The sequence below is a fragment of the Zingiber officinale genome, chromosome 11A (assembly GCF_018446385.1).
Source record: "Zingiber officinale cultivar Zhangliang chromosome 11A, Zo_v1.1, whole genome shotgun sequence".
Classification (NCBI taxonomy): Eukaryota; Viridiplantae; Streptophyta; class Magnoliopsida; order Zingiberales; family Zingiberaceae; genus Zingiber; species Zingiber officinale.
The window spans coordinates 24,973,605-25,027,743 of record NC_056006.1 but is presented as its reverse complement, the minus strand read 5'-3'; the positions used below and the strand labels follow the sequence as shown (position 1 = coordinate 25,027,743).

Below are 54,139 nucleotides of genomic sequence, written 5' to 3'. Positions count from 1 at the left end.
ATATTTCATGCTCAAATTTAGTTGGATTCTCTATGTTACTACTATATATTGGATGTTGAGCTTGCATCATTAAAATTGCCTGACCAATCGATATCAACTTTGGTTCTAAATCTCGTTTGGAAACTTTGGTTCTAAATCTCGTCTGGAAACTTTGTTGAGATGTTCATCTTTGTTAAAGCAGTTGTATTTTTTGCTTAGAGTAAATTACATTTCATCGATACTTGTGTCACATGTTTTGCCATTTGACCACTTGTTGCAAGACTTTCTACATCACTTTGCCTGCTTTTAAGATCTCTACTGTCATTTTCATACCGCTCGTTTCTTTTCACGTAATTATTTTATGGATTTTTATGTTTGTTTTTCTAAATTTTTCTCAACCCGTTTAAAAATTTGCTTATAAAGTTTTAGAGAACTTTGAATCACTTCAAATTAAAACTAACGTACCTATAAATTTCTTTAATGTATTCATATCCTCAAATCTGAATTCGATAGCAGAAATTGAGAACGGTAAATTTTTAAACTTACAAATGTTTAAGCAAATTTATCTTAAGCTCGTTATAAGGCTTAGGAGAATGATATTTACTGACCAACACTATCAATAGATTCATAAGATTCTCCTAGTTTGAAAAATATTAAAATTTTAAATTTCTAAATGATGTAGGTCTATTTTTATCTATAAAATTGTTCGATAGATTTAAAGAATTCTGAATCAATTCAAACAAAATTGAGATATTCATGGAAGTCTCCTTAACGTATCAATGCCCTGTTTGAGAATAGTTAATTTCTAAACGGGCTAAGAAAAATTTAAAGATGTACTTAATCATTGTGTTTTTGAAATTATGAAAGTTGAGTTCGGACAATGGATAATATTGAAAGTCCCTCTTGTGGTTTAGTAAGAGCATTCGTAATACCGCGTTAAAACCGTGTTATAATGGCCCTATAGATTTAACACGGCGTTACAGATGATCCCTTCTTTGTTCATCGCTTGAACGTGTTCAAGCCTTCATGGGGTGGGTCAGGGTTGGCCCACCCCATGGGTATATATATAATTTTTTACTTTTATTTATTAAAAAATTTATAAAGTTTAAAATTAAAAAGGTAATAAAATGGTTAATTTTTTAACGACTATTTTTTAACGGCTAGTTCAAAATTTCATCTATAAATATCCATCAATATGTACACATATTTTCATTCTATTAAAAAAATAATAATAATTTAAATATTTTAAAACATATTTAAAATATATTTATTTAATATGATATAATTTTAAGATGGTTGAGTGGATTGTGGGAGCCATAAATAATGAGTGTTAATGTTAAAAGGGATGTCGATGAAAGAAGGATATTGTTATAATGAGTATGTAGATGCCCTAAGTAAATTGACACTTAATCTTTATGAGGTCAGCACGACCTACCTCATGCCTAGGGGGAACAATATCCAGAAGATTGATTATTGCTTGACTTCAGAGTCAAGTACAATTGCAAATTTAGATGACGATGGAAATTTTGTGTTCTAAAGCGACATCTCTAAATGCTGTGGGTCCTTTTGTTCCGTGTAAGTCTGACAACTCAAATTCTTACCTCAACTCATCCATAAATAGTTGTTTTTTTAAAAAAAATTTTATGTTAAGCATTGGTTGAGCTAAATCCTCCAATCAAGTTATTATCATTATCATTATTATTATTATTGAAAAAGAAAGGATCAAGAGTGATTGACCAGGATAGACCTTTACCTGGAAATTAAATGAGAATTTAGAAAGTTCAAAGTTGATATGGAGAAGCCAAACAGCTGATCATGATTCATCAACTTGTTCTTGACTGACTGACTAAACTCCAAAAGAATTGACCTTGAGCAATGGTGAGAACAATCACTATATTTGAAGAAGTCAACCCCAGAGGTCTGAGAAATTTGTTGTCTACTGGTCGAGCAAGGCCTTCCTCTACAAATCTTCTTCACATCGATTGGTTCGGAAGGATTTGTGACAGAAATCTGGTTCTTCAGAGGGAGAGATGGCTGCTGAAATCATGGAGCTTCTTTAGTGGTTCAGTTAAATGTCTGTAAGCATCTCTAACCTCTCATTCCTCATCTTGCCCTTTTCGACTTTTCCAATGGCCATGCTTCATCTTGTAAACTCAATTTCTGGTTTAGTTAACTTCTTTCCCCTCCTCAAGATCTTTCTTTAGCTGATAGGAATTTCTTATGCTTGTTAAGTTTTCATGAATTCGACGAATTCGAAGATAATCAAGCCTCGGGTTCCCTTCAGCATCATCAGAGAAGCAATAATAGCTGCTTCTGATTACACAGAGCAACAAAATTCCATGGAGGTTGTGGAACCACAGACCCAAGACAGCAGCTCACAAGGAAGAACAGATTTCCTATTGTCTTTCTCGACCAAAGTCGAAATTGCGAAGGAGCTCGTGGCAAGATGCAGCAGCCGAGATCAGTCGGCCCCTGGCAACGAGCTCCAAAGCACCATCAGACAACTAGAGGAAGTGATCAAAAGCATGGCAGAAGACTTCAGCAATGTCTCACTTTCAGATTTTGAGATCAACTACCCTCTGGATACTTCACAAAGTGATGTGGAGCCACAAAGTGCATCTCAGGGAGAAAATGGTTACGAAAGTTTCGTCAAGGGGATGTACGATCGAATGGGAAGAAACGATATCGAAGAAGACTCGAATGTTCTCCCTCGACTGGCTGACATTCTGCAACCAGCATACCAAGGATTCTTGTGTCCACTGACAAAGAAGATCATGGACGATCCAGTTACCATAGAAACTGGCATAACTTATGAAAAAGAGGCCATTTTGGAGTGGTTTTCGAACAATGTAGTCTGCCCGACAACAAGGATGGAGATCAGAAGTGTGGGTTTCAGCAGCAATTTGGCACTGAAGCACTCCATCAAAGAGTGGAAGGACAGGAACGAGGCGACGAGGATAAGGATCGCGAGAAGCGCTTTGTCACTAGCCGATTCAGAGGCCATGTTGCTGGATGCAATCAAGGAGCTGCAAGTGCTGAGCCAACTGAGAAGGTGCAACAGGGAGCACATGCACAATGCTGGAATTACAGAGCAAGTTACTCATTTTCTTCAGCACGAAAGCACGAATGTGCGGTGCGAGGTGATGCAGCTTCTGCGCTTGCTGGTGGAGGATGAAGCCGGGAAGGTTTGAATTCTCATCTTGCAGGTCCAGTTAGGCTGCAGTTCTTTCTGATCATGGATTTGAATTGTCAGGTCATTGTAGCAAACACAAGAGTAAGAGCCCTCACAAGGACAATCAAGATGATATCCAGCTACAACTCCTCCGAGAGGCATGCAGCTGTTTCATTCCTCCTAGAGCTCTCCAAATCCGAAATGTTCTTGGACAGGATCGGGGGAACCCCCGGCGGTATCTTGATCCTGATCACCATGAAATACAACAAGGAAGCCGATCCTTTCTCGGCGGCCAAAGCAGAAGAAACTCTCAAGAACTTGGAGAAGTCGCCGATGAACATCAGATACATGGCAGAGAATGGCTTTGTGGAACCCCTTTTGAACCACCTCAATGATGGTATCCATTCAATCCTTCAACATGTATCTTCGAATAATAATTTAGATTATTGTTTATCATGATAAATGCAGATTCGGAAGAGGTGCAGATGGAGATGGTGAGCTACCTCGGAGGAATTCTTCTTGAAGATGAGATGAAGACTTATGTTGCAGAGAGAGCCTCCGCCACCCTGATTCAGATGATCAACGGCGGCAACACGAGCATCAGAAGGGAAGCGCTGAGAGCGCTGGTGCAGATCTCAGCTCACCCTCCCAACTGCAAGATTCTGGTAGCCGCAGGCATCATGCAGGCCGTGGTCGAAGAGATCCTTCCGCGCAGAATCAACAGCGAGCCGCTGGATTCCCCGGAGGAGGCAGCGGCGATCCTCGCGAACATGCTCGAATCTGACGCAGAAGGTTCGTCGGAGATGAAACTGAGCGAGACCGGGCACACCGTCGTCTCGCATTACTTCATATACAGCATCGCCCAATTGATCAAGAGCTCCATGCCGGAAAAAGCTAGTGCGAACCTTGTGAGGATCTTGCTTTCCCTCGCCAAGCTGCCATACGCGATGGCCACTGTACTTTCGGTGGTCATGGAGATCGGCGCGATCCCAACCATCGTTGAATTCCTCAACTCTGAGCTGGAGGAGCTTGCCGTGGTCGCTGCAAAGCTGCTCATCGTACTCTCGCCTCACGTCGGCCACGCCATAGCGAACGGTGTCTGCAAGACGATCGGCCAACCGGAGGGCCTGATCGTGGGCTACAGCGCCCAGCGGATAACCGAGAGGCAAGCGGTGTCGGCGAACCTACTCGCCAAGCTGCCGCCCCAGAGCACGCCGCTCAACCTGGTCCTCCTCCTCCAAGACACTGTGCCGGTGATTCTTGCAAGGATAGAAGAACTGCAAAGGGGCGAAGTGAGAGGCGGCGGCGGCGGCGGCGGCGGCGGCAGCGGCAGGATCACGGGGCATTACCTGGAAGGCCTAGTGGGAATCCTCGTGAAGTTCGCCGGCAGCTTGTTTGTCCAGGAGATTCTCAAGTTGGCCCTGTCGAGGAACTTGACGTCGGTGTTCGCCGATTTGCTGGTGAGGGCGGGGGGAAGCAGCGAAGTGCAGAGGCTGGCAGCGGTGGGGCTCGGGAAACTCTCCTCGCAGTCCGTGTATCTCTCGAAGCCGCCTGCGGAGGCGAGGAGGAGGTCCACAAGGCCAGTCACCTTCTTCTCCAAATCCACCTCAAGCAAAGAGGAAAAGTCGGCATCGATTTGCCCGGCGCACAGGGGAGTCTGCTCCGCGACCACCACGTTTTGCCTGCTGGAGTCCGGGGCGGCGGAGAGGCTGCTGGTCTGCCTGGAGAACGAGGACAGCAAGGTGGTCGAGGCAGCGCTGTCCGCCATTAGCACGCTGCTGGAGGAGAGTGTGGACGTGGAAGGGAGTGTGCGGGCGCTGAGCCAGCTCGGGGCAGTCCGGAGCGTGCTCGGGGTGCTGAAGGTCCACGGCCGGGAAGAAAGGGTGGTGCAGAGGGCGCTGTGGCTGGTCGACATGTTCTTGGAGAAGGGGAAGGAGAAGGAGAAGTTGTCGGAGGAGATCTACAACGACAAGTTGTTGCGCACAGTGCTGGTGTCTGTATTCAACAGAGGGGATGGCGGCGGCGACAGCAAGAGGATGGCGGAGAACATCCTCAGGCATATAAATAAAATCCTCAGCTACAGCAGCAACAATTTGGGCATGTGATGTTGCCTTTCGATTGTTTAAACTTGTTTATTGTTTATGAGGTCAAGTTTAATTAACGTTTAAATTTCATAATATTATGGTAAAAAGACGAATACGTTCGTCTCAGCGTCCTCGTCAATCCGTCTCAAGATCAACCGTCAATCTATCTCAGTGGCAAAAGGTGGAACCGTCACCCTAACGGCCCCCTGGCCCCGGTCCCACAAGATTCCAGAAGGAGTAAATCACGGTTAATACTGGGCAGGATAGGTGACTGGGGGTCGAAGGAATTTTTGGCACAGCAGACCAGGATTTTATCTCCGAGTGCAATTGGCGACCTTCGACCCCACGACTTCAGTGGCAAGCTGCAGGCACCGAACTAGCTGATCCAGCCCGTGGGGGCACCGTCAATCCGTCTCATAATCAATACGAAGAATGTAAATCATGAACGATTATTAATTTTTGGAATAATAATGTAAATCATGAACGATTATTAACTTTTGGAATAATGATTAACGCATAAGGACGTTTAAATTTCATAATATTATTTATGATGTATTGTGCTAAATTTTTTAAGTTTATTTGATTGGTTGACAAGTTTAATATTTCAAAAGTTACTTTATATATTTATAAGTGTGACAACAACTTTATTTACGAATATGATTTACAAATTCTGTTAATAGTTCATGAAGTTCATAATATTTATTTATAATTATAATTTACTTTCTCTGTGTTAGTCCTATGACAAGTTGACAGAGGACTAAGAGCAAATGTATTCATTTTTTGTCATCATAATATTTATTTAAGAATGATAACGAATTGATTCATGTATATTTATTTGATTTAATAAGTTATGTGAGTTTATCATTTAATTAATTTTTTATATATTGAATGAATATAAATAAATATTTTATTTTCTTCGACGTGTGGATTGAGGAGGGAAAGAAATTCCTGCGAAAAAAAATCTTTCGAGTAGAGAAAAGAGAAAAGTAAACAGAAAGAAAATGAAAGAAATAAATCTCGTAGAAAGTATGAGGAAAGAAAACGAAAAGGAAAAGGAAATCCTGCCTGTGCAATGCCACTGTGTAGGGAGTCGTGCACCCGTGAGCCATGGGGATCGTGTAGTGTCAATGCACAGGAATTGTTCGTGTTGATGAATTCATAAATTTATCTGTCCATTATTTGATAATAAGTAAATAATGGTAAAGGGTCATCCTTATGAAATAAATAACGAAACATTTCAGGTGCGAAAAACTTTTCCCAATTTTTAAATTGCCCTCTCAAATAAATAGGGGCTTAGTTCATTTTTAAGGAGCCGAGCATTTGAGCATCTATTTATAGAACTGGTGGACTTTAGATTTCCCATGTTTGTTTTAGCTGAAATATTTTAAAATTTATTATTTCAATTTAATAATCATATCGAGGGTGTCATAATATCCTTACATAGAGTGCTTAGTATTTAACTTGACCATGTATATATTGGAGTCCAGCGGTTGAATTGTTGAGGTGTCAAACTACCTGTTTGCTCAAGTACTCTGAAGCCTAAGCTCGAGTGCTCGATTACCCCAGAGCATTGATCGCCTGAGCACCAGTTGATTCGATACTGTCTATACAGATAGTGCCCTTACCTCTTTCTATCTATCATACGTGGATAAGAGAGAGAGAGGGAAATGGAGAGGAGATAGATAGAGAGGAGGGGCATGGCAGCATCAAATCAACCCCTGAGCACCCAAGAGTTGAAGACTCGGAGGCTTGATCCCGAGTATGAAGACCTTAGACTTTATTAGTATGTGACAGTGTGGGGATGCACGCTTTAGTACAAAATGAAAGAGGAGCACCCTTTGAAAAGAGACAAGATATCTTTACACGCTCCCCTCTCTCTCTGTATAGGGTAAAGACACAAACATCAGAGGTAAGTGGCTCTCTATTATCCCATCTATTTAACAACTCTTATTTTTACCGAGTCTGACTTAAGCATAGAGGAGTCTCGTCGGGGAATCCTAGATGAGCCTTCTAACACATGTCAATCTAGACAGATTGTATCACGGAAGAAATTTTCATCAGCAACCTCAAAAAGACTAAGTAGAGTTATGAGGTCGAGATGAAATTTTCTCTATGACTTATCCATATTGCAATATTTTATTCATACAATCGCATTATTTCCTCTTTGTTTCAAGGTAAAAATTGTATTCTAATTGACAACTCAAATGATGATTCGATACATTTCATGGGAGGAGAATACATGACTGGTGTAGGGAGCTCCAAATTGAATAGGCCTTCACATCGGTAGTCTATCCTCAAGATAATGGACAAACTAAAGTCACTAATAGTGAATTGGTTCAAGGCTTGAAGACCAAATTTGAACATGTAGGAGACACTTGGATTTTCAGAATGGTCAACATAGCGGGCTCTGCAAAAGCACGCAATGAGAGTTATGCATGATGATATTAGGGAACTAAAAGAAAAGCTGTACATGCCCAAGGAGAAGGATGGTCATCAGGCGCAAAGCTTAATACCATTCAGGAAAGAATGGATTTCTTTAGAAGTTTACTTAGAACATACTCTCAATATCCTAGAGGAAGAATGGCCTTTCTATAGTTCTCATTGGTCCTACAATTGTGAAGAGGTGAGCCAGTCGGAGGAGAAAGACAAAGGCTGAGGAGAATGTACAAAGAAATATTGCTCCTTCCATCCTTTGAAGGACGACGAAGCTTTAGTTAGAAAGGGGAAATCTGATCATGCCAAGAAGAAGAATACCCTTGGTTGGACATTTTAAGTTGGAAGAGGCGGAAAAGGAAAACTAAGGGTATGCAATAGGAGTAGGTAAGGGCTATGTAGAACCCGGTCAAGAATAGGAAGGTATTGGGGCTCAGCTGATGTAGCGAAAGAGAGAAATAGGAAGAAACCTCGAGAAAGAAGGAAGGGAGAGGGAAGTAAGAGACCTCGAGTGGCTAGAAAACAAGCGTATCCTTTGAATTAAGTCATTCTCATCACCATACATGTTGAAACCTTAGATTTATCATAAAAGTAAATCTAACAAAAGGGATTGTTTACTTGATGTATACAATCTATAAGTGCACGGTTATCGTTAAGTAATAAAAGATATCAAGCCCACAAGGACTAGATATAAATACTAGAGATTAATCATAGTGAATTAGCTAAACAATCGCTAGTTGAGAATTTATGCACTAAAGAAAAGAGAAGAAATATTAGAAGAAAGAGGAAGAAAGAGAGAGGAAGAGAGAGTTGAGGATTGATTGAGGACTTTGGTTGAAGGAAACTGATCCTGTCTGAGAAGCTTGACAAGATGGAGATCTGAGAGAAAAAACCTGCCGTTGGTGAAGAATAATACTTGTAGAACAATGATCCGAGAAACCCAAAGCGGATCGGAAAGAACAACCACCGAATGCTCCTTCTGCACGAAGATCCGATGGCGAGAAAGAAATCCAATCGAAGAGAAACCAGACTCGAGGATTCCAGGACTTCCCGCGCACAAGAAATCAGCCAACACTATCGTCAGCGACCTAAGACCGGGGTGGGAATCCCTGGCTAGGTCCTCCGACGCTCAAGTTAGTGATCTCTCTTGGTGTGGAAGAAGGAAGAAGATGAACAGTGGTCCAAAATTAGGGTTATGAATATGCGCAATGATGTGAACTTACCTTGCCAACGGAGAGGATTCCCCTTTTTATACCACTTCATATAACCTCCGTAGTCATGAAGTGGACCCCGATTTGTTAGAGTTTGTTATAAGATGACGTAAGCTACGTACTTACGGTAAATGACTTTTAAGGAATCTTTTTTGTACCCCAGATGTACCTTCTTTGTCGTCTAGTACCTGCAAATTAGTCTAAAAATATATTTCCCGCCAAAATATATAATAACTGTCATACAATCACATATTGCAAATATCTTCCTGCACCGCTTTATTTGAAATATTACTTCTCCTTTGTTTCACAAGTTCTTTTAAAGTATTTCTACCTTTCCTACTCGTCCCTTCTGTTTTTACTACATCATAGATAACTTAATATACTAATGTTTCTTGTATTGATCGAGGTTGAACTTAATTAGATTTGATCGATTATTATTACCTCTCATGAGGCTCCTGGGGCAGTGCTCGTCCGGGCTCCTTTATGTTTATTATTCTAGCTAGCCCTGGGCTATCAAGTATCTGTTCAAGGTATTAGTCAGCCCGGTCGATATTGGCTTTCCTTCTTAAAGGCATGTCTCAGTTGATATTAGTCTACTCACTCGGAAGTATATCCCGGCCGATCTTGGCCTACTTCCTTTGAGGCATATCCCGACCGATATTGGCATACTTTCTTAAAGGAATGTCTCGGTCGATACTGGCCTACTTACTCGGAAGTATATCTCGGCCGATATTGGCCTTCCTTCTTAAAGGAATGTCTCGGTCGATACTAGCCTACTCACTCGGAAGTATATCCCGGCCGATCTTGGCCTACTTCCTTTAAGGTATATCGCGGCCGATCTTGGCCTACTTCCTTTGAGGCATATCCCGGCCGATATTGGCCTACTCACTCGGAAGTATATCCCGGCCGATATTGGCCTACTTCCTTTGAGGCATATCCTGACCGATATTGGCCTACTTTCTTAAAGGAATGTCTCGGTCGATACTGGCCTACTTACTCGGAAGTATATCCCGACCGATATTGACCTTCCTTCTTAAAGGAATGTCTCGGTCGATACTGGCCTACTCACTCGGATGTATATCTCGACCGATCTTGGCCTACTTCCTTTAAGGTATATCCCGACCGATCTTGGCCTACTTCCTTTAAGGCATATCCCGGCCGATATTGGCCTACTCACTCGGAAGTATATCCCGCTCGGTATTGGTTTACCTCCTTTGAGGTATATGCTGATCGATATTGGCCTACCTCCTCTGAGGTATATCCCGACCGATATTGACCTACCTCTTTTGAGGTATATCCCGACCGATATTGATCTATCTTCTCTGCTTGATCATCTCCTTTCCCTTTCTTATCGGAGATCCATAAAACCTAACCCATATCACTAGCTTTCCCTTCAAGTCTAGTCGAAGGAGATGTAGACGACTAACTAGACACAAGTCTGATTTTGTTTTTTCCCTTCCCGTGACTTTGCCACAGGTACTGAAATGACCTTACAAATTTTGTGTACAACTATCTGGTGAACTTGAGTATAGTGATCCCGTGAACCTCAGTACAGTGATTCCTTGGGTCTTTTGATCCTTTAAATAGGGTTACAACCCTTTCTTCGTTCACCACCCATCTCTGTCCTTCTCCTTCCTTGCTAACTTTCCCTCCTAAGAGTATGGTCTTGGATCCTCCCTTTTTTGGGGGTGATTCTTGTTGGACAAGACGAGATCTATGTATGAGTTTTATTCAAGTTTCTACTTCGGCTAACTCTAGGATTCGAGAAACTCTCCCAAAAAGCGACGTTTCTCGAGATTTATCGTCTCCAACCAAATGCGCAGCTGCTTCGAAGACTCAACGAGCTTCAGAGAGGTTTTTGTTACTTATGGAGGGACAACCACATAGCCCCTGGGTATCACTACGAACACGTAGCCCATGTTACCCTTGGGCTAAGCTTGATGGCTCTAGTTGCAGAACTCCAGGGCTTGAGCAGGAACAGGGGCTCTTTCGGTCACCTTTCCACCAAGGCATGAACAAATTTGTCCCTCTTTTGCTCATGTGCCCATTCTGCTTCATAGTTTCCTTCATCTTGACGAAATATTACTGCTTCTGCGCCTTGACAAGCTCGGATGAGCTTCCTCCGCGCTAGTTAATATATTCTTACTTCTGCTCCCTGGTAAGTTTGACTACAAGGGGATCAAAATCTTCTAAGTATTTTGAGGGCTTGTGTTTGTAATTTTTGTTATCTATTTGAGGTTTAATGTTCTGAGGGGAAATGTAATGTCATGTACTTGACCAGATTCTAAGTGTAAAAATAATCTTTTGTATTGAATTAAGTGACTTTATTGAATCCTTCTAATTTATAAGAATAAATGTGATGTTGTGTCCATTACCCGTTCGTATATCTCACGTGACAAATATTTTTCATTTATCATGGCCAAGGTTATCTTGACCGCGGGAATACTTACTTATTATAGCTGTCGTTATATTGACCGATATTCACTTATTTATCATAAACAATGTGATTTAGACCGATATTATACTCATCTATCACAGCAAAAGTTATGTCAGCCGATATAAATAAAATTATCTTGATCAATGCTAGTTTACACTTTATAATGATATTAATTTAAACATGTTATACGCCTAAATAACTCTCCTTAAATTTTCTTGTCTTTAGCCTGGGGCTTAGTCAAACTCAGTCCCTCTCCCTTTATTATGCTTAATAAACTACGTTTCCTTTCAAAACTTCCTGGTTTGTGATTGGCCCTTCCTATGGTAAGAGAATGTTGGAAGCGTACAACGAGGTGCTACCAACCCCAGCGTGATCCGATCTGTCGCATCCAGTATAAATGTTTCTTTATGATTATATGACACATACTTTCTCTCTTTGCCACGTCATGTAAGCCTTTGCCCTTTTTCTATAATCCTCGGCATCTACTGAGATAAAAATGTTTTGATCTGACGACGGCTGTGTGTTTTTCAAACCCTAAACCCTTTGTCTTCTTTTCAACTTTGTCCCTTCTTTTCTTACCTTAGCGTTCTTTTCTTGCTGCAGTTTTCGACCAAACCTCATGCTCACCGTTTCTCTGCGATCTCCTTTCTTGCTTTTAGTAAGTAATCTGTTGTTCTGCTAGCTTCTACTCTTGTCTATGGCTGAGGAAGCAATTGCTCCTTGGTATGTTCAAATGTCTTCTTCCTTTGATAAAAGTGCTAGGTTCACCATCCGTCGTCAATATGAAATTCCCCGGGAGTATAACATCTTAATAATGATCGTCCTCATCGTCCCCCTGCTAATTGCGTGACTTTTTTCAAGAATCAGTTGATAGGAGGCTTAAGGTTTCCCATTCCTCCTTTCCTGATCGAAATAAGCCAGTATTTTGATATTCCTTTGCAACAGCTTGCCCCTAACGCATTTCGTTATCTATGTGGTGCTTACATGCTGTTTCGTTTGCTAGATATTCCTCCTACTCCTCAACATTTTTTTATGTTTTCTTACCCCAAGTGTTCGGAACCTGGTGTTTTCTTGTTCCAGTCACGAACAAAAATGGTTCTTTTTGAGGATATGCCCTCGTCTCTTAAAGCTTGGAAATCTCGCTTCTTCTTTATAAAGTTTCCCGGACCCATTCCTTGGTCTTATGCTTGGAAATCCTCCTTACCCTCTTTGCCCGATGTCAGAGAGTTTCATCTCCATCCTTTTTTTCCTATTTATTGTGAAAAGTTGTTAAATCGCCGACTTTCTATTCCCAAGTGGCTGAGGGTCGATCTTCTATACTTGTTAGGCCTAAGCCCCGTCAAACCTGATACACAAGGCTCTTTAGGTAAAACCCTGTTTCCTTCTTGTTGATTTTAACTAACTAAACTATTTTTCCTTTTCTATGTAGTGGAGAACTTTTATGATGCTTTGATCGATGAAGAACTACGTCTGGAGGAGGACGCAATTTGCACCAAAGAAAAAGAGCTTCTGGCTGCTATTACTTTGCCGCCTTCAATCGAAGAATCGACTCCTTTAGCTGAGGTACCCAGCTCTTCGGGAGTTCTTGAGGCTCCTGAAGGTCTTCTCGTAGAAATCCCTGTTGCTTCTTTGTTCGTTGTGGCTTCACCAATGGCTACTGCTACCTCATCAGCCGCCCCTCTCCCTATTATTGAACTCACGTCTCCTGGGAGTTCTGGTAAATCAGTAGCTGAAGTTACTATCGGCAAACGCCCTGAGCGCAAACTCACCCGGGCTCCTCCTCCCAAAAGGAGACTTATCCTTCCAGCCGACAAACTTATCTCGGAGGGTTTTGTTCCTACCGACGTTCCTTCCCATGAAGCTACTTTGGCTGAGCTCTATCCTTCTCTCACTTTCTCTGCCTCACCCTCTTCCAGCACTAGCGCCCCTGGTGATGTTTCTTTTACCTTTCCATTGTCTATTCCTGAGCTCGGATCCTTACCTTCCTCACCTTCTTCTTATTTAGTTTTTGTTCCTCCTTCTATTCCTACTTCCTCCTTTTCCGCGGGTTTTTCCACCATTCCCATCCTCCCCATATTATTAGGAGGTTCTTTTGCTAATGCTTGGGATAAAGTTCGTCCCATGTTTAAAGAACTTAACACCCCAGAAACAATTGACCATTTTTCCCATAACGAGAATCAGGTATGTTTGTTAACATTTACCTTTTATTCCCCAGTGATTATGTTATAACCCTTTATCATATTTCTAGCGATGGATAGAAAATATGAGCTTGTCTCGGCTGATGCATAATTTATATAATGAGAACAAAAAGCTGAGACTTGAGAATGGCAAGCTGAAACAGCAAGTTACCGAGTTATCTTCTGCCCCATTTTCTGCCGCTTCCCAGAAAGAACTTGAAGCCCAAATTGAAAGTCTTCAGACACAGTTCAAATCAGCCACCGATCTTAACCAAGAATTAACTTCCAAGATTGGCAAATTAAAGGCTGATTATGAATCGGAGTTGGCTGAAAAGCTTAAAGCCTTACAGCTGAAGGATGATGAAATAACTTCTTTGAACACCTCCTTAAATTCAGCTAAAATCGAGGTCTCTATCAAAGAAGACGAACTGAAGACTTCCCAGATAACTTTGGTGGTCTACAAGGCGAACGAGGATACTCGCTACAAAGAAAGGGCCACCACCATGATTGAATCCACTGAATTCAATAGGTCGATCATGAAGTCAATCTTAGCAGCCTTTACTGCGGGAGCTAAAGGGGCGGTTCAACAATTGCGAGAGGAAAACTACTTATCTCGTGATCCCCCTCCCAACTTCCTAAATCGTCGCAAACTTATTGAGGAGAGACCTCCCGATCTATTTCCTCAGCTGACCTTAGTATGACTTTCTTTTCTTACCTAAATTCGAATCCCTGTAAAGGGGACCGGGACTCTGTGATGACAATCTGGTGGACTCATGTACAGTTGATTATCCCTTCTCATTGTTAAATTTGCTCTTTCGTATGACGTTCGTCTGTTTTGTTTGAATATGTTGAATGTCACTTGGCTGGCTATCATAAAACCTCACCCAACATATTATTATGTTTATTTGTTTAGACCGTTTCATCATGACCGGGCGGTATATATCAATGCTGATAAATACCGCCCAATACTTTATAGGTTAATTGTGTCCCATTCGATCTAGTACAGTTCTATTGCAATATTCTCAATATCGGTCGATTTGTTCTACTCGATTGATTTACACTCGTATTTATGTATGTCATCTTATATATTAACCAAATTTCATATGGTTTTATTATAGTGCATGTCATTTGACTTACCATGATAAGCCTTTGGTCGACATATTTGAATAGCATTTATCTCGGCCGATCTATTATGACCGACCGATTCATATTCACATTTATGAATCTCGTCCGGTATCCTCTAACCAAGTTCTGTCTATCGACTAATGCCTCCTATATAACTCTTGCCTGGTCTATTATGCTCATTTGGGTTTGTTGTTTTATTAGACAAATGATCCGAACTTATAGTACCTGACCAATTTTTCTTATATTCGTCGGACTCTCTTAAGGATTAAAATTATACCTAGGGAAACTTTTCATAATTTTCGAGGAAGATTACTTAACTCAACCTATTTTTTCTAGGATTTGATTTTATCCTTTAATGTCATCGCCCATTTATGACGATTGGAGTTTCGAGTATTTTTTCTTTTCATGTTTCTTCTGCTATCTTTATTGGGGGTTTTAGCACAGGACCGAAAGGAAAACAAGGGTTTTAAGAAGTTCTCTCTCGCTTTCCCACTTTTTTCTTCATCTTCCTCGATTCATCTTCTTTCCACTGTTTCATCATGGCAACTTCCCCTCCTGCATGGTTCCTTTCGTGTGCTTCTGATCTTACGGAGACAGAAGAGGTGGATTTGAAGGCGACTTATGGTTTTCCTTCTTATATAGCCCGCCCTACTCCGCTAGATAGTCCACATCTACCTCCTTTAGGGTGTATATTCATCTTCCGGGACCAAGTTCTACAAGGTTTCTGATTCCCCCTCCATTCCTTTTTTTCTGATGTTAGTGCATACTTCAACATTCCCCTCAACCAGCTTATTCCTCAGTCTTTTTCTATTCTCATGGGTTTTATTGGAGTATCTAAGCTGCTAGACTTTCCTTTATCCCCTCATCTTTTTCATCACTTCTTCGTTCCGCGCCAGATAGATATGGGTGTTTTCAAGTTTCAATCTCGCCCTAAGGTTATTTTGTTTAACCGCATTCCCCCTCAAGGGGAATGGCGCCATAATTTTTTTCGTATACGTCTTCCTTCTCCTCCTCCTTTTCCTATCCAATGGATATGCGATTTACCCCCAGTTCCCAGTACCCATAATCTCCTTAATGATCCCTCTCTTGCCTTTGCTTTATCTAAATTGAGGGGAGCAAAATTCAGCTTGCCGCATTTAATTGTGGAGGGTTTGATGTTTCCTTTTGGGATAGGCAATATTGACACTCCCTTGGATGATTCTTTTGGTACGTATAAACATTTCGCTCTATATTTACTGATTAGTATTTCTCTTTTATAATGGTGTTTAATTCCTGTGTTTCAGCTGATGCACTTCTTCCAGCTTTTATGTACAAGAATCCTACTATGACTAAGTCCTTTGTTAATAATCTTGGAGAAGAGTGGTTGCGAGCTCGCCGAGCTAATCCTAATTTCTCCACCTTGGGCTTGCTATCTGAAGAAGAGCGATAAGCAGAGGTTGTCGCAGACATGGAAGAGGAAGAAGAACAGCCTTTCGTTACTGTAATCAAAAAGCCAAGGCTTACCGAGAATGTACCCTTTGGTGATCTGTTTGGTACTTTCGTGCAAACTCCTCTTGTTACGGCACCTGTTTCTCTTGAGAGAGGTAAGGCACCAATGTCCCCAACCCATATTATCTCTAATCCTACTCTTAGGATGATGAGACCTGGTCTACTCATCCCCTCTTCTTGTGCTATTATTTCAGCTCCTTCTGCTTCTGCCTCTACTTTTGAGATGGCCATTGCCCCTTCTATGTCTTCTACACCTCTTGCATTGGCCTTGCCTCCTTTGGCTTCTGGGCCACGGGCGAAACGAACACCTTGCCGGAGATCTTCTCCTAGTGCCGGGCCTTCAGCAATTTCCGTTCCCACGACTGAGTCAGTATCCTTTGCATTGCCACCTTCTATTCCATCTAGTTCTTCTTCTGCTGCTCTTGTTTCTACTACTTCTTTCCCTTCCATTGCATCTTCTTCTTCCCTGCCTCCTTCTTCTTCCGTTTCCCCGTCTTTATTCAAACAAGCTGTGGGTCTACCTTCCCAAATGGGACAATCCTCTGATCCGCCTAGTTATGGCTCTCTACAATTACAGGGCCTATTAGCTGAATCTTGGCTACAAAGCCAAGCACAACTAAGGGGCATTAGTCTCTCAAATCGTGCCGACCACCACAGTCGTCAAGCAGTAGCTGTAAGTATTCTTGGTTACATGTTGTTAACTTCATATTCTTATCTTTAACTATATCATTATTTTGTTTAGTTCCTTGCCTCGAGTCTACACATCGACCAGCTACTTATGGCTCGGGACCGGGAGAACACTAAGTTGAAAGCTCAACTAGAGACATTGAAGGCTACTTTACCTCCTTCTAATAATGACCTGACTCAGCTGCAAGAAAAAGTGTCCTTGCAAGATCAACAATTAGGGGTTTTGAGACAGGAATTAGAGGAATCACAACAATTATTGAAAGACAAAGAGCTTACAAGGAGAACTTTGGAGTTACAGGTGGATCGATTACACTCTGGTCTCCGACTGGAAATTGCTTTAAAGGAAACAGCTCTCTCAGACGCTTCGTATAAAAGTCTTATTTTAGAGAAAGTAGAGAAGCTTCATAATGTATGTCTTTCTGAACAAGCTCAAGACCTAGCCTCTCATGATTTCGCTATCCTGCAGAAACAAGAGCAAAGAAAAGCTCAAGATGTTGAGTTGTCACTGCTCCAAAAGGAATTGGAACAACTCAAATTGGAGAAAGATGCTTTAAAAGATTAGAACACTAAACTACAAGCTGATTTTCAGAGTTATAAGGAGCAGGAGAAGAGCCGATGGGAAGAGTGGCGTCTAGCTTATCTAAAGTCTCCGGCGTTTGCCAAAGAATTTGTCCGTAGGATGGTGGGTGCTCTAAATCATTCTGTGTCGGGAATCCTCCAACAATTGAGAGAGGGTGGTTATCTACCTAAGGAACCTCCCTCTTCTTTCATAAACCGTCGCAGACTTAACAAAGAGCTACCCCCAGATTTAAAAGGTCCTTTTAATTAATCATGTCTATGTATCCAAAAAGATTGGCAATGAAAAGACTTGTAATGGAAAAATTGGTAGTGAAGAACTGTAACCAAAAACTTGATAATTAAGTGATTGCGATATATAGGAAATTTTTGATACTTACCTGTTTCTCCTTTGTGCTAGTTTGAAAATGCCTCCTTTGAAATGCTTCCGGGTATTGAATATAAGTTTTATTCAAGAATTCCTGGCTTACTTTTTGAAGTTAAACCCTATTTTAGGAAACTCCTTTGCAGATAATATCTTTCACAACCATATAGCTTTAAGTAGTAGAATTTTTCGTAATCTTTCTATGCTTCACTCAAATAAAATGTGGCTAGTATGCTTCATATTTCAAAAGAATGAATAATCCCAAGCGATTTTATATAAGACACTGTATAAAACTCCTGAGTTCCGAGCTGAGTATAATACTCCGGGCGATTTTAAATAAAGATTTCCATGTGAATGAGCCTCCAGATAGAAAATGTGACATATGTATAGATTCCTCCTTGAACGCTAACTTCGGATTTAGTATAAAATGTCAGTCGATTTTTGTGAATAAATCCATATAACTTTGCATTTACCATGCCAATATAATCCTGGTCGATTAGGCTTTGTGATAGTTTAAAGCCTTCGAGGAAGACCCGTCCGAGTTACTTCATAAGATTTCCCGATCGACTAGGTTCTGTGATAGTTTAAAGTCTCCGGTTCCTCCCATGAAGATCCGTCCGAGTTACTTCATGAGATTTCCCGATCGACTAGGTTCTGTGATAGTTTAAAGTCTCCGGTTCCTCCCATGAAGACCCGTCCGAGTTACTTCATGAGATTTCCCAATCGACTAGGTTCTGTGATAGTTCAAATTCTCCAGTTCCTCCCATGAAGACCCGTCCGAGTTACTTCATGAGATTTCCCGATCGACTAGGTTCTGTGATAGTTTAAAGTCTCTGGTTCCTCCCATGAAGACCCGTCCGAGTTACTTCATGAGATTTCCCGATCGACTATGTTCTGTGATAGTTTAAAGCCTCCGGTTCCTCCCATGAAGACCCGTCCGAGTTACTTTATGAGATTTCCCGATCGACTAGGTTCTGTGATAGTTTAAAGTCTCCGGTTCCTCCCATGAAGACCCGTCCGAGTTACTTCATGAGATTTCCCGATCGACTATGTTCTGTGATAGTTTAAAGTCCCCGGTTCCTCCTATGAAGACCCGTCTGAGTTACTTCATGAGATTTCCCGATCGACTAGGTTTTGTGATAGTTTAAAGTCTCCGGTTTCTCCCATGAAGACCCGTCCGAGTTACTTCATGAGATTTCCCGATCGACTATGTTCTGTGATAGTTTAAAGTCTCTGGTTCCTCCCATGAAGACCTGTCCGAGTTACTTCATGAGATTTCCCGATCGACTAGGCTCTTATATAAAATTATAATGTTTGCACTAACCTTGTAATAGTTTTAAAACTTCTGGGTTTTTCTTGGGGTAGTTAAATAGGTCTTTAGTATTCCCCACTATTGATCGTTCAGCTTTATAAAAGTTCTGCTGATACTTCTCAATCTGTGTGAACCATATTTATTTCTTTGGCGGTGTTGGTCTCGCATTGTATTTATTGAAAGAAATAGAGTACATAAACCGTAAACATACTTGTCCTCAGTCTGCCGGGAACTTACTTCAAATAATTACAATTTGTTCCTTCAGACGTATTTTTGAGTGATATGATCTTGTCAGATTCGGTAAGGTTGTAAATGATTTGCACTCCAAGGTCGTTCAAGAATTCTTCCTTCAGTATCCTGGAGATAATATGAACCTGATGCGAGCTTTTCCACCACTTTGTAAGGTCCTCCCCATTGTGGTGCCAACTTACTGACATCCCCGACAGGTTTGACACGCTTCCATACTAGATCTCCTACTTGGAAAAATCTGGGAATGACTCTTTTGTTATAATTTTACCTCATTTGTTGTCGATATGATGCGAGACGAGTAGTAGCTTTATCTCTAACTTCCTCTATCAAGTCTAGCTCCATGAGTCGTCGACCCTCATTGTCTTCATCATATAATTGTTTTCTATTAGATTTTACTCCCACCTCAATGGGAATTATTGCTTCTCCTCCATAAACTAATTGAAAGAGAGTGATTCCTGTAGCTTCTCGAGGTGTAGTACGATATGCCCAAAGAATGCTGGGTAATTCATCTACCCAGTTACCTCCGACATGATCCAGTTTGGTTTTTAAACCCCTTATAATTTCCCTATTGGTTACTTCCGCTTGACCATTACTTTGCGGATAAGCTACAGAGGTGAAGGCCTGAATAATACCATAACTTTTGCACCAATCTAAGATTCTATCCCCTTGAAATTGCCTTCCATTATCAGAGACTAATTTATGAGGGATGCCAAATCTGCATACGATATTTTTCCACAGAAATTTAATAACTGCATCTTCGGTAATCCAGGCAAGCGGTTCTGCTTCTGCCCATTTAGAAAAATAATCCACTGCTACCAATAAAAACCTTCTTTGTGTAGTTGTCATAGGAAACGGGCCAACTAGGTCCATACCCCATTGATCGAAGGGACATGAGACTATAGAGGTCCTCAATAACTGTGTAGGATGATGTAAGATATTTTGATGTTTCTGACAAGAAATACAAGTTCTTACCAACTTGTTGGCATCCTCGTGTAGAGTAGGCCAGAAATATCCTGCTAGTAAGATTTTACGGGCCAAGGATCTTCCTCCTATATGACTACCACATGAGCCTTGATGAACCTCCTGTAAAATAAATTGTATATCTTCTGTGCCAATACACTTGAACAGAGGTTTAGAAAAAGCTCTTTTATATAACTGTTCTCCTACCATAGTTTACTGAGCAGCTCTCTTCTTAAATACCCTTGCTTGTTCTGTATTACTTGGAAGAACACCTTATTGTAGATACAATATGATTTGAGCTCTCCAGTCACTTTGAATTTCTGCGTCAGCTTGTCTTTCGATACAGGATATTAACAGAGTTTGTTCTACTGGCCGATCTAGACTCCATGGTACTATAGCAGAGGCCAGCTTAGCCAATTCATCTGCTACCTGATTCTCAGATCGAGGGACCTTTTGTATATTTACTTCTTGAAACTGGGACTTCAACTTATCAAATGCCTCAGCATATAACTTGAGCATGTCATTATTAATTTCAAAATTACCTGATAGTTGCTGGGCTGCTAATTGAGAATCAGAATAGATGAGGACCCGAGCTGCCCCTATATGCCGAGCGGCTTGCAATCCAACTATCAAGGCTTCATATTCTGCCTCATTGTTAGTAGCTTTATAATTCAATCTGATAGAGAGTTGGAGTCTGTCTTCCCTTGGAGATATAAGAAGAACACCAATTCTACTACCTTGTCTAGTTGAGGAGCCATCTACATAAACTTTTCAAATATTTTCTTCCTCAGGGCCTTGAACTTCTATAATGAAATCTGCTAGAGTTTGTGCCTTGATGACCGAGCGGGGTTGATATTGTATGTCATATTCACCAAGTTCAGTCGTCCATTTGATCAGCCGACCTGATGCCTCTGGGTTGAGCAACACCCGTCAGAGGGTACTGTTGGTCAATACAACAATTTCATGTGATAAGAAATATGGACGCAACCTCCGAGCAGTCAACACTAATGCATAAGCCAACTTTTCTAGTGTAGTATATCTACACTTAGCTCCTTTTAATAAGTGACTAGAGAAATACACAGGTTGTTGTTCCTTTCCTTCTTGTCTAACTAATACAGAGCCTACAACGTTTTCATTAGCCGACAAATATACCCAGAGGGTCTCTCCTACTATAGGCTTAGCTAATACAGGAAGAGTAGACAAGTAATCTTTTAACTCTTGGAAGGTCTTATCACATTCCTTGTTCCACTGAAATTTGTTTGCCTTCCTGAGTATTTTAAAGAAATGGAAGCTACGATCGGCCGACCTGGACATGAACCTAGACAAGGCTGTAATCCGGCCAGTCAGTCTTTGAGCTTCTCTCATGTTGCGCGGAGGCTCTATGTTCTGAAGTGCCTTGACTTTGCTTGAGTTGGCCTCTATTCCTCTTTCGAACACCATATACCCCAGGAATTTTTCCCCTTTCGTTCTGAATAAACATTTGCTCAGATTTAACTTGAGCACATATTGTCTCAATGTCTTGCAGGTCTCCTCTACATCCCTGCACAGATCAACAGCTTGAAGAGACTTAATTAAGATATCATCAACATATACTTCCATATTTCTCCCAATCTGCTTCTGGAAGACCTTATTCATAAGCCTTTGATAAGTTGCTCCTGTATTTTTTAGTCTGAAGGGCATAACATTATAACAATAAGTATCTTCAGATGTTATGAAACTGACTTTTTCTTGACTTCTTTGGCTAGGGGAACCTGATGATATCCTTGATAAGCGTCTAGCATAGAGATGTACTCACACCCAGCAGTGGAGTCTACCAATTGATCGATCCTAGGTAATGGATAATAATCTTTTGGGCAAGCCTTGTTGAGATCCCGGAAATCAATGCATACTCGTCATTTGTTTCCTGGCTTAGAGACTAACACCACATTAGCTAACCAGCTAGGAAATTGTACCTCCCTGATGTAACCAGCCTCCATAAGTTTAGTTATTTCTTCTTTGATGATTTGGTTTTGTTCCGCGCTAAAATTCCTCTTTCTTTGCATGATCGGGCGGGCATTTGGGAAGACATGTAAGGAATGCTCCATGATTGTAGGAGAAATGCTCGAGACTTCTTTGGGCGTCCAGGCAAATACATCATTATTCTTCTTTAGGCATTGTACCAGTTCAGCTTTCAGAGTGGGATCAAGATCAACCGCAATATATGTAGTAGCTTCAGGCCGACCGGTCTGAATCTGAACTTCTTCCTTTTCTTCATAAACCAGAACAGGTTGTTTCTCCTTAATGGCATTGACCTCCATTCTTTGAATCTTTCGGGTAGCATTAGCTTCAGCCCGAACTATTTCTACATAACATTTTCGGGCTGTCTTCTGATCACCTCGTACTTCTCCGACTTGATCATCAACAGGAAATTTAATTTTTTAACAGAAAGTAGAAACGACCGCCCTAAACTTGTTTAAGGCTGGTCGACCCAGTATCACATTATAAGAGGACGGGGCATCTACCACCATGAAATAAGATCTCCTTGTTCTCATCAGAGGCTCCTCTCCTAGAGATATGACCAACTTTATTTGACCCAGCGGTTGTACTTCGTTGCCTGTGAATCCATATAGAGGAGTGACCATCTGTTGAAGTTCACTCGGGTCAATCTGTAACTGATCGAAAGCCTTTTTGAATATAATATTGACAGAATTGCCTGTGTCTATGAAGGTACGAGAAATAGCGTAGTTGGCTATCACAGCTTTGATAATCAGGGCATCATCATGGGGTATTTCTACCCCTTCAAGATCTCTAGGCCCAAAACTTATCTCGGGACCAGCTGCACGCTCCATGCTGCATCCCACGGCATGAATTTCCAGTCTTCGGGCATGTGCTTTCCTGGCCCTATTAGAATCCTCATCAGTGGACCCGCCTGCAATCATATTGATATTGCCCCGAGCGGTATTACTCCTGTTTTCCTCCTATCGAGTCGTCATGGCTTCAGAAGGAGCCTTTTCCGACACTTGGCTTGTACTGGCCGGGGCTGGCAACGCATCCTGCCGAGGCTCGACCGTACGATATTCCAATTTGAGCGGACTTTACTGTCTAGGGTACTATTGCCGATAATAATTTTGCCTTTGATAACGCTCCCTATTAGCTCGTTTATTTCTTAAAACAAAACAGTCTTCAGTATGATGACTGCTAGTTTTATGATAAGTGCACCATCTTCTTGGTGCCTCTGGCTGTATCTCTACATGTTGTACTGCCTGTGGACGATATTCTGGCTGATGGTGAGGTGGATGAGTTGCTCAAGGTCCTCTTGGTGGAGGAACAGGGGCAGGAGCTTTCTCCTTAACCGGGGTAGGAGAAGAAGTAACACCCTCCTTTCTATGGGCGGCTTGAGCTTCTTCCACATTAATGAATTCAGTAGCACGCCCAATCAAGGAATCAAAATTAATAGGAGGATTTCTCACTAAGTCTTTAAAGAAATCATTATCATTTAAACCTTGAGAGAAAGCGCTGACTAAGATTTCAGTGGTAGCATTAGGTACATCGATAGCTACCTGATTGAACCTTTTGATGTAGGCTCGGATGGACTCTTTGGATGCTTGCTTAATTGAAAATAGACTCCAAGGAGTCTTATGATACCTCTTGTTGCTGGAAAAATGGTGTAGAAAAACTTTCTTGAAGTCTTTGAATTTTCGGATAGACTTCTCTGGCAGTCTCCTGAACCAGCGTTGTGCGGCTCCTCCGAGGGTAGTAAGAAACATCCGACATTTCACCCCGTTAGAGAATTATTGTAATAATGCTACATTCTCAAATTTCAATAGATGATCTTCTGGATCTGTTGTTCCAGTGAACTCGCCGATCTGAAGATTTTGATACCGCTTAGGAAGTGGATCATCCAGTACACTTTGAGAGAATGGGGAGATGACTTTTTCTGGTGAGCTATCATTGGTTATCATTTTCATCTTACGCTTTTCTTTGTCCAGTGCTTCACCAGAAGATTCTTGGAACACGGGCCTTCGACCCCCCTGCTCCATGGGAGTACGAAGAAAGGCTCGCGGACGTCGCATCGGAGAAACTGCAGTTGGAGGGAAATATGCATGTTCCTCTTCTTCCGGCTCCTTTCCTTTTCGATGCTCAGTAGTTAAAATTGCTGGATTATGAGCTGTTGGCAGAGTAGCTCCAGTATGAGCTTGAAGTTGTTCTTGTTGTTGTTGCAAGGCTTTCTGGACATGAGAATTAATGAGGAAATCCAGATCTTCACGACTAATGGTAAGTAGGTTTGATTTTCCAGCCTCTTCCATCTTGTAGTCTCAGATTCAGGTAAAGTTCCCACAGACAGCGCCAAATTTGATCCTGTCTGAGAAGCATGACAAGACGGAGATCTGAGAGAAAAAACCTGCCGCTGGTGAAGAATAATATCTGTATAACAATGATCCGAGAAACCCAAAGCGGATCGGAAAGAACAACCACCGAATGCTCCTTCTGCACGAAGATCCGATGGCGAGAAAGAAATCCAATCGAAGAGAAACCAGACTCGAGGATTCCAGGACTTCCTGCGCACAAGAAATCAGCCAACACTATCGTCAGCGACCTAAGACCGGGGTGGGAATCCCTGGCTAGGCCCTCCGACGCTCAAGTTAGTGATCTCTCTTGGTGTGGAAGAAGGAAGAAGATGAACAGTGGTCCAAAATTAGGGTTATGAATGTGCGCAATGATGTGAACTTACCTTGCCAACGGAGAGAATTCCCCTTTTTATACCACTTCATATAACCTCCGTAGTCATGAAGTGGACCCCGGTTTGTTAGAGTTTGTTATAAGATGACGTAAGCTGCGTACTTACGGTAAATGACTTTTAAGGAATCTTTTTTGTACCCCAGATGTACCTTCTTTGTCGTCTAGTACCTGCAAAATAGTCTAAAAACACATTTCCCACCAAAACATATAATACCTGTCATACAATCACATATTACAAATATCTTCCTGTACCGCTTTATTTGAAATATTACTTCTCTTGTTTCACAAGTTCTTTTAAAGTATTTCTATCTTTCCTACTCGTCCCTTCTGTTTTTACTACATCATAGATAACTTAATATACTAATGTTTCTTGTATTGATCGAGGCTGAACTTAATTAGGTTTGATCGATTATTATTACCTCTCATGAGGCTCCTGGGGCAGTGCTCGTCCGGGCTCCTTTATGTTTATTATTCTAGCTAGCCCTGGGCTATCAAGTATCTGTTCAAGGTATTAGTCAGCCCGGTCGATATTGGCTTTCCTTCTTAAAGGCATGTCTCAGTTGATATTAGTCTACTCACTCGGAAGTATATCCCGGCCGATCTTGGCCTACTTCCTTTGAGGCATATCCCGGTCGATATTGGCCTACTTTCTTAAAGGAATGTCTCGGTCGATATTGGCCTACTTACTCGGAAGTATATCCCGGCCGATATTGGCCTTCCTTCTTAAAGGAATGTCTCGGTCGATACTAGCCTACTCACTCGGAAGTATATCCCGGCCGATCTTGGCCTACTTCCTTTAAGGTATATCCCGGCCAATCTTGGTCTACTTCCTTTGAGGCATATTCCGGCCGATATTGACCTACTTTCTTAAAGGAATGTCTCGGTCGATCTTGGCCTACTTCCTTTAAGGTATATCCCGGCCGATCTTGGCCTACTTCCTTTGAGGCATATCCCGGCCGATATTGACCTACTTTCTTAAAGGAATGTCTCGGTCGATACTGGCCTACTTACTCGGAAGTATATCCCGGCCGATATTGGTCTTCCTTCTTAAAAGAATGTCTCGGTCGATACTGGCCTACTCACTTGGAAGTATATCCCGGCCGATCTTGGCCTACTTCCTTTAAGGTATATCCCGGCCGATCTTGGCCTACTTCCTTTGAGGCATATCCTGGCCGATATTGGCCTACTCACTCGGAAGTATATCCCGCTCGGTATTGGTCTACCTCCTTTGAGGTATATGCTGATCGATATTGGCCTACCTCCTCTGAGGTATATCCCAGCCGATATTGACCTACCTCTTTTGAGGTATATTCCGACCGATATTGATCTATCTTCTCCGCTTGATCATCTCCTTTCCCTTTCTTATCGGAGATCCATGAAACCTAACCCATATCAGAAACATTCTAGGAATTCGGTTTCATTGTGATGCCAATTAATGTACTAAGGATCACCAATTACCCATCCTCTATCCGTATTCACATGTAGGAAGTTTGATTCATTACCGACACTTCCCTGAGGTGGTCATGTTGGAGTGTCATCTCTATTAATATCCAATGCTATCTAATAGAAGTAATTCCTATGAAGTCCGGTTTATGGGATACCCTTGTCAGTAGGGCCCCCGGTCATACATCCACAAAAATACACAAAATACTTGAAACATGTACATAGAAATAATCTAATAAACCTAATTCAACATTTTCTTATAGAGAATTACTCTCTCTTTCAAGGCAATGCTCTAGATGTCTGGTTAAAAGGTTACCCTTATCATTAGGGCCCCCAGTCATATAATCTATAGGATCCCCTCTACAGGGTGAATAAAACCATATAATTATTCAACCAAATATGAGAATTAAGCATAAACATATCACACACACATAAGATCGAATGAATACAAAGCATAAGCAATGTTATATAGAAAGGAAATTAACAAATCCAAGAGTATATATCAATAACACATCACAGTTACTCCTTTAATCCTAGAACAATAAGATATACTCCATAACTATAAGGAAAGAATCCAAAGACAATGGAATCATAAGCTCAAAATCCAATCTAAAGAGAAGAAGGGAGAAGAAACTTATCCAAAATGTTGAGTGATCTTCAAATCCAATCTTATGCTTTCGGAGTCGAAGAAGATGATGAAAATGACTCCGGATCTTCAATCGGAGTAAGGAGACAATGTAGATCTAAACCAAGATGGGTCTTCCAATGGGGAGAACCTTCCTATCTTAAAAAAGGGGGAGAACTCCCCTTAAATGGAGTAAGGCATGGGCCAGGGCACGACCCGTGTCACTGCCGTGCCCTCTGGCATAACCAGACCTTGAAGCCACACTACATGAGTGACACGGTCATACCTTTTGGCACGACCGTGGTTTAACTCCACTCTGTTGGAAGTGGCATAGCTGTGCCTTTTGGGACGGCCAGGGCTTGATCTGGTTTTGGTTGCTTGGCACGACTATGCCTTTTAGCACAACCCTTAGCTTGATTGACTTATGGTGAGCAGACATGGCCATGTGAAATCACACCGCCAGAGGTGGACTCTTCTCTAGATGGATGTCATGGTCGTGCCCTTTGGCACAGCCATGTACTGCTTGGCCACAGATGAAGGGCCACGGTCATGTGAAACCACATGACCAAAACTCTGCTCTCTTCCTTAGTCTCTCTGAAGCACGTTTCAACACCAATTTCGTTCCAAAAATGCATCCTATTAATAGAAAATCAAACAAAAATATATCTCCGACAAAGAAGGTAATTATGCTAAAAATATAACAAAGAGGGGTAACAATGCATAAAATATATGCAAAGAAAGCAAATGGATGTGCGTTAAAATATACATAAAAGTATATATATTCTATGCACATTACACCCCGAAACTTAAACTTTTGCTTGTCCTCAAGTAGACTATCACAATCTAGATCTATGTGCAAATATAATACATCATAATCTCTAGTGAATCAATACAACTCTATCTACTAATTTAAATGATGAGCATGATTATAGAATAACCTAAGAATGGCCTAACCATAAGTTCTTGTGCATAGTGTAATATGTGACTTAAGTTCTTCAAATTTTAATTTCTAATCATAGTCAAGTCGTCATCTAAATGAATCCTCGTGTTCCCAGCGATAGACACTTATCTGTCACATGCTTGGTTCATATTTCTTATTATACCCAAGGTCTCAAAGGCGTGCTAGACATTAAGAGAAACATAGTATTTATCTTTCCAGTAATATCACTCGGTCTCAAAGGGGTAACTTACTAGTTTCCACTTGTGAAACTATTTTTTATATCCCTTATTTTTCTCTCTTTTTTTTTAAAGTGATTGCATTGTACAACACTTAAATTTTTCTCTTTTTTTTGGTGCTTTACATGTAGAACTAACTACCATAGGGATATTTAGTTTTTTCCAAACAATCTTACATTATATGAGCATCATCCAGTAACCAAGATGTAGTCTAAGAAATCACAATGAAAACCTAAGTACTAAACAAATAGGATGAATCATGACTATTTTAGAGTTGTCTACTATTCAACCTTTAGCAAAGTGAAAATAAGATCCTTAAAATCAAGCCAACACTTAGATTTATCTCATTACAATACGATGCTCACTTCGTCCTACTAGAGATAGAGAAAAAATTCACCAAACATATTTGTGTTATCTCAAATAACAACATGAATCTAGATATAACAACTGCAATGATCTATATAAATGCCTTCAACCCAGAGTTTTAAAAATGACAACAACTGCAACGATCTTCTCTGCTGCTCGATGCTTCGAAAAGGCTCCCGCAACGCTGCTATGCTCCACCGACAACCGGACTTCAACTTTAATTAGTTTTTTAATTGTCGGTAATTCTTTTATATAGTTCTTGTACTTGCAACTTGTAACAAATTTTGAACTATTAGTGGATTTCCCAACAAAAGCACTCGACGAGTGCAGACCTTGGAGTAGAAGTCGCCGAAGGCTCCAAACCTAGTAAAAAATTGGTTGTGTTAGCATTGCTCTTTATTTTTTCGCTGTGTCTCTATTTTTAAAATTAAATTTTCAATGATCGCTATTCACCCCCCTCCCTCTAGCATCCTTCTAATCCTACAAGTGGTATCAAAGCATGTACTACTCTGAATTGGTGCAACCACCAATTAGGCAAAGGGGGTGATATTTTTTTTAGCTTTTTCGATATAATCCAAATTGGTACAATTACCTCTTTGGATAATTTTCTTTTTCATTGTAAACTACTCTGAATTAGTGTAAAACCAGTTCAGTATTAATATTTTAATTTTTCTCTCACACTGCTAATCCAAGACCTAGTCTTGGGATCGTTTTTTCTCTTTTTTTGTCTATGTGCAAGACTCATGGCCCAAAACAAGGGATACAACACTGTCCGCCCTCCTCTCTTCAAAGGTGATGACTTTTCGAACTAGAAGGAGCAGATGGAGATATATCTGAAGATCGACTTCGATCAATGGTTCAACGTCACCAAAGGCTACAAGACTCCCGTTGACAATGTCGAAATTCCAATAGACCCGAAAAATTGGAATCCGGAAATGAAGAAGAAAGCTCATATCGACTTCAAGACCCTCAACACAATCCAATGCAGGCTAACAAAGGAAGAACTGAATCATGTCAGCCCACACGAAAGTGCGAAGGAGCTATGGGATAAACTCATCAAACTACATGAGGTAACTGAACTAAACTCACCTGTGAATAAATTAGTTAACACTGAAATGTAGGAGGAAGACAAGATGACCTGGGATGATGAAGATGGGAAGCACCACAACTACCTCGCACTCATAGGAACAAGACCTGAATCAGAAAGTGAGTCGGAATATGACAACGAGTCCAAAGACGAATCAAACCACGAGTCCGCACTCGTTTCCAAAGGTTCGAACGAGATATCTTCTATCCTAACCTCAAAATTCTTTTATCACATGTTTAAATAAAAAATTAATTAAATTTAAAAAACAAAATGAAACACTCCTTGAGGAAAATCAACACCTCAAGGAGCAGATTGAAAGTACAAATCCAAATCAAGTTGTAAAACTTGAGGAGGAAAATACAATATTAAAGAATGAAATTAACAAACTTAAAGGATTATTAGAATCCTTCACAACTAGATCTAAAAACTTGGATTTAATTCTTAAAACTCAAAAAGCTGTATATAATAAATCTGAGCTTGGTTACAAATCCAACTCAACAAATAAAACATTTATATCACTTATAAGCCAAAATAAGAGACAAACTAAAGCTTGGGTTCTGAAAGCGTGCCTTACCACACAAGTCGGACTCAATAAAGTCTATGTACCCAAAACTAAAATTCATTATCTAAAACCAAATCCAACTAAACCCATTAACTCAAAAACTAAAGAATCAAATAAAATCAAATAATAAAATAAAGTCAAACTCATATAAATCAAATAATTACCATCAAGTTTATTATAACTATAAAAATAAATGACATAAACATAAAATATAAAAACTCAATAATTCAGAGGGAGGCTCATGTGAAGACCCGATTTGGACATGGTGATGGACACTGGTGGACATATCTTTGAAGGTTAGGTTAGGTTCGACTCCTAGAAATCTGAATACCATAAAATTAAACCCAAGTTTATGATTACTTTGTGTCATGTGTAGGTTTGGATCTTAGGGATTTCAGATGTTGGATCTATTGGGACCTTGACGTCCACTAGAGGGGGTGAATAGCGTCTCACCCAAAACGTCGATTCCTACAATGGTTAGTACGCACAACGGAATAAAAAATAAATACTAACAATAGAAAGAAAACCTAACAAGTTGATTTAACGTGGTTCGGATATAAAGTTCCTACTCCATGGCTATCCGTAAGGTGGATGATCTCGATCCGTCGGTGGATGATTCCTCGGAGAACTTCTGGCTAGCTCGCGTAGCTCCTTATGGGTGGAAAAATCTCGCCACAACCTCGTACAAGCACGCTAGATCACTTGGGCACTTGGAGACTCTAATTAGGGTTAACCACCACTAATTTCGTCAACCTTAACCAAGCTTCCAATGCTTGGTTATATAGGCCACGAGTTGGAAAATCCTACCTACCAGTCGACTACTAAAATCATCAGTCGACTGCCCTCTATGAAGATTCGATCGTTACAACCCAACGGCTCGATACCAGTCAAATGATACTTCCATCAGTCGACTACTCCATACTAACTGAATGAACAGAAGTATTCTGTTCGCTCCCAGTCGATTGCCCGGTCGACCGCACTTGTCGACTGATGAAAACACCAGTCGACTGCTGCAGTATTGCTACAGTAACGCTACAGTACTGCTATAGTAACACTACAGTAAAATCCTAATCCTAGGATTTAACCCCTGAGTACATTCACTCAGCACTCGTCCTCGCCCGACCAACCTAGACCTAGCCTTCTAGCCTCCTCTATCAGCCTTGCGTCCCTTGAATGCCTCCCCATCCTTCACGTCTTACCTTCTGGAGCTTCCATCGGTCTTGTCATTGTTGCTGGGTCTTCCTTTGCCAAGAGGTCGCGCCTCTGGGACTTCATCCATTGCCAAGTCACACTTGGACTTACGTTGCCCAGACTACATGCTTGGACTTACACCGCCAAAACTCATCCTTGGACTTTCCTCCTTTGCCAAGATCACCCTTGGAATTTTCTTGTTGTATCTGTATCCTACACACTCACAATGCATATCAAATACAATAATAAACATAACTTAAACCTTTGCCCAAACATCAAAACCTAGGGTACCCAGATTGCTCCAACAGGATCTAGTTACGTCTATGTTTCTTCTTACTCTTCATCATGATAATTTAATGAGTCACATGTTAATTTTATATGTTTTAAATTTTCATTCTAGTTATATCTATGTTTTTCTTGCTTTCTAACAAGATGACTTAGCAAGTCATATGTTAAAATTTTATGCTTATGTTTCTTTTGGTTTTATCATGATAACATAATAAGTCATGTGTTAATCTTTTTATGTAATTTGGACTTGTTCTAGCTATGCCTATGTTTCATGTGCTAAGTTGTAATGGTATGGTGACCTTTCACCTAGCTTTTTTAATGGATGATTTTTTATCTAGCCATGACCTTTCACCTAGCCTTTTTAATGGATGACTTTTCATCTAGCCATGACCCTTCATCTAGCCATGACCTTTCACCTAACCTTTTTAATAGATGACCCTCTATCTAGTCATCTCTTCATATGCCTTGGCCACCCCTTCATCTAGCCATGGTTGGCCTATAAATAGCCAAGGCATTGTCTTCCAAAGACACACTTGAATCCTTTGAAAAACTTCCTATCCAAGTACTGCAGAAATTTATCCAAACCTCATCCACATTTCGTACAAGTTTCTACCCAAGTTTCGATCAACAAGTGCAAGTTCAAGTCCCATAAAATTTCTGTCCAAAACCGAAGAAGTTTCTAACCAAGTAAGTGGACTTTTGTTTCAAATATAGCTGTGATCTATGTTTTTATTTTATTATTGATCATTTTATACTGCTCATTTTATTTTATGAATTTTATGATACATTTGTTGGGTTTTTCGGGCCGCAAAAACCACTTTTTCGCGTCACGAAAACCCTGAAAGCCCCTAGCCAACGGATCTGTGCAAAGAAAATTTTTGAAAAACATACGAATACGAGTTTCTACCTAGATCTACACTTAGATCTACAAAAGAAAGGTTATACCTTTGAAGCGAAGCCCTTCGCGTTCCCGCTCGTCCAAATGGTGCCGGATCTCGAAGTTGTCAACGTAGACAACTCTCTATATGTATCCACACAAACAAGTAGATGGAGAAAAACCACACAAAAAGGCGTGCTAGCACCTTTGGGTGGTTCGGCCAAGAGAGGAGAGGGAGAGCAAAATTGGAGCAAGGAAGAAGATGAAGGAATGAATGAGATTAATTCACAAAATGAAACTCATCAACCCATTCATGTGGCCGGCCACATTAAGAGGGTGTGTAACTCCCATGGAATGCCAAGAGTCACAACTCTTGGTAACTCCCATCAAGTGGCATCCCACTTAAGGAACCATGATGATGTGGAGCATCATCATTGGCCCACTCAATGCCAACTCACCAATGAGGTGGCATAAAGTCAAGTCAAACTTAACTCTTCATCTTCCTCTCAGGTCAAGTCAAACTTGACTTAATCTCTCTCATGGTTGATCTAATCCAACCATTTAATTCAAGCCAATTTAATATAATGAATCTAATTCATTTAATCACTACAAGAATATATGCTTTTAATGACATTTGAAAGTGTCATCATATACTACTTATACTGACACTTTTGATATAGTGACATTAAGTAAAAATGTCCTCTATAGTGATGTCGTCTAAAGCATTATGGCATTTCCTAGTGTCATTATAGCATAAAAATAATCACACCACTAATGTCATGAATAATTGTTATAGTGACAAAAAAGTGTCACTATAAAGTTTGTAATGACACTCATACATGCCTTGTTATTATAATAATGATGATGAATTTATATGCCTTTTAAAATCATTAATTATGACAACTATAAGTGTTTTGTATTTTATTTAGTGACAATAAAAAATGTCACTAATGATAGTTTATAAGGTTAATTTAAAATGCCTCATTATGTAATTTATAGTGACATTTACAAATGTCAATCTATACTAGTCTATAAGGACATTAAAAAATATCATATATTATGAAATACGTCGTCTATTTTCAATATTTTCATAATATAATATTCACACATAATAAATTAACATAAATACAAATAAAAAATCTAAACTAGAAATCAAATTGTTAATCAATAATTATCATTAATTTTGCAATCATTAATGTGCTAACAAACTTGTCACCTCAAAATATATATATATACACCAACAAATGTATCTAATGTATTTAGTTTATAAGAACTAAAAAAAAAAATTAAATCTCGTGAAGCAAAACATAACCAAACATCTTCATTCTTCAACAAAGTTTTGTGGAGCATCTTCATTCTTCAACTATCACATATTCTAGTCCCCTACAATAAAAATTCATATATTTGTGTAAATAAAAAAAATAAAGTAGCATAAAATAAAGAAATTAAATTTAATTCAAACTAGTGAATATCATACCAAATGATAAACTGGGAAAGCTCTACATTGTGAAAACATAACATATTGGAAAGAAATATGAAACCAGTATAAATTAGAAGGGATTGCTAGCTATTGTTCTTGAATCTTAAATCCTAGCATAAAAATACAACTTTCTATAAATTTATTAACCAAAGAATCTCTCTAGTGCAATAGAAGTCACACATCCTTTCCTCACTCTTCCATTCAGATTAAAAAGAAAAATAAAAATAAGGAAAACTTTTGAAACATTGTAGTTCTAAGAAAGTGCCACAAATAAGGTCAAATATACACATAATAGCGATAGAGAAACTAGAAACTAAAGAAAAATAAAAAGACAACACACATCAACAAAACTAAAAATCTAACCTCATATGTTTCGAAGTTGCAAAGATGAAAAATCTTGCTATTATACCACAAAACTCAAATGCACCTAGTAGAAGTCTTCTTCGTTAACTATTAACTATCAACTGCAAATATAATTGATATTAGTTTAAAAAGACACCAACATGACGAGCATATACAATAAATAGTAGTTAATTAAAAGATTGTATATCATACCAGATGACAAGGCCAAGCTATTAATCCTCCAAGTGCATCCTCAAATCTTTGTAAAAGATCATATGACCTAATCAAACTCTCTTCCCATTCTAGGACAACTAGAACTTGTATTTGTAACACTCGAAAATTCTCAAAACACTTTCATAAATATTCTATGATTTTTCTGGAATTTTTAGATATTTTTCCGGAATTTTCCGAGTAGCGGAAGTAGCAAAAAAAAATAATAATAAATAATTAGAAAACGAAAAAGGCTTCAGTGGGAATCGAACCCGGGACCTCTCGGGTCCGCTAAACCTTTCGTTAGCCTTAGTAACCGGTGAACCCAGCAGGGCCATGCTGAGAGAAAGGAGAACCAAATATATTTATAATTGAGTTGGGCCAAAATACCACTTAATATAAATAGGAAACTTAAAGAGGGTTTGGTTTATTTTAAGATTTTGGTTCGGCAAAATCCCTCTCCACCGAAGCCCTCACGCCTCTTTTCCTCTCGGTTCCTCTCTTCTCTCAGCGCCCCCAAGCACAAGCAAAAAGGAACCTAGGTTTCCTTCCCTAAGGGTCACGAGAGCACCTTCCGGTGAGATCTTCGATACAAGGACGTTCCCCTCCGCGAGAGGAACGCGTAGACGCGAGCAGCTTGTCGAGAAGGTCTTCGTCTCCGGAAACCTAACGCTTAGATTTGTAAGAATCTTTGCACACGAGGTAAGAAACCCCTCACCTGTAGTATAATAGCTTTCGTTTGATTGCATACTTTTAGTTTTAGCTGCATGCAGGTTTTTCGGCACATAGGGTGTGTTTTAACCCTCCTCGAGGATTAGGGATCTAGTTGAGCACCTCTAGACGGGCCGGACACGTTGTTCTCCTTTAGTTGGAGATTCTAGACGTTGTTGGGTGCCTAGAGGTGATCTCCCTATTAGAGGAGAGAGTTTGAGCACACTAAGTGTTCGGTAAAATGTTAGTGTAGCTAAATGCCACCTCAGTTATGTTTAATAGCTCAGTTAAATGCATTAGGAGCATTTAAAACAACACATTAGTTTAGTTCAGTTTTATGGGACTACGGTCCAATGGGTGGGCTCCCACAGTCGCCTCTAGGTTCAGATAACCTAGCTCTAGGTTCAGATAACCTAGAAACAGCAAGTTAAAACAGTTAGCTATATTCAGTATTTTATTTTCAGTGGCACTGTACTGGATCAGATATCCATTGGGTTGGACTCCCACAGTCGTCCCTAGGTTTAGATAACCTAGTTAACCCTACTAAATTCGGGACTTGCAAACCCGGGTCTAGTTAGGGATGCGCGCACAGCAAGTCAAACAGCATGATTATGTATTTTTACTTATTATGAATTAGTTTTCAAAACTCAAAATTAGTTATGTTAGTTGAGTTTGAATTCAGTATCAGTTTAGCTTATTAACCGTTCGGTCAGTTTACCTTTATTGATTCATATGATTAGTTGTTATGCCATGCTTCAGTTTACATGTTCAGTTATTTCAGTTATGCTTGCAACCATAGTATGTCATGCCAGTATATGTTTTCAAATAGCATTCTTTAAAAATATGTTTGCATCGTTGCATGTTTTGTGAGGTAGATGGTTTCTTACTAAACTTTTTAGCTTATAGATACTACTTTTCTTATACTGCAAATAAAGGTAAAGGAAAAGTGGATCAGTAGCGGAGGCTGGAGGGCAATGCTATCAAGATGTGTGTGGGCAGGAGTTGGAATAAAGATCTTTGGGATCTGAACAGTTTTACTTCAGTATTAGCACTTTGCGTTTTTAGTTTTCATTATTCAGTTTTGATTGTTAAGTGTTATGAGATAGTAAACCATGCACTATGTAGTATGCCAGGTTTAGAATGTTAGTTGTCTTATATTAGTGTGATTTGCTTTGGTTTAGAGTTGTCGTGTGAGGTTTTGACACGCCAAAGTGCTGAAATCAGATTCCTGGGCGAAATCAGAACTCTGATAGGTCTCCAGACTGATCAGGGCCTGAGCAGTGCCACTGGATCGGTCAGCCGACCGATCCAGACAGATACAGTATGCTACTGTATCCTCCTGGATCGGTCAGCCGACCGACCCAGCACGATACAGTAGCGTTCCAGGAGAGTTTCAGGTGCCTGGATCGGTCAGCCGACCGATCCAGACATACCTGGATCGGTCTGTCGACCGATCCAGCCACACCTGGATCGGTCTGCCAACCGATCCAGTTGGGAACAGAACGACCGCAGCTCCGATCGATCTGTGGATCGATCAGCAGGTCTGTAGGTAGTTGGGAAGTCTAGTTGCTAGTCCCTAGCTCAGTTGCGATGTTCAGTTTCCCCTCCTTAGCATGTGTACACCAGCAAAGAAGGTCTTTAGACCTTTCTTATCAGTTGTATCCGTCCTTAGTAGAGTAAAATTTTAATTAGCCCAGCTTTCCGCACAGTATAGTTTAGAAAGATTGTAGCGACCGGCCTTACAGCCAGTACCCAGAAGGTGGGTCGTTACAGAGTGGTATCAGAGCAGTGTTCCATACTTCCTACACACACATCAGCATTGAACCTGCAGCTTCCAAGTAAGAATACCTCTACTTTATTTATGCTTTCTGTTTTCTCTGTTATTACAATTCATGTTTATATGCCTACTGCTTGTTAGTATGTGATAGTTTTAAACATGATATCTGTAGTTATATAACTGTGATTACATTAGTTATGTTATGTTCTCTATGTCATTAGAAATGGAACGAGGACGCCCAGCTAGAAGGGCACTAGCTACTGAGCCCCAGCAAGAGGCAGGCAGTTCAGTGCCTCCTCCAGATCTTACAGCGTTAGTGGCTAGCAACAAGAAATAGCCACCTTAAAGGCTAATCAAGAGTACCCCACACCCCGAACCGAATTTGACGACTGTAGTCTTAGAGGTTCCACCACCGACTCAAGACAAAGAATTTCAAAGAATGAGCCAAGAAAGGAAGCCTATCCGATCCAGTGGCAGCAAGCCAGAGAACTTCTCGGGCACTAGTGAACCATGGGATGCACAAGCCGGTTCAAAACACCGGAGAGCACGATGGAGCTTCGGGCCGTAACACGAGAAGGTGAAGTGTGCCTCCTTCACCGACAGAGACGCACACATGTGGTGGAAAGAATCGAACAAGCGCCCAGGAACCGGATGTCATGGGTGACTTGAGAAGGAATTCTTCGAGGAGTTCTTTCACATACGGGTTACAAACCGCCACTACGACGAGTTCACTGAGTTTCGTCAGGGCAACCTTTCAGTTGAGGAAGCCGTGAAGAAATTCAACAGGTTGGCTCGTCTATGCCCAGAGCTAGTCAGCACAGAGAAGGAACGAATCCGGTTGATGCTCAAGATGCTGAGGCCTGAGATAGCAGTGAACGTGGCTGGTGGCATACATAGGCCACAAACCACAGAGGAGTTAGTGAGCAGTGCCTTGACCACAGAGCATTACCAGAACAGCATAAAGTAGCAGAAGCAAGTCTCCTCAGAGTCCAAAGGCCAAGGAAACTCTCACACTCAGAAACAGCAAGGCCACAGCTCCAACTGGAGAGGGAACTCCAACAGCAAGCGCAAATCAGGAAGTGACCCAAAAGGAGGACCATCTAGCAAGCGACCCAGCTATCCAAAGTGTGCTACTTGTGGGAAATTCCACCCAGGGGTTTGTCGCAAGGGCACGCGAGGATGCTTTGAATGTGGACAAGAAGAGCACATGGCCAAGCAGTGCCCGAACAAGACCGGTCTTCCTCAGCCATAGCAGATTCAGTATGCAGGCCAGCCAGCTCAGTTATATCAGATGCAGGCCGCTCTAGAAGGCCCACTTATCAGCCAGGGCAGATTAGAAGCCCCTCCAGCTATGGCGAATACGAGGATCTACTCACTCACCATAGAGGACGTGGCCCATGCCTCGACAGTTGTCACAGGTCAGATTAGCATTTTTCAGTATAATGCTACTGTTCTATTTGATACTGGGGCAACCCATTCATATATAGCCAGGATGTTCTCCGAAAAATTAGAAATACCCTCAGAGGTACTCAGTGGTCAGTTTTTGACGGCACTACCTTTAGGAGAGATCATGGCATCCACGCACTGGCTCAGAGCAGTGCCAGTCATTATAGCAGACAGAGAGCTCTTTTGTGATCTGATAGTGCTAGAGATGACCGACTATGACGTTATCTTTGGAATGGACTTTCTGATCAAGTACGGTGCTACCATAGAGTGCCGTAAACAGAAAGTCGTATTCCAACCCGAAGCAGAAGCACAGTTCGAGTACATCGGGGAACCAAAGAGAAAAGCTAGAAAATTTCTCTCAGCTATGAAGGCACAAAAGTTGATGGATTTGGGATGTACGGGGTACCTAGCACATGTAGTCAATACCAGCCAGGACAGGGACCAACAACTAGCAGAGGTCCGAGTTGTATGTGACTACCCAGCAGTCTTCCCTGAAGAGTTACCAGGCTTAGCACCAGACAGGGAGATTAACTTTGAGATAGAGCTCATTCCCGGTACAAATCCTATCTCCAAAGCGTCGTATCGCATGGCTCCAGTAGAACTGAACGAACTTCAGGAACAACTACAGGAGCTGCTTGACAAGGGTTTCATACGCCCGAGTCACTCACCATGGGGAGCGCCTGTATTGTTCGTGAAGAAGAAGGATGGAAGCATGCGACTGTGCATAGACTACAGAGCACTGAATCAGGTCACGATCAAGAACAGGTATCCTTTCCGATCGATGACTGTTCGACCAGCTGAAGGGAGCAAGGTGTTCTCTAAGATAGATCTCAGATCAGGTTATCATCAGGGGATATACCCAAGACAGCATTCAGAACCAGATACGGACACTACGAGTTCGTAGTCATGCCCTTTGGCGTGACCAATGCTCCAGCTACATTCATGGATCTCATGAACAGAGTATTCTGGGAGTATTTAGATAAGTTTGTTATTGTGTTTATCGATGGCATTCTTATCTACTCAGGAACTCAGGAAGAACACTCAGAACACCTGAAACTAGTATTGCAGACCCTTCAGCAGAACCAGCTATACGCCAAGTTCACGAAATGTGGATTTTGGCTAGATCAGGTGTCCTTCCTAGGTCACATCATCTCAAGGGATGGTATTATGGTAGATCCCAGCAAAATAGAAGCAGTAAGTAACTGGAAGAGACCTAAGAACGCCAGCGAAATCAGGAGCTTTCTGGGATTAGCAGGATATTACAGAAAGTTTGTGGAGGAATTCTCTAGGATAGCCTCCCCACTGACAGTTCTTACCAGAAAGAACAGGAAATTTCAGTGGACAGAGGACTGTGAGAACAGCTTCAGCGAGCTAAAAAGGAGATTGACCAGTGCTCCCATTTTGGCTCTACCAGACAACACCAGCAGCTTTGACATCTATAGTGATGCCTCTAAATTGGGATTAGGAGCAGTGCTGATGCAAGACGGTAAGGTGATCGCCTATGCCTCCAGACAACTCAAGGATTATGAGAAGAATTACCCTACTCATGACCTTGAGTTTGCAGCAGTGGTGTTCGCTCTCAAGATTTGGAGACATTACTTGTATGGAGCCCAGTGTAGAGTGTATACAGATCATCAGAGTCTGAAGTATTTCTTCACTCAGAAGGATCTGAATATGCGACAGCGCAGATGGTTAGAGCTGGTCAAGGATTACGATATAGACATCCTCTACCACCCAGGGAAAGCAAATAAGGTAGCCGACGCACTTAGCAGAAAATCCAGTGCTACCTTATTATCTCTCGCAGCCATGTCACCGCCCCTGCAGAAGGAAATCATAGATTTCGGTCTCGAGCTTATAGTGGGACAGCTCTCTACCTTGACCTTAGAGTCTACCTTGCTTGGTGATATTTAGTCAGCTCAGGAGCAGGACCCTGAAATTCAGAAAATCAAGCAAGGGCTAGCAGAATCAGAAAGTAGAGAATTCAGAGTGTCCGATAGCGGGGTGTTGTATTTTGGTGACAGACTCTGTGTTCCAGATCAGGAGGAGCTACGGAGACAGATTTTAGATGAGGCTCACAAGACTCCCTATGCGATGCATCCAGGTTCCACCAAAATGTATCAAGACCTGAAGAAACATTTTTGGTGGCCCGGGATGAAGCGAGACATCGCCAGATATGTTAGCGTCTACCTCACCTGTCAGAGGGTCAAGGCAGAACATCAACGACCAGGAGGAGTTTTGCAGCCTATACAGATTCCAGAATGGAAGTGGGAGGATATCTCTATAGATTTCATAGTGGGACTGCCCAGAACCACGAATGGTTTTGACGCCATCTGGGTAATAGTCGACAGGTTAACTAAATCAGCCCACTTCTTAGCTATCAAGATATCCTACTCCATGGAGAAGCTAGCTCAGTTGTATCTCCAGGAGATTGTCAGACTACATGGAGTCCCACGAACTATCATTTCAGACAGAGACAGCAGATTTACATCACACTTCTGGGAGTGTGTACAGTCAGCGTTGGCCACGCCTCAGACAGATGGTCAGACGGAGCGAGTAAATCAGGTACTCGAAGATATGCTCCGAGCGTGTGCCCTAGACTTCAAGGGAAGTTGGTGCAAATATCTGAGCTTAACAGAATTTGCATACAACAACAGCTATCAGGCCACTATCGGCATGACACCTTATGAGGCTCTCTATGGGCGGAGGTGTAGATCTCCAGTCTGCTGGTATGAGAGTGGTGAACAGAAAGAACTAGAACTTCAGACAGATCTAGTAGCAAATACCACAGCAGCCATACAGCAGATTCGCCAGAGGATAGAGACAGCTCAGAGCCGCCAGAAGAGCTATGCTGATACGCGGCGCAGACCCTTAGAGTTTTCAGTTGGGGATTTAGTGTTCCTCAGAGTGGCTCCCATGAAGGGAGTAATGCGTTTTGGGAAGAAGGGCAAGCTTAGTCCCAGATATGTGGGACCATACCTTATCAGCAGAAGAGTGGGCAAGGTAGCATATGAGCTAGAGCTACCCCAGGGAATGTCAGCTGTCCACAACGTATTTCATGTCTCAATGCTGAAGAAGCATACCCCAGATGCCACCCAGGTGATTGAGCCCCAGTCGGTACAGATCCGCGAAGACCTCAGCTATGATAGTCGGCCTATTCAGATAATAGACCGAGCAGTTAAGAAATTGCGGAACAAGGAAGTACCATTAGTCAAAGTCATTTGGCACAGTCACACAGCAGAAGAGGCAACTTGGGAGACAGAAGCCAGCATGAGACAGAAGTACCCAGAATTGTTCTAAGTTTGAGGATGAACTTTTTATAAGGTATAAGGGATTGTAACGCCCGAAAATTCTCAAAACACTTTCATAAATATTCTATGATTTTTCTGGAATTTTTAGATATTTTTCCGGAATTTTCCGAGTAGCGGAAGTAGCAAAAAAAAAAAAATAGAAAACGAAAAAGGCTTCAGCGGGAATCAAACCCGGGACCTCTCGGGTCCGCTAAACCTTTCGTTAGCCTTAGTAACAGGTGAACCCAGCAGGGCCATGCTGAGAGAAAGGAGAACCAAATATATTTATAATTGAGTTGGGCCAAAATACCACTTAATATAAATAGGAAACTTAAAGAGGGTTTGGTTTATTTTAAGATTTTGGTTCGGCAAAATCCCTCTCCACCGAAGCCCTCACGCCTCTCTTCCTCTCGGTTCCTCTCTTCTCTCGGCGCCCCCAAGCACAAGCAAAAAGGAACCTAGGGTTCCTTCCCTAAGGGTCACGAGAGCACCTTCCGGCGAGATCTTCGATACAAGGACGTTCCCCTCCGCGAGAGGAACGCGTAGACGCGAGCAGCTTGTCGAGAAGGTCTTCGTCTCTGGAAACCTAACGCTTAGATTTGTAAGAATCTTTGCACACGAGGTAAGAAACCCCTCACCTGCAGTATAATAGCTTTCGTTTGATTGCATACTTTTAGTTTTAGCTACATGCAGGTTTTTCGGCACATAGGGTGTGTTTTAACCCTCCTCGAGGATTAGGGATCTAGTTGAGCACCTCTAGACGGGCCGGACACGTTGTTCTCCTTTAGTTGGAGATTCTAGACGTTGTCGGGTGCCTAGAGGTGATCTCCCTATTAGAGGAGAGAGTTTGAGCACACTAAGTGTTCGGTAAAATGTTAGTGTAGCTAAATTCCACCTCAGTTATGTTTAATAGCTCAGTTAAATGCATTAGGAGCATTTAAAACAACACATTAGTTTAGTTCAGTTTTATGGGACTACGGTCCAATGGGTGGGCTCCCACAGTCGCCTCTAGGTTCAGATAACCTAGCTCTAGGTTCAGATAACCTAGAAACAGCAAGTTAAAACAGTTAGCTATATTCAGTATTTTATTTTCAGTGGCACTGTACTGGATCAGATATCCATTGGGTTGGACTCCCACAGTCGTCCCTAGGTTTAGATAACCTAGTTAACCCTACTAAATTCGAGACTTGTAAACCCGGGTCTAGTTAGGGATGCGCGCACAGCAAGTACAGTTGCTGGGCCCAAACAGCATGATTATGTATTTTTACTTATTATGAATTAGTTTTCAAAACTCAGAATTAGTTATGTTAGTTGAGTTTGAATTCAGTATCAGTTTAGCTTATTAACCGTTCGGTCAGTTTACCTTTATTGATTCATATGATTAGTTGCTATGCCATGCTTCAGTTTACATGTTCAGTTATTTCAGTTATGCTTGCAACCATAGTATGCCATGCCAGTACATGTTTTCAAATAGCATTCTTTAAAAACATGTTTGCATCGTTGCATGTTTTGTGAGGTAGATGGTTTCTTACTAAGCTTTTTAGCTTATAGATACTACTTTTCTTATACTGCAGATAAAGGTAAAGGAAAAGTGGATCAGTAGCGAAGGCTGGAGGGCAATGCTATCAAGATGTGTGTGGGCAGGAGTTGGAATAAAGATCTTTGGGATCTAAACAGTTTTACTTCAGTATTAGCACTTTGCGTTTTTAGTTTTCATTATTCAGTTTTGATTGTTAAGTGTTATGAGATAGTAAACCATGCACTATGTAGTATGCCAGGTTTAGAATGTTAGTAGTCTTATATTAGTGTGATTTGCTTTGGTTTAGAGTTGTCGTGTGAGGTTTTGGCACGCCAAAGTGTTGAAATCAGATTCCCGGGCGAAATCAGAACTCTGATCGGTCTCCAGACCGATCAGGGCCTGAGCAGTGCCACTGGATCGGTCAGCCGACCGACCCAGCACGATACAGTAGCGTTCCAGGAGAGTTTCAGGTGCCTGGATCGGTCAGCCGACCGATCCAGACATACCTGGATCGGTCTGCCGACCGATCTAGCCACACCTGGATCGGTCTGCCGACCGATCTAGCCACACCTGGATCGGTCTACCGACCGATCTAGTTGGGAACAGAACGACCGCAGCTCCGATCGATCTGTGGATCGATCAGTAGGTCTGTAGGTAGTTGGGAAGTCTAGTTGCTAGTCCCTAGCTCAATTGCGATGTTCAGTTTCCCCTCCTTAGCATGTGTACACCAGCAAAGAAGGTCTTTAGACATTTCTTATCAGTTGTATCCGTCCTTAGTAGAGTAAAATTTTAATTAGCCCAGCTTTCCGCACAGTATAGTTTAGAAAGATTGTAGCGACCGGCCTTACAGCCAGTACCCAGAAGGTGGGTCGTTACAGTATTTCACAACAATTTGGTCTCAACGTCTGTCTTCCTACTTCAGTATTCAGATTCATGCTATGAACAACTCCTTTTGCACAATTTTTGTCAAATAAAATAGACTTTTATCGAGACATAACATCCAATCTACGTGAAAATGGAAAAGAAAAGGTTTTGATGAAAACAAATATGACATACCATCAGCAACAACAATTATGCTAAAATAAGATTATACATTATCACTTAATCTAATTGAATTCTCAACTTCTCACAATAAGCAACAATACAAAGAATGAATTAATTACAAGAACTCAAACGTAGACAAAGCATTAGTAGGGCTAAACTAAAACAGCAAAGAGGTAGCAAAATCTTACAAAATGTAAGAAGCTATATTCCAGCTCATCATTGAAATAGTTATTGCTGAGAACAACTTATAGCTTTCAACATGTTGTTGAAAAAGTTGTTGAGAACAGTAAATAAATAATGGTTGTTGCAGAGAACAACTTATAGCTTTCAAGTAAGCAAACTCCAACTCATTATGCCACATCGAACAATAAATAATATCAAAATAAACAACGAAATTCAGCAGTAAAGAATAAAATCAATAAAGTACTAACCTTTATCCATTTATGTTTGCATTAGAAAATAAAAAATCTAGGAAATTCTCAAGTCCTTTTCTGTATTCCTTAGTTTGTCTCGGCAAAAACATCCAACCTTTATCCATCATAATTCCAATAAAAAGTTAAAAAAATAGCTAGTTAAAAAAAACATGAACATATATGCTCAAAATGCTAAATAGAGGCAGATCAATTCGTCGACATCACCTTAATCATTTTTGAAAAACCAATACAATTCCATCCATTCAATTCATATCAAAAGATCAAAGCATTAGGCAATTTTCTTGTCACTCGTAGTCAGTAGGCAGGTATGTTATCCCACCAATTGTGTAATGCTAGGAAAATCTAAATATAATTATGTAAGTGTGCAAAAATGAGGCTAGATAACACGGAGTAGAATGAAGGTATTTGAGAAATACTATTCAAAAAATTGAACATTATTGGCAGGAAATTGCTCAATGTACGTGTTACTAAATTGAATCAATCTCAATCAATCACTAGTATTAGGTAAACATAAATAACAAGATTAAGTATAAACAGCATAAACTCTTCCTCATTCAATCAAATTGATCTCACTCATTCCAAAGCAAACTCAGATTACTCTTCATCAGTTATAGATTCCAACATCATAAAGCAACTTGGCATATGGTATCATCAACTACCTTCAAGTGAGTAGCAGCCTTGTCCTTGTCTGTAAAGACACCAGTAGACTCCACAACGAAGTCAGCTCCAGTCTCACCCCAAGGAATCTCCTCAGGATTCCTAAACACAACCACAATCTCAGTAAATAACACCAACAAAAAATTCAGTGACAACAGCTACTTCTTTCAGAACAGACAATAGCATTTTAAACACCTGATGCCAAAGACAGTAACCTCTTTCTTTCCAAAAAGAAGGGTCTTGGAATCCTTCACTTTTATCTCGTTATGTTTCCATTGCCCATGTACAGTATCATATTTAAACATGTATGTCTACAAATGTATCCAAGTTAGAAAGTCAGATCTAAGATACAGCTAAAGAAACATAGTATAAACTAAAAGCATAAAAAATCTAATCCATAGGATCTGCAGTTTGGATCTATATATATGTAGCGACCATCCACTTCTAAATAATATATTTTGATGGAAGATAAATGAACAAAGCACAATAAATATACAAATCAGACTAGTAAAGCCAAAAGAAAGCATAAAAAAGTAATCGCATCGGTAGATCGATACGCTAAAGAGTACCATGTAATCGGTGGTAATGAATGGATCATTGACGGCAACGAGTTCCACATCCTCACTTTGGAGCGTGACTCTAGCAACCAATCACCCAATCCTACCAAAACCTATAGCGAGCCAACAAAATAAAAGATAGACCCAACATAAACCAAGATCGACAGTCGTAATTAAAAAGACACTCCTGTGAAACAAAAAAGAAAGCCTACCATTGATGTCGATCTTGATCTTGGCTGCAAAAAGTCATACCAAACAAATGAAAGAAGAAACAAAAAAAAGAACAAAAAACAATTAAGGAAAATAGAGATGAACAGATATACCCATGGCAACGAATGGATAAAGATGGGGCGCAACAACGACAGAGATGGGGCACGACAAAGACGATCGAGGCGCAGCGGCAGAGACGATCGAGGTGTAGCGGCGGAGACGATCGAGGAGAAGCGGTGGTGGAGACGGGGCACACACGTTTGGGAAAAGTCAAGGCCAGCGGCGGTGGTGGTGGAGACGGGGCACGGGCGTTTGGGAAAAGTTAATCTCATCTAGGTTAAACACTACATGATATAAGTTAGATTAATATATTTATTATGTATGATGACATCTATAAAATGTGTTAAGATAGAATATCTAATCAAATATTATATTTTTAAAATTAATTAGTTTTAATAAATATCGTTATAAAGGATTTATAATGACATTTTATAATAAGTGTCATCACGAAAATGTCCTAATAGACCATTTTTCTAGTAGTGAATTGAATTGATTCAATGAGTCATAATCCAAATTAGACTCATTAAACACATGAATCAACTTGAGTCTAACTCAATTAGCCCAATTAGGATTACTCTTAATCCAATTTGATTCATCAAATGAATCTAATCCTCTTGGTTCATCATATGAACCTAATCTCCATCTAATTGTCCTTAGTGTGTGACCCTATAGGTTTTGTAACGTTGGCAATGCCCCTAAACCCATTTAAGAGCATAAGTAATGAGTGGTATCTAACAATACATCATTACTACCCAATGTTACAAGAATGTTGAGATCCAACATCACCTTTGTGACTACTAATTGTGACTCCTCACAAAATATGACAAGTGTCCTTCTATCCTAGACATCTAGATTGATCAATGTGAGGCACAGATCGTGTCATCCTTTGATCAATCTAAATCCTGAACTCCAAGTAGACTCACTAAATCAAATGAGCTCAATATCTCATATTGACTCATTTGGGCATGACCATGCACTTCGTGGTCTCACTCTATCAAGAATACTGATGTCTCTCCCGTCATATAGGAGGGATAGATCTCATCTACATCACTCACATCCCTCCGCATAATTTATTACATACCCAGTAATCGCCTTTATAGTCCACCCAGTTTCGGGTGACGTTTGACGAAACCAAAGTACATAACTCCTTATGTAGGGAACCATGGTGACTTCAGGTCTAAGGACTAATAGTCATACTAATAGCCACATGAGAAAGTATCATATAACGATCCATGATACTTTCTCATGGCGGGTCATTCAGTATACATTCTCTAATGCATACCCATGTGTCAACTTGATATCTCTATATCCATGACTTGTGAGATCAAGTCATCGAGTTGACCTACATGCTAGTCTTATTGCATTAACATTGTCCCTGAATGTTAATACTCGACTAGGAATGATTAAGAGTAGTGTTCCCTATATCATCTCAATATCGATTCAACCAATCGATTGATATAGGTAAGAACCTTCTACTCAAGGACGTTATTATACTTAGTTTATTTGGCACCAATACAAGCAAGTATAATAACCAAAAACCAAATGCCTTTATTTATATAGAATATGATACAACAAGTCCAAAAATACAATCATCAGATGATTGGCTCTAGGGCTCTAGCTAACAATCTCCCACTAGCACTAGTGTCAATCAGTGTAGGCTCTAAGCCCCAATGACCTAGTGTGACCATCATGCTTCCTCTGTGCCAAAGCCTTGGTCAAGGGATCTGCGATGTTAGCCTCTGTAGGTACTCTGCAAATCTTCACATCTCCTCTCTCGATGATCTCTCGAATGAGATGGAAGCGCCGTAGTATGTGTTTGGTTCACTGGTGTGAGCAAGGTTCCTTCGCCTGTGCTATAGCTCCATTGTTGTCACAATAGAGCTCAATCGGGTCAACAATGCTAGGAACCACCCCAAGTTCAATGATGAACTTGCGAATCCAAACTGCCTCCTTTGCTGCCTCTGATGCAGCAATGTACTCGGCCTCTGTTGTAGAATCAGCTACTATGTCCTGCTTCGAACTCTTCCAGCTGACAGCACCACCATTAATGCAAAATACGAACCCTGACTGCGATCGGTAATCATCCTGATCGGTTCTATAACCCTTTACAACTAGCTCATCATTGCCTCCATATATCAAGAAATATTCTTTAGTCCTTCTTAAGTACTTAAGAATATTCTTAATCGCTATCGAGTGACTTTCACTGGTATCTGCTCGTCATGCTCAAAGCATACGAGACATCAGGTCGAGTACATAGCATGGCGTACATGATAGATCCTATGGCTGAAGCATAAGGGATCTGATCCATGCGGTCTCTCTCCTCTCAAGAAGAGGGACCTTGAGTCTTCAAAAGACTTACGCCATGTGACATCAGCATAAATCCCTTCTTGGAGTTCTGCATGGCAAACCGAAGGAGTACCTTGTCAATATATGTACTCTGACTTAGGCCAAGCAATCTCTTAGATCTATCTCTATAGATCCGTATCCCTAGAATACGGGATGCCTCACCTAAATCCTTCATTGAGAAGCAACTCCCTAGCCAGGTCTTGACAGACTGAAGCATAGGGATGTCCTTCCCAATGAGTAGTATGTCATCCACATACAATATGAGGAAGACAACTATGTCCCTTACAACCTTCTTGTAGACACAAGGTTCATCTTCATTCTTGATGAAACCAAACTGTTTGATTGCATCATCAAATCGAAGATTCCAGCTCCGAGAAGCTTGCTTTAGTCCATAAATGGACCTATGTGTTGGTTGCTACTCGGAAAACCTAGAGGTTCCACTGTACAAAATTTTGTACAAAGGTCTGAACCTTTTCCTAGCTACCATGTGTTCTTTTAAATTAAATTTTGGATCGCCTATGGAACTTAACACGTTTGATCCAAAACTTAATCTATTCTTTCTTTTAGGTTTGACTTGGGTCTCCTGCGGAACTTAACACGTTCGACCCAAATCGCCTTAAGTTATTAATTCCATTAAATATTAATTTCCATAATTGGTTCCCAGTACTGACGTGGCGAGGCACATGACCTTCTTGGATATGGGAACAACCACCACCGACTAGACAAAACCTTTTATAGAAAGCTAATATTTAATTTCCTAAAATAACTTTAGGTTAACCGAAAAGAACAATCAAATCACAAGGGAAAAATAAAACAAAAGAACACAACTTTGAAAAACATATTCGAAATACTAGAACGTAAGCCTCTTGTATTTGGTATTATTTCCATAAATAATTAGTATGATGCGGAAAGAAAAATTACTAGTTATACCTTGTAGAAAAACCTCTTGATCTTCTACCGTATTCCTCTTCTAACCTCGGACGTTGTGTGGGCAACGATCTTCCGAGATGAGAAACCACCAACCACCTTCTTCTCCTCCTAGCTAGGTTCAGCCACAAAAGAAGAAGCTTCACCAAGGAAGAAAATCAAAACACTAACCAAGCTCCAAGAGATGCTAGCTTTCTCTCCTTCTTCTTCTTCTCCAAGTAGTATTCGGCCACCACAAGAGCTCCAAGGGAGAGAGAGAGGTTCGGCCACCACAAGAGGAAGAGAGGGAGAGGATGGCCGGCCACACCAAGGAACAAAAGAGGGAGAGAAATAATAGAGGTTGTCACCCATGAAGGCACCCTCACCCCTTCTTTTATATTCCTTGGCCTAGGCAAATTAGGAAATTTAATTACAATAAAATTTCCTCAATTTCCTTGACATGATTTAATTGAGAAAAATAAAATAAAATTTTCCCAATTGAAATCTTATGGCCGGCCACATCAATGAAGAACAAATTGGACAAGTTTCACTCAACAATTAAAACTTCTTAATTTGTTTCCGGAAATTTTAAAAAATAAAATTTCTCTTCAAAATCTCTTCATGGTTGATAAAAGGAAATTTCTATAATTTTAATTTTACAACATGTGAATAATTTTTAAAGAGAAAATAAAATATCTCACCAATCTACAAATAAGGAAAGAGATCTAATCTCTTTCTTTAATTTTTTGTAGATCTTTTACAAGAGAGATATTTTAATTTTAATTCTCTTTAATAAATTATATCTCCCACATAATAAAAATTAAAATTAAAATCCCTTTTTAATTTAATTTGGCCGGCCCCCACTAGCTTGGGTTCAAGCTAGGGCCGGCCACCCAATCTTATACCTAGGCCGGCCCTAGCTTGGTTCCCAAGCTAGCTTGGCCGGTCCCCTATTGGTGGGTATAGAAGGTGGGTATAGGTGGGTATAGTACTCTATATATAAGAGACTACGATAGGGACCGAGAGGAGGAATTGGTTTTGGTCTCCCGATAAAATTAAGCATCCCGTGTTCGCCCCGAACACACAACTTAATTTTATCAATAATAATTCATTCTACTAGAGAACTATTATTGAACTACCGCACCAATCCCAAATTACATTTTTGGGCTCCTTCTTATTATGAGTGTGTTAGTCTCCCTGTGTTTAAGATATCGAATGTCCACTAATTAAGTGAGTTACTGACAACTCATTTAATTAATATCTAAGTCCAAGAGTAGTACCACTCAACCTTATCGTCATGTCGGACTAAGTCCACCTGCAGGGTTTAACATGACAATCCTTATGAGCTCCTCTTGGGGACATTATCAACCTAGTATCTCTAGGACACAATTTCCTTCTATAATCAACAACACACACTATAAGTGATATCATTTCCCAACTTATCGGGCTTATTGATTCATCGAACTAAATCTCACCCACTGATAAATTAAAGAAATAAATATCAAATATATGTGCTTGTTATTATATTAGGATTAAGAGCGCACACTTCCATAATAACCGAGGTCTTTGTTTCTTTATAAAGTCAGTATAAAAGAAACGACCTCAAATGGTCCTACTCAATACACTCTAAGTGTACTAGTGTAATTATACAGTCAAGATAAACTGATACCTAATTACACTACGACCTTCTAATGGTTTGTTCCTTTCCATTTTGGTCGTGAGCTACTGTTTATAATTTATAAGGTACTGATAAAATCATCTTCTGCATGTGACACCACATACTATGTTATCTACAGTATAAATTAATTGAACAACTACAACTAAATGTAGACAATTTGACCAATGTGATTCTTATTTCTAGATAAATATTTATACCAAAAGTTAGGCTTTTAGTATACACTCTAACAATCTCCCACTTATACTAAAAGACTAAGCTGCCACATCTGCTGCCATACATCTGATTCTCAACCCTTCAACATGCCCATCAAAAGCTCTTGCCTTAAGGACCTTAGTGAAAGGATCTATAGGTCATCACCTGATGCAATCTAGGCGGCAACAACTTCTCCTCGTTTATACGATTTCTCATATTGGGTGGTACTTGCGCTCTATTGTGTTTACTTGCCTTATAGACTTATGGTTTCTTCGAGTTTGCTACTGCACCAACATTATTACAATAAATTGTAATAATCTTTGGACAAACCAGAAATCATATCTAAGTCTATCTTGAGGTTATTGAGTCATTTAGCTTTTATGGCTACCTCAGAGGCTTGCCATATACTAAGCTTCTATGGTGGAGTCCAGAAAAACACCTATGCTTATCACTCTTCCATAGTTATGACTTTACCTCCTAAAGTAAACACAAAACCCCGAGGTTGACTTATTATTGTCCCTATCCGATTGGAAGTCAAAATCCATGTAACTCACAAGGACCAAATTAACTGCCTTGTAAGCTAGCATATAATCTCTAGTGCCTCTAAGGTACTTCTATATATGCTTTACTGCAGTCCACTGTCCTTGTCCTGGGCTACTTTGATATCTACTAACTATGCCCTTGGCAAAACAGATTTATGATCTCGTGCATAGCATACATTAGGCTTCCGACAACCGAAGCATAAAGAACTGCCTTTATTTCCTTTATCTCCTTTGATGTCTACAGAGACATATCTTTAGAAACCTTTCTTGGAGTTTTGCATGCTTTAAAACGAGCAAGGATTTTTCCGATGTATGAAGCTTGGGATAAGTAAAATATTCTTTCCTTGCGATCCCTTATTACTTTGATCTCAAGAATATATACATTCTCCCAAGTCCTTTATATCGAATTGTTTGGACAACTATACCCTTACTTCTGACAACATTTTGATATTGTTTCCAACTACCAAAAATGTTATCTACGTATAGTACAAGAAATACCACCACGCTTCTATCACACCTTTTGTATACACAAGACTTATCCGGTTACTAAATCCATAGATCTGGATTACTTTGATAAACCGAATGTTCCAAGACCTTGAAGCTTTGCCTCAGTCCATAGACTGATTGAGCTTGCACACAATATGCTCTTAGCCCTTTGCAATGAACCCTTCTGGTTGCTTTATATGGATGCTTTCTTCAAGACTTCCATTAAGGAATGCTGTCTTGACATCCACTTGCCAAATAGATAAAAGAATCCGGATAGACTTAAGCATGGCTACCAGTGAAAAAGTTTCCTTTTTCATCAAGCCTTGCTTTGAAAGTTACTACCTTCCTTTCTATCCCTCTTTTCCTATTATAGACCTTTTTACACCCAAAGGCTTTTACACCATTTGGAGGTTCTACAAGCTTCCAAATTTTATTAGAATACATATATTCTAATCTGTTATTCATTACTCTTTGCCAAGATGTTGCATCTTTATCTTGGAGTGTTTCGTCATATGTCCGGAGATCAGGTTCATGTCCTCCAGGGATTGAGTCCAAAAACTTTCCCAAAACATGAATCTTTTTAGGTTGCCTAACAACCCTCCCACTACGACAAGGCACTTTCTATAATTGTGTATCATTTGTGATACGTGTTGCAGTTTCCTTGTGGTATCTCATCTTGTACAGTTGGTACTAGATTAGACATGTCTTTTATTATTTTCTTAAGAACAAATTTTCTTATGGGCACATGGTTTATTACATGGTCCTTTTCTAAAAATCGATTATTGATGCTAACAATGACCTTCTGATTTTTAAGACTATAAACCTACTTTCATTTTACTAGGATAACCCACAAACAAGTGAATTCCTGTCCAACTTATCATTGTCTCTCTTCTACATATGTGCTGGACTACCTGAATCCGAATATGCTTCGAAATAGGCTTACACCTATTCAGCAATTCTATATGAGTAGAGAGTTCTGACTTTAGAAGGTACTATATTCACTCCCGTTTCCAGAGTATATCTTTAAAATGATTTTGATAATATTCTTAATAACTCATCAATCTACTTATTTCCATAAGAGTCCTATACCTTCCTTTTCCTACACCATTCTGTTGGGGTGTACCAGGTGCAGTTAGTTGGGGTTGAATCCCTACTTCTGATAAATGACTCCTAAATTCTCCCAAGAGGAACTTGCCACTACGATCTTACCGTAGTGTCTTGATACTTTTACTTTGTCGTTTCTCCACATCAGCCTCGTACTCTTTGAACTAATCAAAGCACTTAGACTTGCGGCACATCAAGTAAATATATCCGTATCTCAAATAGTTGTCTATAAAATAGATGAAATATTTGAAACAACCTCTTTCCTGGATGCTCATATGATCACACAAATCAGAATGAACCAATTCCAATATATCTTTGACTCCATACCCCTTAGACTTAAAAGCTTCTTGGTTATTTTTCCTTCCAAGTAAGACTCGTAGGTTGGAAAGATTTCCACTACTAATAAACCCAAAAGTTCATCAGCTACCAACGAATCCTACTCAAGTTAATATAACCTAGCCTTAGAAGCTAAAGATATAATTGGTTCATTTTCGAAGGTTCCTTTCTCTTAAAATTAGAAGATGTGTTACTAATTTTCATTTGTTGTATCGTGAGAGTTATTG

At 40.5% G+C, this 54,139-nt stretch overlaps 1 protein-coding gene and 1 long non-coding RNA gene across 3 annotated transcripts; one reads left to right on the top strand and one right to left on the bottom strand.

Annotated features, from left to right (window-relative positions):
* Window positions 1-1,794: 1,794 nt before the first annotated feature.
* Window positions 1,795-5,291, top strand: LOC122030960 (putative U-box domain-containing protein 42). 2 transcript variants are annotated; one of them, XM_042590007.1, is made up of 4 exons: window positions 1,795-2,053; window positions 2,212-3,164; window positions 3,233-3,548; window positions 3,620-5,291. In XM_042590007.1, the coding sequence occupies exons 1-4, from the start codon at window positions 1,855-1,857 to the stop codon at window positions 5,254-5,256; spliced, it is 3,105 nt and encodes a 1,034-aa protein (XP_042445941.1). In that variant the 5' UTR covers window positions 1,795-1,854; the 3' UTR covers window positions 5,257-5,291. The 2 variants fall into 2 exon arrangements, with proteins under 2 accessions (XP_042445941.1, XP_042445943.1); XM_042590009.1 differs by having other exon boundaries at window positions 1,956-2,057.
* Window positions 5,292-45,530: 40,239 nt separating this feature from the next.
* Window positions 45,531-46,122, bottom strand: LOC122032947. Its single transcript, XR_006126258.1, has 3 exons — window positions 46,065-46,122; window positions 45,691-45,806; window positions 45,531-45,597 (listed from the first exon to the last, which is right to left on the bottom strand). It is a non-coding gene; the product is annotated as an uncharacterized LOC122032947 (long non-coding RNA).
* Between the last annotated feature and the right edge of the window lie 8,017 nt (window positions 46,123-54,139).

Bases quoted from the DNA above. Each gene is read 5' to 3' on its own strand.
- LOC122030960 (XM_042590007.1), top strand. From the start codon at position 1,855: ATGGTGAGAACAATCACTATATTTGAAGAAGTCAACCCCAGAGGTCTG. The intron at 3,165-3,232 runs GTTTGAATTCTC...TTGAATTGTCAG, and splicing joins TGGAGGATGAAGCCGGGAAG to GTCATTGTAGCAAACACAAG. The intron at 3,549-3,619 runs GTATCCATTCAA...TGATAAATGCAG, and splicing joins TTTGAACCACCTCAATGATG to ATTCGGAAGAGGTGCAGATG.